The sequence below is a fragment of the Hipposideros armiger genome, unplaced genomic scaffold (genome assembly GCF_001890085.2).
Source record: "Hipposideros armiger isolate ML-2016 unplaced genomic scaffold, ASM189008v1 scaffold_18, whole genome shotgun sequence".
Taxonomy (NCBI): Eukaryota; Metazoa; Chordata; class Mammalia; order Chiroptera; family Hipposideridae; genus Hipposideros; species Hipposideros armiger.
Window position 1 is genome coordinate 4,985,292 of NW_017731368.1, and position 53,310 is coordinate 5,038,601.

General features: G+C 36.4%; 1 protein-coding gene across 1 annotated transcript; it reads right to left on the reverse strand.

Moving 5' to 3' along the window:
- Positions 1–1,345: 1,345 nt before the first annotated feature.
- On the reverse strand, positions 1,346–44,524 carry TOPAZ1 (testis and ovary specific TOPAZ 1). The gene is given in 21 exon segments (XM_019631166.1): positions 1,346–1,644; positions 4,748–4,931; positions 8,223–8,426; positions 9,679–9,843; positions 12,818–12,983; positions 15,585–15,685; positions 16,348–16,522; positions 17,429–17,495; positions 18,842–18,957; positions 20,094–20,186; positions 20,391–20,542; positions 21,706–21,769; positions 23,267–23,392; positions 24,111–24,196; positions 28,917–29,056; positions 31,437–31,504; positions 32,738–32,862; positions 35,722–35,783; positions 41,235–43,687; positions 44,172–44,218; positions 44,221–44,524. Coding segments are annotated over 21 exon segments (5,118 nt in total). The 3' UTR covers positions 1,346–1,424.
- Between the last annotated feature and the right edge of the window lie 8,786 nt (positions 44,525–53,310).

A 53,310-nucleotide genomic window follows, 5' to 3' on the forward strand; every position in this document is an offset into this window, starting at 1 on the left:
ACTGAGGCAAAAGAAAAAAAAAAAGCCTTAATTTGTTCGAGTCCTAAGGGCTCTTGACTTCTCACTAGAAACAATGTGATCACTTGTGATCCATTCCATCCAGTCCCATTTTTTTCTAAAAGCTGCATTTGTCACCTCTCCCAGTCTTCCTTTCAAATGCTTCTTTGCAGCCAGCATCTAAACAGTCTCATATTTCCTTTCTGTGTTTGAGTTACCACCCCTTTTGAAAAGGACTAATTTATAATTGCCCGTTTACCATTCTCCACTGTGTCCTCAAAGGCACCTCAAACTGATGGTAGTAAGCTCCAAACCTATTTCCTCAGTTCCGCTTTAATAATGGCAGTTACAGTCACCCTTTGTTTATACTAGAGAACTAGCCATCTTTCTTGATGTCTCCGCCCCACTTCCTATATCCCATTCATGATACTATTCATCCCCATTTCATTATAGTAAGGCATTTTGTTAAGGGCTAGGATCTAACTTTTTCAGCCTTGAGGTTATAGACTTATTCCACTGATGCCGCCTAATAGTACTATATTTTGGGAACTCCTCTAAGGACTTTCAGTCCCCTTATCATGACTTATTTACTACTCACCTTATTCAGACCTTTTCTCTATAAATTATTTCAGATTATGGTTTAAAGTATCAAATCTAAAGTATCAAATTAAGGATTGGGGATGACCATCTTGGAGAATGACTGCTACAGATTCTGAAGCTGACCAGAAAAGTTTTAACTTCCTAAAGTGGTTTGAAAGTAACAACCTTTGTTTGGATATTTAAGTCTGCAATATGTGTTTAAAATACTGTTGACTACTACCTAATGTAACATACAAAAATTACAAATTTTCAAAATACATCAAGTATTCTAGATACACTAAAGGAAAACTATTCACAGGGTAATTAAAATGTTTTTGGTGTTACTTAGAAGGAACTCTGGAATTTTAGTGTGAGTCATTTTTTTTTATGAGTCATTTTTCAATACTATTTTACTATTCTTTTTATAGATGTGGAGAAGGCTTTAAAAACTGGAGTAAGTATAATATAAATTCAACCTGTTTCATGCCCCTAAAGGTGTTTCTGAAAACACCGGTTACCTGCTTGCATATTTCCCCTTTTATGCCTCAGTTCTAGTAAACTAAAATTCATTCAGTTCATGATTTTTCATTGTTTAGATTTCAGAATAGGGATGTACCATATTTAAGTTTATGTAAAGAGAGGTCAAAAAAATAATTTGAAAAATCACTTTTCAGTGTGGCTAAAACCATAATAAACTGTATATATCAGTTAAAATTTTTAATGTTTGAAAACTTAACTTACTGTAAATCAATAAAGGGCAAAAGCTGAATATAGTGAAAACCATCTTTATTTTTATTACCTTTTACTTTCAACAATGATTAACTTAAAAAAAAAAAAGCCTTTATTAACTAATGGTTACTGAAAAGCCAAACCTTTCCGGCCCACTTCATGTTCGCTTTCAACCATTTCCGGGCGGAACAGTGTTCCAAACTATAAACCTGTTCCTTATTAACATTGACGGTCATGTGCTTCATGAAAAGCTTTGGATCTGATAAACGAGCTGCCGTAATCAATCTTTCCACTGCAGCTTGATAATCATCCTTGTTCCGAGATTTGTTTTCTTCACATCTACAAAGAGAACATCTCACAAAGTTAGAGTTGTAAAAAGAAGCTAGATAGTTTCTTTAAAAGGTGGTTATTTACATTGATTAGTACTAAGCTATCACAGTCTTTTTTACTATATTCTTCTACCAGTGGCTTTCAAACATTTTTTAAACCATAACACATAGTAAGGGAGACGTTTTATATTGTGACCCAGAATATATCCTCTAATAAAAACTGAAGTAAAATTTTCACAAAACAAGATGTAACTCTATGACAGTGCATTCTATTTTCTATTGTCTCATTTTTTAATAATGTGGTTGCAACCCTCTAATTTGGTTTCACCACCCAAGTGGGCTACAACCCGCAGTTTGAAAAACACTGATTTTGAACACAGCTAATAACCTCAATCTTTGCATTTTCAAAGTTAAAAATTGCACAATTAATAATGCATAAAAGAATATTGAATTTAATCATTTGACGTTACTGACATTCACGTTTTACACTGATATTGGCTATTTTTAATTGTGGCTATTTTTAATTATAATTATACTGAATATGTAGCTAACATTTGGTAACAGAAATTGTAGCTGTATGTCTTCACTAAATTTCCAGTTATTTTCCTTCAGTCCTCATTTAAGGTACTTCACAAGTGCTAGAATCGACTCTTCTAATAACTTTTCTACTAGTCTCCAAATTTCATAAAATTCATAACTTATGGCCGTTTTTCCTATGGGATAAGGAGTAGGAAGTATTTAAAATAGAGATGTGGCTATTATATTGAACATCACTTTTTCTTGTGTGTTCTCTGCATCCTGCTGTGGCCACCACAGGGCCCAGCAGCAAGGCCCGAGAAGAAGGAGCCTACCTGTGCTAACACCAGTGTGGTCCAGAGTGGCGGGAGTGAGGGTTTTCACTTGGAACAACTACCAGTGGTCACAGACAAGACAGATTGGTCAGGAGCCTTCTAGTACCTTCTGGCTTAGGAATTGGTGCCTGGAATCTGGTAGATTGGGCATATGCCAACTATGTGCAGTTTGAAACTCTAAAGATGAATAAAATTCTCTCTTACAGAGCTTAATGTAACAAGATGAGGTTCAGTATGATAATAGAGAAATCGATATTGGCTTGGACAAAATCAAAGATCTACGCATGTCACTAGTTATCCCCTGGGGTCACAAATAGCCCCAAAAGTCAACAATGAGTAGAGAGGCTGCATATGTGTGCAAAACGGAAAGCTATGAGGAAAACAAACCCTCAGCAGGATGATGGGAGCCCAAATGCCTCAGCCACTGCAGTGCACCGTGGTAAATACGGAAACCCTCAGAAAAGGAGAGCGCTATCAGGAAAAAAAGCTAATTTGAATTGGTTTAAAAAAGGTGGTGGCCGTAAAACAAATTACTTCCAAATTCTCCTCCCCTTAAGTATGGGCTGGATTAAATGACTCTGTTATCACAAATAGAACAAAGCAGAAACGACAGTGCTCAACCCTGGACACTGAGTTGTTAGATGGCAATTCTCCATGGGTCTGCTGCATTTCTGGAAATTTTCAGAGCAGAGACACTGACTACCTCTTGTTTTGGATTTCAAGAATGTTTATATAGTGAATAACCTTGAAAGACAAAGATAATTTCTCCCTCTGGAGCAAAGAGCAGGTTTGGGTACAGCCTTCCAAGGTGGAGACAGTGTTTCCCAGCAGAGCAAAGGGGAGGGCATGCTTATTATCCATTATAAAAGACTTGGGTTCCCTGCGTTCAGGATTCCTCTCCTGTAATAGAACCCGCTGCATGTGCAGGTATCCATCTGGGCCCATCTGCAGGACTTGGGAGCAAGGGGAAGAGAAACAAATATGCAGATCATCGTGCTGCTTGCTGTGCCGTAAGCAATAAAGTCCTCTGTTTCCAACCCAGGAGTCTGGTTCTGGTGTCTTATGCTAGGATCCAGGAAATTGGCAGACTGACTTGTAGCCTGCAAATAGGGTAAAATCTCAGCGCCTTCATTTCTTGATGTAGGTCATAAAAGGCACTGTAGTTTCCTCCTTGCTTTTTCTCTCCTGGATTGCTCACTCTGAGAGCAGTTAGCTGTCATGTTGTGAGGACACTTAAGGAATCTGTGGAAGGGCCCATATGGCGAGAAACAGGCTTCCCGCCTAAAGCCATATCAGTGAGCCATCTAGGAAACGGATCCTCCCACCCCAGTTAAGCCATCAGGCAGGTGACTGTAGCTCCTAAGCACATCCTGTCTCCAACTGTGTGACATACCCTGAGCCAGTACCATCCTGCTAAGCTACTCAAAGATTCCTGACTCACAGAAACTAAAGTGATTTTTGCTGTTTTAAGCCACTAACTTTTGGGATAATTTATACACAGTAATAGATAACTGATAGAATATTCAATCTGAGGATATGGCTTGTAACACCAGTAAACTGGAGCAAAATTCTTGTCAAGAAGCTCTACAACAGGAGTCCCATGAGATCCTTATATTACAAGTTTTCTGGATCAGGCTGACACGAGATTGAAGTGGTATAAAGCTTAAACTCTGGGACTCTGAACAAAATTATTTGAAGGGATGCTACTTTAGCCCAACAGCTACATGATAATATTCAATATTCATACATTTATAATAACATTTTAAAATATAGAAACTAGGCTGATAGGTTCAATCAAGATTCCTGTTGAAAACAAACCCAACAAACTATCACATATTTTCCTTTTAGACCTGGTTCTTAGATCTTTTGTGTTGACCAAAAAGATAAATAACTTTTTAGGTACCTATCTAAAAACTATCAGTACATGAAAAAGATAGATATCTAAAAAGGAACCATCTCTTTGAACATCTAACAGCATCTTTGAAGTTTTTGTTGAATGCTACTAATTTGTTTCATTTTAAGTCCCAAACAGGTCATATCCTTTCTCAATTTAAATGTTACCAAAGTTTGTAAATACACTACACAATTATATAAACATATATATATATATAAGGATATTTATAAGCACATACATATACACACATTTTTTATATACATCTATGCATACACATACACACCATGTATATAAAATTTACATCCTAGGGCAGGTGTAGGGGGCCATGATCTGCCTTCAGGATGCAGTTAAAAGTTTTATCAACCAACCTTTTCAAAACTATCTGTAGCATCTGTGTAGAAGTACCAGGACTTTGAATACTACTAGCATTAGATACCAGGAAGATTTCAATAGCTAAAAGCATTTCAATCTCAGATAAATAAGAAGGAACCAGTAGAAGTTTTCGGTATAAATTTCCCTCTAACGGTGGGTAGCAACCCAATGAAAGAGCACCTGAAAATCAAATAATAGATCAAACTTTACTAAAACTCCAACAGATGAAAACCTAGACTTCTAAAATATCCATAGGTGATAATTACATTACAGGATAATTTTTCACATTAGAAGATTTATTATTACACAAATTATGGTAGTGAGCTTATCCTAGTACATTTGAAATTATTCTTTGCAAAATGTTTTTGAAACATTAAATATGAAGTGAGAAATATGTTAAACTATCTGAAAAATGACTTTTGAGCCTTATTGTGGCATTTCAAGCCATAGTCAATACAACATAATTTCAGAATAACTAAAGAACCAGAATAGCTACTGGGGCTTTGTTTTAATGGGATCTGGTCTAACAGCAACTATATTTATAATTATTGCCTATCTTGAATTATGAATCCAAAATGTAGAAAGAAAACAAATTACAATTAAAAGATTTTATTTTCCATCACAGTTGTTGTAGTATTTTTGAGTGTGCTTATTTATAGTGCTGTAATAGTTAAACTTTGGGGGGAGTCAAAAGTCATCCACAGATTTTTGACTATGCAGGGGATCAGTGTCCCTAACCCTTGTGTTGTTCAAGAGTCAACTGTGGTCTGTGCCATAAATATTTACTGTTCCTATGGTATGTCTGACATCGAACAAAGCAGTAGATATCAAAATGAATAAAATACATTCCCATCCTGTAGGCGCTCAGAGTTTGTAGCTATACTCACCAATTCATGTTCCAAAAATTTTACTTTTCAAGAGAAGAGATTTGATTTTTAAACTGTTTAGGTGCTCACTGAAAGTGAGATATACATAGGAAAATCCCCTAAGTCCTAGGCCACCCAAATTGTATATAGGCACTGTTGTTACCTTTTATGGAAACCATTTAATACTGTATGTACAGTGGTCCCCCCGATCCTTGAGGGATATACTCTCAGACTCCCTGTGGATGCCTGAAGTCACATATAGTGATAAGCCCTATTTATACTATGTTTTTTTTTTTCCTATACATACACTCATTTTACAGCTTCTCTTTGGCATGTGCGAATTGCCAGCATCACTACTCTTGCACTTTGGGCCATTAAGTAAAATAAGGCTGACTTGAACACAAGCCCTGTGGTACAGTGATAGTCGATCTGATAACGGAGATGGCTACTAAGAGATGAACGAATAGGGAACGTCTCTACATGCTGGACAAAGGGATGATTCACATCCCTGGCAGGACAGAGCAGGGTGGCGAGAGATTTCATTACACTACTCAGAACGGAGGGAAATTTAAAACTTACAAATTATTTATTTCTGGAATTTTCCATTTACTATTTTGGACAATGGTTTACCGAGGTAACTGAAACTGTGGAAAATGAAATAGCGGATAAGGGGGGCCTACTAAGGCATTGAAAGGCTTTTCTAGCAAGTGTTAAGCTACGTGTGGAAGATAAATCTAAAGAGAGTTCTGATGATATTTTAAATATCAACACTGTCAGGAAATGAGATGTTAGGAAGACTGATTGGTGACTATAAAGCACTCATTTCATTTTATAATTTAGGTACATTTAAAAACAATCCCAAAATACTCTTTATCTATAACTTCACTTGCATAAGTCCCAGAAGTTCACTGTATATAAAATTAGGCATAGATGTGTTTAGATAGGGAGAAAAGTGCTAATAAGAAAGGTACCAACTTGTACCTAGGCACTAACAAGCTGCTAAAAAAAATCTTTAAAAATAAATTGAGTTGGAAGAATTTGGAGGAATGGGGAGTGACTGCTAATGGCGATGGGGTTTCTTTTTGGTGTGATGAAAATATTCTATATTGACTATTATGATGGTTGCACAACTCTGTAAATACACTAAAACCATTGAATTACATATGTTAAATGGGTGAATTACATATGTGTATGGTTTTGAATTAATCTCAAAGCTTAAAACATATATCTTAAAATTTTAAAAATAAATGATTAAATTTAGCTGCTTTAATACAAAATTTTATTTTCAACTAAAAAATAGAAAGGTTCATATAAATTTCATTAAAATGTTTCCAAGTTTATATTTTGTTTTTGTGGCATACAAATACCTTCTGATGACATTTTCCCCAAATTCCACAATTGTTTGAAAATAACCCCATTTATATTGATTTAAAAACTAAAATGAAGAAGTTATAGCAAATAACACATATATATATATACAATGCTTTGTGTGTAATTCCTAGCTGTCTGCAGGGAAATAGGATAGGGAGTTGAAACATAATCACGAAATTGAAATCAGGTGTTATGCACAAATAATTCCACCTTTCCTCTAAATTTTTGATCATTCTTTTTAAAAAAAATTCTGCTTTTAAAACTTTTTTTTGTCACCTATAAGACATACATTTTACATAATGAGCCAATATACACATATGTATATATGTAGCTGAAATGAAAATTTTATCAAATAATACTCAATCTTACTACCTGTAATACACACTAACATGTATTTTCTTTCCCATTTCTTTGGGAAAAAAAGTTACCACCTGCTAATTGATCACAGCTGGTGGTGTGAAAAACATTTCCAAGTTTAGAGAGGTTTTTGTGCAGGTGGGGGTGGATGTGATGTTTGACACATTTGGCACAGTGGTGGCACATAGTAGGTAGGCACTCAAATGTTTGTTACATACACGACAGTGATAGAAATAGAAATGTATGACAAATTACTGCAGGAAGGCAGAAGAGAACTGTTTTCTAGACATAGATTCGACCTGGAATTACTTTCTAATTAAAATACCTGCGAAGTGGCTGGGACTAGAGACAGCACTGGTTTTCCAGGCTTACTGCCTGGAGAGAAATAGCTATAAAGAGATTAATGATGTTCTATTACTAGGAGCCACGTGAAAAACTGTTATGTATCACATTCATTGTAATGGCAGCCTCTGTACTTCCTATATGGCCTGCTATAAAATATTGTAAGTTATAAAGATCAAGGATCTAGGAGGGATAAATAAAATATGTAAGTTTTCCTTAAACTTCATTCTACCCAGTTATCTTACTCCTATATATTTATACGATATGCCAAACTGGTTCTGTCATTTACTTCCTTTGTGCACCCTCCAGTGGACACGCCAGTGTGCAAGGAAATAAAAATACAGTAATTAGAAATGAGAGAAATAACAGGTTTCAAAAGAACACAGATTTGTTTAGACCACTATCTTTCAGTATGTATCAACTGTTCTTTTTACATATTTAAATTTATAGTTGTAAATATTACACAAGGATTCAGGGTTAGAAAATCAATGTCAAAACCAATATATAAAATTAAAAAATTTTAAATGTAACTTACTTTTGTAGTGGGCTCTGGCTTTGAGCCATAAACAACTCCTTCCTAAAGAAGTAATTAATCTTCTAAGAAAGAAAAAATCAATAGGGATGCTCTTTGAAATCATGAATTCTGCTACAGAGGATGACATTCCAAGACTGTTGCTTTCTATACAGGCATCTAGAAGTTTATTAAAAAGAAGGCTATACTGTGAGACTGCCACAGTTTCTGAAAAGAAAAAAAAATAATTGATGTAATTAAATTGATCTATATCTTAGCCTCTCAAACTTCTGTCTCTTACTACTTTCCTTTCCCTCTGCTCCCCTTGGCACTTTCTACCCACTCCAGAAGTCAGTCATCTTACATATTCTCTAAAGAACAACCAAAAACTCATTCAACAAAAGCAAAACCATTCATTTACTTTGTAATGAAGAATATGAAAGGAAGCTTGACAATGACTTCAGAGGCTGCATTAACACCTATGATTCCCAGATGTGACTGCATTTGCAGGTCTCAAATGACTACGTAGTTCTGTTTGCATTATTTCTACAGTTCAGACCTCAGACGTGTACTTCCCATGATTAAAAATAAATCATTCCCTTATAAATATTCCCTCTCAATGAAAAAAATCCTTTATTGTGTATTTCTATTCCTTTCTATTCTTCATTTAGAAGAAAGCAAAGTCACCTTGGAGACTCCCAGTGTTATTATTTGGTCAGTTCGATCTATGACCTAGGCTCTAGGTCTTTAACACTTTAGGATCTTTCAGGGATTCCAGGCCTTATCAGGAAATTAATCTTTTTACCTTTAGTCTCTTCCTAAACATCACCACCAGAGGAACTTTCCTAAAACACCAACTTGGATAAAGCCCTGAGGGGGGGCCCTCAGGTTAACGTTTTCATTAAATGTTAAGCCATCACTCAGCTCATTTCTGATCCAAAGCCTATACTCCTTTCCCTTAACATGGACTCCCTCTTCCTGTCCATACAAGACCTGAGCTGTGGCATTCAAGAGCACTATCTATCATCGCCACATCAGTATTCTCTTTCTTTGAACTTGCCACCTGCTTAATTTCCTCTATTTATTCCATGTTTCCCTATGTTCCAAAATAATGGAAACTAAGTTCTATATTTGTTAAATGATAAAAGTATTCTTCATTATCCTAATGCAATAAATTCTTTTAAGATATGAAGCTTGTTGGGGGCACTTAACATACTGTTTGCTGAAGGTAGGGAAAGGGGAATGATGAAGAGGCTTCTGTTAGGAACTGCTGACAACCCAAAGATAAGTATCTCTAATTTTTTTTAACCCTCAGGAAAGCATATTCAATTTGCAGAGAATACATTTTACAGAAAACCACTTCATTAAAAATATATGCTGGAATATAAAACTCAATCAAAACAGGTGGAGACTTTCTTATTAGCAGTTAAATACCAGATGGGCAGGAGATAATTAAGCTAGACTTTAAAAAAAATCATACCTCCAGAATTTTGAAAACCTGGTAGATTTTGCAAGACTTCAAATGTCTGTCTGTAAAGGCTCTTGGCTAAGATTTCATGTGCAATTGTACAGAGCAGATTATGTCGATTGAGTACATCCATTCTATCACAAGGCCACAGTGGGGTATTGATTATCCATTCTGACTCTTCGAAAAAAGTATTAATACTTTATACTATGAACATTACACTTAGTATAATCACAACCAATGTTTAAAAATATCTTTTGGAAAGTGATCAAACTTAAATATGTGTACTCAAAAAAGATAACCATGGCTCAAATTTATAAGAAACTTAAATAGTGATGATCATAACCACCTTGTTATACTTTTTTTTTATTAGTTTCAGGTGTACAAAACAATGTAATAGACATTTCACTCCTCACAAAGTGATAACCCCCTCCCCCAATCTATTACCCCTCTGACATCATATATAGTTATAATTCCATTGACTCTATTCCCTATGCCTTACTCAATATCCCATAACCAGATATATATTAAATTATAGTTGACATTCAATGTTACTCAGCTTTAGCTTCAGGTGTACAAGTGCAGTGACAGTGTGGGGAATACACTTATTTTTTAATTCTTCATTTTCTAAGAGTACTAATAAGTTGATCCTGAAGTTAATGTTTATTTTTATATGACAAAATGTTCAGATTATAATGAATATTTGTAATAATGTAAAATATCTGTGTGGACAACTTCAACAATTTTACAATAAAGAATACATAATTTAATTAGTTTTGGTATTCTTGGGGAACAGCTTTTCCCAATTTTCAAACAATTTTTATTATAATATTTGATATGTATAGAATATCTAATGTAAGTTACAAAAGCATAATAATAAAATGAACTCTTATGTGCCTATCACAGCTTAAAACAAAAGAATATTATCAATAATTCTGAAGTTCCTTAATTTCTGCTCTGATGTTCATATTGAGAAAAACAATAGGAGACTAGTACAGAACACTGAGGTGTTAAAATGTTAGAAATGTCAATATTTTCTCATTTACCTAATTCCTTCAGGTATCATACACACAATGAGACACATGAGAAAACATTGCTATTTCACACTCAAAGCGCATTTCCATGTTCTTTTTCAACTGGACTAAGTGCAGGAATCATGTAATCATTTTCTCTTGTAGCTTTCCCATCTCAGGGAATACAAAAAGTATTAAAGAAAGATTTGATAATTCAAGTATATGATGCCAAAATGAAACCTTAAGTATCCAGTATAAACTTTAAAAACAGGAAGCTTGATTTTAAATCACTAGAGCTCACCTGATTGATTAACTGACTTCATTTATGCTATGTGCTAGACAATGTTTTACAGATATTAGTGCTCTATGATTATTAACTCATTTAGACATAAACCTTCATTAATTTACCTCTAAATTTGCTTAAATTTTACTATATAAATTTGAATGAACTTGAAAAACTGCACAGATATTTAACATAATTCCCATATAATTTTAATAATTTGTGTATTCTAAACATTATAAAAACATAAGGATCACATTAAATATAAAAATCACATTAAACCTGTGATTTCATATATAGTATTGCTTAGGATGAGGCCGAGTTGGTTGATTTACTTTTAAAATAATGTTTTTAATATGAACTATCACTATAAAAAATGCAAGCAAAACAGAAATTAACAAAAAACATATTAATATTGTGTATATGCTTAAATTAGCATTTTAGTGACAGTCGTTGGTCCAGGTGTTTGAGCTAACCTTTATATTAAATTTCCTAATATAAAAACATTAACACTTTTTTGAAAACAAACCAACCACAAAAACACACATACATGCTTTCAAAAACTGCAGCCTGAGACAACATGGATGGACCGTGAAGATATTAGGCTAAGTAAAACAATTCAGATAGAGAAAGATGAATAATGTATGATCTCACTTATAATGTGAAATCTAAAAACCAAAACCAAAACAAATCACCAAACCCCAAAAAGAGATCAGATTTATGGTTACCAACAGTGGGGTTTGAGGGGTGGGGTAACTGGATGAAAAATGGTCAAAAGGTACGAACTTCCAGTTGTAAGATAAATAAGTACTAGGGATGTAATGTACAACACGATGACTACAGTTAACACTGCTGTACGGTATATTTGAAATTTAAGAGAGTAGACGCTAAGAGTTCTCACCACAAGGGAAAAACTTTTTGTTCTGTATTTATATGACATAATAGATGTTAACTAAATTTACTGTGGTAATCACTGCAAAATATATGTAAGTCAGGTCATTATGCTGTATACCTTAAACTTATATAGTGTTGTACAATATATGCTTGTGTGTTAGTGTGAAGGTTATCTATTTGCTTTACTTATGCATATACTCGTATTCCATCTTCCCAACCTAAACTCTGAGATTCTTGAGGTTTCTTCATTCTTATCCTATTTCATCAAATAAAATCTGCCTGATGGTCCAAGTAGCCAGAACTACTGGTAGATACCGTGCTGTGCTACTACTGTACTCTCTGAATTTTTATTTACCTCATACCAAACTACCTTAGTTGCTTCTGCTGGCTTAATTTCATATTAATTTCTCTAGATGGGTTGACTTTCTAGGGAAAGTAAGCTTTATTTGTCTTGGTATGAAGTCATGTTTGCCTGTCTATGCAAAGATGGAGTTTATGGAGATTGCAGTCAGGATTCCCTGTCTTAGATGGCAGCTGATGCCTGGGCTCTAAAAGCTGGACTGCTTGGGTATGAATCTGGCCTCCACTCCATACACTTGTTACGTCATTTTGGGCAAGTTGCTTAATAACATCTCTGACATGTTTTTTAAATCCATAAAATGGGGATTGTGATAATTCCAAACTCATAGGATTTCTAAGAAGATTAATTGAGATAATCAAGGTAAATCATTTAGTATAGTATCTACGCCAAAATAAGAACTAGCTTTTCAACAAAGGTTCACACAATTTCTTCTTTAAAGCTAGGTTAACTTTCTCCTTCCATTTTATACAACAGCCACATTTCCTACCCACATGACCCCCAGGGCTTAGACCAAATTACCACCCACAATTCAATATCAACTTAAGGTAATCATATACACAAGAATTTATAACAAATTATTTTATGCTTGCATATATCAGAACTTACCCCTTAATACCCACATGGCACCATCTAGGCTTCCATTTTTTAGAAAAATTTCTGCTGCAATATTCACAATTTGACATCTTGGTGCTAACTTCTCAGGCCCTGTAAGTCCTTTTAAACTTGTAAAATGTATTTTTAATTCATATAGTTTATCTAAGACCTTCCTTCCCTAGAGTAAAAATAAAGAACACTATCAATCATTTCGAGTATTACAGAGATACACAGTCACACTGATAATTCTATAGAAGACAACCATCCAACCTGAGTCACCATTCTAGACTATGGCTCTGAACTGCTCCTTAAGCCCCTTCCTGCTTAGCCACAAAGAGGGAGGGGGCAGAAGAGTACACAGGGCTTTGCCTCATGTTAACCACCTGCTACCACCGGGCCCCTTTCAGCAGTTCTCCTGTCATGTGTTTTATACCTTGTGCTTCCCCTAAAGATTTCATTTGGCAAAAGGATTTCATGTCTTCGTGTGGAAAACTACTGATTATAACTTTTTGCACTTCTGTTGATCACTCTGAAATCCAGGAGGAAAAGTGAAAATGAAGATAATTTATTATCAAATTTAGATAAAGAATGACAGTAAAACAAAAGAAAAAAGGGTAAGATTGTTGGCTGAAAATTGTTACTTCAATTTAATAGATTAGTTCATATAGTCTACGTAAAAATTGTCTCTAGTCTGGACACTAGAAATTGAACATATATTATTATTTTATATCAGGGTCAGCAAATTTTTTATATAAATGACCACAGTAATTACTTTAGGTCTTGCATGTGACATTCCGTCAGTTGTACATTCTTTTTGGTTGTTGCTATTGTTTAATTTCTACCTCTTTAAAAATGTAAAAAACATTCTTAGCTCTCAAGATGTACAAAAACAAGTAGTTTGCAGATCCTCGTTTTATATTCTATTCTATACTATTTTGAGTCAGATGCACATTACGATGTCAAGGTACTTTCAATTTGACTATATAAGTAGTGCATTTTTCAAGAGATAGCTGCTTTAATTTCAATGGTTTTACTTTTAGGTTAAAAAAGAAACAGGTTTCATTAAAAATCATACTGAGATAATAAAATATTCAGTCAAAATAGGATATTAAAATTTTTCACTAAAATACAAACACAAATTCACCAGCCTCTTAATAATAACCTAATAAAATTAAAATATGCTCTAAATTTGAGCAAAATCAGTCTGTATTTTAAAAAGGGTTCTTCTTGTTAGGCATACCTTAATTTCTCAAGCATTCAATACCCAAGAAATTAATGCTATGACCAACCTTAAGCTAGATTATTTGGCCAGGGACAAGGTACCTTTTGCCCATTCCAGGCCTACCACACAGTAAGTGCTAATCCTCTTGGAGACCTTCTGTACAATGAGTCTGTTGTTTTTGAATTAAAAAAAATTCATGACTTTTGTATGTGTATGAGTGACCATGTATACTTAAATGTTATTAAACTCATTCAATTTTGAAATAACTGCTTTATAGAAAAAAGACAGTAACAAAAGATATATTTTAATAGTTGATTCAGTAGTGACCTCACTACTCTCAACTGTTCCACTCTTTATGTTACTCCATTCCTTAGCACTTCCTTCCTGTTTTGGATTTTCCTGTCCTCTACTTTACGTAACTTGACAACCTATAACTTCACCTGCCACCTCAGGGAAATCTAAAGAATGGTAGTACAATGTGATCTGGAATCACTAGATTACTTCTACGGTGAGCTAAACCTCAAAAGTAGACATCAAGATATATGGTATACAGTGTTCCAGATCATTCTAGGAGTTGCTTTTTAACGAGTTCTGTTAATTGTTGAGTATCCTAGGTTCTCAACAAAAGGTTCTCAAAAAAGGTGTCTTGAACTCTTGCAAAATTACAATGCTATCGATACTCAGGAACTAGTGAAATACTGTATTTGCCGGTGTATAAGACGATTTTTTGGCCCTGAAAAATATGCCTCCAAGTGGGGGGTCTTCTTATATGCCAGGTACACTTCAGACAGACTGCCCATAGTGCTTGCCCCGTGCCATAGTGGCCTCCCGATGCCCACCCACTTCATTCCACATACCGTTCAGGCATCAGCAGCGCTGCTGGGTGTATGCTCGGCTGTTATGCGATTTTGCTGTTATGCGATTTTACCACACTCGCAAAATCGCACACAGCCGACCATATAACAAACTCTGTATTTTGAGTGGAAATGTTAGGGGGTCGTCTTATACACCGAGTCGTCTTATACGCCGGCAAATACGGTATATGTTTGATTACATACAGCCTTGTGACAGTTTTCCTGCATGTCATAAGCATTTGAATATAAATATAAATGTTGAAATCAAATCTGATATTGTTTTACCTTTTATTTGGTGTGTGGAAGGTGTGCGGAAGAGGGGGTAGTCTTATACGGCGAGTATATAACAAACTCTGTATTTTGAGTGGAAATGTTAGGGGGTCGTCTTATACGCCCAGTCGTCTTATACGCCGGCAAATACGGTAAGTCCTGAATTAATAGTTGCTTCAAATAAATAGGACATTTAGTACAGCTTCCTAAGTGTTCCCCATACTGAAATTCTTCACAGTAGCCAGTCTCATGCCACCTCCTTTCCACATTTGCTTAATATACCACCTAATAATTCACTGACTAGTCTAGGGCTCATTTTGAATTGTGATGATTATTAGCAAATTTGGAACTTGCAGGATTAACCTATAGTCTGTTCAAAAATTTAAAACTAACACTCTCTATACCAAGCCAAAACAGAAACTGAATAAAGTACCTTGGTCCACTGCAACAGCTTGTGATAGAAGTACATAGCATTGATTCCGATTCTTCCCAGCAAAGTTTTATCTATTTCACTGTTTTGTGGATCTTTGCTAACTGAAAACAAAGCAGGCAAGTGGAAGAAAGTGAAATAGTCACTTAAAGTGATGAAAAAGGCAAATTAATATGGAATTATTTATACTACCACAAACACCAGGTGTCGACAAACTGTGGCCCCTGGCCAGTGTTTATATAGCCTGTGAGCTAAGAATTTTTTTATTTTTAGGGTTGTTTGAAAACAAAACAAAACTATGTGCCACAGATCATATGTGGTGTGTACAAAGCCTGAAATATTTACTATCTTGTTTTTTACAGGAAAAACTTGCCAACACCTGATAAAGAATATAGCAATGAAGAGCTCATGTGAGAAAAAGACTCAAAAATATATGAATTTTGTTGACTTGTAATAGTGAAGATAGTAACGATTCCAAAATTCAGGTGCTCCAATATAATTTGCTAGCCATAGTTTTACTAATATAAATGAAAAGAAAATTAAGAACATGAAACATCTGATATTAAAACACCAAACTTCGACCTTATATTATTAATCTAACTTAACAATAAAATAGATGGAAAAATTTACAAAGAGAAGGAGAAGTATCTGAAACATGCAATATTAACTTATCCCAACACGGAAAATATTAAGAACTCTACATTCCTATTAAGAACACTGCACCACACTCAGACACAAAACTCACACCAAAATAGTGACATTTTACCTGTTTCAGCAAATTCACAAAATGGAACACCTGGTCTCTCTTCTTTATAGTCTTTTGTTAGTGTTTCAGCAATAGAAGCACAAAATCTCTGGAAATCTGCAAATTTTTCACAGCCCATTTTCACGTTAATGTATAAATTTCCCAATTTGGTCCAGTCGCCTTTTTCTTTACAATGCTATCAGAATTATTAAAAACAAAACAAAACAGAAAGAAAGAAAGGAGTCATTTATGCAGACATATTATGGGGTAAGCATATGCAGGCATTAGATATACAGAAGTTAATAAGAATCTCTGCAAATCTTATAAACTTACAAGTGTTATAACATCAATAACATGCTGTTGTACAATTTGATTTTCTGAATATAGCACAGCCTTTGTAAGTTCTCAATGGCAATGTACATTTGTTTTAATTGCTAATACCCTTAATGATGTCACCCTCAAACCTGAACTAGACAGTGAAGATAGATTTTATGGAACTTCTTCTACACAAGGGGCTACAAAGTAAATTTCAGTAAACTTACTATCTTCCTATTATTTTCTACTATAAACTAAGAAATAATTTTCCACACCAACCAATCAAAAAATTGTTTCAAGGATATAAATACTAAAGACTAGACCAACAATCATTAGATGAGTACAAAGATGAGCTTCAATTAAAAAGTAAAATCATACGGAAAGTCCTCTATTTCTTATACTCTAAATGCTTGGCAAGGGCACACTGCACTTGGCTTTCCCCTGTCATTTCACATACTGCAGCCATCCATGGATCATGACAAGTAAGCCAACTTTGTTGTGCATCTAGTGAGTCTATCCAGCAACAAGAATTAAAGGCTAAGCTTTAGATTATTATACCTTAACATAAGTTAATTTTAAAATAATATTTTTATAATCGTCCACAATCCTAAAAATTATGTTTACATTTCAAAGTATAAAAAAAAAGTTAAACTTCTTTTCCTTGAGCATTTTCTCTGTATAAGAGCCACACTTCTAAAACTTTTCCTAATATGGGCATACTATTCAAAGTTTATCGTTATTGGTTTTCAAAGATCCCAGCAATTTATTGAAAACATAAGTGTCATACCTCTATTTCATTCAAGGCTAAATCTAAATCACAGGTCCAGCTCTTTTTAAATTGACTCACTTGTAACCTTTAACAATAGAAAAGAGTTAATTAAGTTCAACCTCCAAAAAGTCACTTATGGCTCTTAATTCATTTAGTTTACAGATTATACCTAAGAGACTGGAGGGAAAAGAATGCAGTAACGAACTATAAAAGTTCTCTAGAGCTAAAAAAATACCTACCTCACACTATTTCCTCTCCAAACCTTAGGCAACAAGAAGGAAAAAGCAAATTCCACATGAAACCATACCTTCGGTCTAATCTGAAGGCAGAAGATACCCAAGCTTCGAATAATTGTGGATAAAAAAAGAAAAAATATTAAACCTCAGCTCTTGTATCTCTATGGCATCCAGGGCACTACTAGAGCAAACCCACAGTCTATTTGAAATTTTCAAGAGGCTTCTTTCTGTCAGACACTGTCAAACTACAACTATTAACTTGTTTGGATCTAACTATTTAATAAACAATACTATTAACCTATTTCTTTTGACCTGTGGACATTGTGGACCAAGAAAGTTTGGAAACCTCTGTACTCAAGGATGATGAGATAACAGCAGCTGTGGAAGCTATCAGAAGGAGCTTTCTGGGCATTCTCAAGGGCTTTGGTGGTTGCTATCATTTGCACTTGATCAAATCTGATTTCATTAAAAACATATGGTTCATTTAAATACTTATGATTTGTAGACTTTTCTCTATATATGGAATAATTACATTTTTTGGGGGTAAAACTCATGGCTTTTCTTTTAATTGATATAGGTATATTACGGTATTACTCTTATAATTGTCACTTTTAAAAAAAAGGCCTTTGGAGGGCCATAAGCTGAATAGAGAAAGTAAATGAGAGAGAGAATGAAGGAGAGGCATTAAAATTATTTAGCTAATATGACAAGAAAGAGAATGAAACAGAAAAAAGAATTAAGGTAATTTATGTCCATGTAAGAGAGTGCACTAAGTGGAATTAAGTTGTGAAATGGGATAGGCAAGATTCCTTTTACATTCTATGTGCCAGGCTCTGAGATGAGATCAGGTACAGAGAAAGATTTGGTGAAGCTGGCCAGGAGGGTTGGCTAGAGGCAGCATGGCTAATGATAATGTGACTAAGACACAGCCAAGAGATGGGAGAAAGGCTTACAGTGGTCAACTATCTAGATGTTTGGACATGTGAACAGTGATAAGTGCTTTGCCTTCATCCATTATAAGTCCTCACCAATATACAAAGGGTGTCAAAAAAAGGTATACACATTTTAAGGAAAAAAACTATTAAAATTTAATACTCAGTATATACCGATAACAAAAGATGAACACAAGTCATGTGTGTACATGTTTTTGGCACTCCTGGTATACACATGCCTTAATTATAATGATTTTTCTTACCTGGATTTCATTTCCAGAACTGCAGTTATTTCTTGTTTGGAAGCCTGCACTTGGTATAAGAGCTTAACAATGTAGTTGAAGTGTTCTGGGTCAAGCACCATCCCAGCTTCAATAAGCTGTAGAAGAGGAAAAAAGTAGTCATTCTTATAAAAATACCAATGAGTTGAAAACCAATGTTTATGAAACAACTAAAGAGACTGATGGAAGAAGTGAAACAAAGACAAGTACAATTAAAATTCCTTAAAAAAACTGAAAGTATATTTTCTCCAAATATTTGAGAACCACAGTAAGACACCCTACTTCAAGAATTTAAAGTAAAAATGAAAATAATTTGAACTCGAAACTTGAATATTCTTCCTGTCCTCCAAGTTATCTCAACCATGTTATCACTTTACCTTTTGTTCAGTAACCTCATTGTGTCCTTTAGTACAGCACTGGCATATACCTTATTCCTGACTGTAAAGTTCCTGAGGAGGAGCAAACTGAAGTTTCTACAACGACTATGGGTGGTGAGTGATTGCTGATTCAAAAATTTCCAGGCAAGTATTTCTGTCAAGTTCTGTAATGTGGCTCTAGAAATAGTGACTGAAATACTTGTTCATCCGCTAGAGGAGTTCCAACGCTGCTTCCTAAAGAAAGTGAAGGTGGGGAAGTGTGGGGTAGGAGTATGGGTGGCTTCCTGCTGTTAGGCCTATTCTAAAATGGATGGCTAGGTAGTACCAAATACTAGGAAGTAGTCAACAAAAGTAAAAAATTTTAATGGATTTTTAGAGAGTCATAAGAAGTTTTTTTTGTTTAATGCCAAATATAAAATTAATTGCTAGCCACCATTTTTCTCTCTATCTACTTTCTTTGTTTTGGTCTTGGTTTTCTATTTATATATTGATTTGTGTATTTATTTTTGTTATAAATGACCTTAAATCTTTTGTAAGAGGAGAATTTTCTTTAATCATCTTTAAGGTGTAGATATGAGGACAGTTCATGAATCAGAAAGAAGTCACCTGGAGTGCTTGAAACTATTCATTTAAGGGGAAGGCCTGTCAGTCACTGGAGTCTGTTTATAAACCTTAATTCAGGAGAAAAAGGACATTTCTGAAAATAGAATTCTTTGGCATCAAGAATGTGAATAAAAGGCAGATTAAGAGTGTAAGTGGAAATTATTTTCTTGAAAATCATTCTTTCTTTCTAAATCATTATTGTTTTCATTGATTATTCATTATCAGAGAGTAAAAGAGATAAAATAAAACCATACCTTGCAAAAGATATCAATTAAAGCAGGTACAGCATTCCTTAATTTCATAGTTGCCACATGCTCAAATATTTCTAATAATATTTTCAGAGTAGGCTGGATAAAACAAAAGAAATTACACTCACTTTCATGTCTTCTCTCAGTACACCTTAAGTCTCTCAAATTCGTTTATGCTGAAAAACACAAGTGTTCTCTAGGAAGTAGTCAACAAACATGGAAATTTAACTTCTAAATTATACAAACAAGAAATAAAACAGAGGAAATAATTTATTAAAAAATACATATTTTCAGGTTACTTACCAGCATTTTAACCATTATGCTGAGGTTCACTACCTGAAATACTTCTTTCAATAAACAATGTTTGAGTAAAGAATTTAGAAGGTCATTTAGCACTTGTAAATCAAAGTGTATACTGGGAGAAAACCTTCTGTAATATTCCATAAACATGTTTACTGTGAATGAAAAAATATATACTGAAGTCATTTACTACTTTTAAGATATTCATCTTTTCTAAATTAGACAATTTTTCTATAGTCAAGATTGAGTCATATAAATTCATTTTCTTGAAAGGTACATTTCCAGTATCAGAAATAATTGACAAAAATAATTTAAAGCAAAAGTTAGTGGCAGTAACATTTGAAGTCAGCCAGGCATGTTAGGCACTAGATTGGGAGCTAACTCATGTGCTCTCCACCAAAAATAGGTCCAAATTGCCTCATACATCAGGGCCTCAGTATGAACTCCTAGGAAGCCACACTCCCAGTGATACTTCAGGCAGTGGCCTGGTCATGTATGAGCAACTCTATATTCTGGGGATGGATACAGACTATTTTGACACACACCCTTTCTTGTTGTTTTAACCCCACCAACATGTTGACCCTGGGGATATTTTTTACTCCAGTTTGTAATTATGAACATTCTACTAAAAATTACAACACTGATTAATTTCCTTTCAGAAAGTGGTTTTTAAATGTCAATTCAGTTTCTTAATCAATTTTCCATACAACACTTAAACCATTTCTAATTTCCCCCCCATTAATTTTACTACAATTATTTTAATTGGGGTCATTCATTAATTATTTTTTCCCCATTCCAAAATTTCCCAGGTCAAAATCTCCACACCTTAGCTGAAATTGCTCTAGTAAAAATTACTTTGCGTATTGTGTTAATTATTTCTGTCCAAATACTTATTACTGTCTACATTACTTGGTGTTCCTTGGGAAAGTGAGTAGCTACTGATAAAATTAAATAGTATGACAGAAAAATTAATGTTGAAGTTATAACAATTTTTAACAACTTTAATAGTACAGTATAATAATAGTAAGCTTCATTCTAAAGTTTCTTTATATACTACAATCTTTTTCCTGGGCACATACAGTTAAATTCTTCCTGCTATTCACTTTGCAGTATCTACACAGTTGCCTATATAAGAAGCAGATCAAGATATTGTTTAATGGATATGGAATTTCTATTTGGAATAGTGACAAAGTTCTGGAAACAAATACTAGTGATGGTTACACAACACTGCAAATGTATTTAATGCCAATGAATTGTATACTTAAAAATGGTTAAAGTGGTAAAATGAATTTATAGTAATCATTCCATTGTTTCATACCTGCACGTTGTAGCAAACATACATCGTTGATACTTATGTATTTCTTAAACACATCCATGCAAACCTGCAAAAGTCACAAAAAATGTAAAATTACCTTTCTATATTTCATAAAAACTACACCAATTTCAATATTGTCTTTATACTTATTCCATTTCTTTTTAAGTGAACTTAAAGCAATGGAATAAAGAAGCTGACATTAGGTTAACCTGCAGATTTGAAATGCACACTGAATTCATTACAAAAACCTTATATAGAGAAGCGCTGTCAAGAAAATACAGTAAAAATTAGCAAGAAATTGGGGAACGGGAGAAAATCCTTGAACACTACAATGAATAGCTTTATTTAGGTCATTAAAAAAATAACCATTTACTGACTGAAGAATAAACTCAAGGATTAGTACAGAGTGGCTAGAAATAGACCCACTTATATACAATCAGATAATTTATGACATGGTGACACTGCAGTGCAGTGGGGAAAAGATGGTCCTTTTAGTAAATGGTGTTGGGTAATCTGGAGATCCACATAGGAAAAAAATGTATCTTAAACTCATATCATAAACAAAAATCAATTCTAGATGGCTTAGAGTTCTAAATGCAAAAAAGTAAAACTGTTAAAGGAAGATATAAGTGAACATCTTCATATTTTGGCAAAGATTTCTTCAACAGGATGCAAAAAGTTAACACCGTAAAAGAAAAAAAATTCACAAAATTGGACTCTATAAAATTTAAGAAATTTTGTTTATCAAAGGCACCTTTAAGGGAGTAAAAAGGCAACTTGTAAAGTAAAAAAGGTATTTGCAATATATACATCCTACAAAGAACTTGTATCTATAATGTGTAAAGCATTCTTAAGATGGATAAGAAAAAGACAAACCCATAGGATATAGGCAAAATACTTAGATATTTTAAAACAGGGGATATCCAAATGTCCAATAAAGATCTTGAAAGAGGTTCAGTTTCATGCAACATCAGGGAAGATATCATTCCCTACCCAACCAAAAAGGTTAAAATCAAAAGGCTGATAATACCAAGAGCTGGGGAGGATGTGAAACAACCAGAACTTTCCGACATTGCTGGTGAGAGTATAATTTGGTAAGTCACTATGGAAATGCTTGGCAGTATATATTAATGTTGAACATATGCAGACTCTGTGACCCAGCAATTCCATTTTTTAGTATAACCCATCATGTGTACATATGTTCACCTAAAGACATGCAGAACACTGATAGCATCACTATTGTAATCACCAAATTTAGAAACTATCCAAATGCCCATCAAAAGTATAGTTATCAACCAAAATATTTTGATCTACTCACACAATGGAATATTCATTACATAGCAATGAGAAAGAAAGTTCTACAATTAAGTAAAAAAATATAGATGAATCTCAAAAATATTGAAAAAAGCCAGAAACAACAGCATACAGATAGCATGATTTCATTTATTTAAAGCCCCAAATCAGGCAATGTTCATCTATTAAGAGCCAATGAAAATCTAAATTAAAATATATGAGTGAGATGGTTATTAAAATATCTCTACTTCAAAGAATTCATGTATTTTACCTTTTCATCCTCTTGATCAGGCACATGAGCAAACTTGCACTGTGATCGCTCACAGCCACGTAACGTATTGAAATGAAATTTGCAGTATCTATGGGGTATCATCAACCCTAGGGGCTTCTGGGACACCTAGAAAATTAGACAAATTCCCTTTCTTTGTTAATTATAAAACACTTATAATCAAGTGAGAAAGCATTTGAAGCAACTAGAAATATATTCCCCAAACAGTATCAAGATAAATTGCTTGCTGACTTGATAATAATAAAACTTCAGTTTATATTTTTTAAAATAATGAAAAAAATCAATTTAAAGTGAGATGTCTGAATTTTTGCAATTTCCTTTAGTGTAAAATATTCCATCAATGTTGTTATTGTTTTACTTTACGTCTTTTTAAAAGCTTATACATTCCCTCTTCCTTCTCATGTATCTGCCTCTTTTGCTTTCACAAAAGTTAATTCTATTATATCATATTTAAAATGCATTTACTAGAATCAACATTTTCCTGTTTTTTTTTGATTAACAGGAAAAGGCAACTGACAGAATCAAAGCTTTTTACAACAGAATTTTCCTATAAACTGCTCTATATCACTAGCTGTCCCTTTCATCACAGGAAATACTCATTCTGTATTTTCTGTTATGAATATCCGCCCCCTCCTCTGCTTTCAATCTCTTACGTTATTTGTAAATATCCTCTGAATCACTACTCATTTTCTGCCTCTTACCACCAACCCGAATTCAAAATCTGTATGATGTCTAGAACTGCTTAAAAAAATGACTCAGGGAAATACATCCAGAAAGGCCCAGAGTATGTGCTTTATAAGATTATTTTTTTAAATGGTGGACTTACCCCTACATTTTTTTCCCTCGTAATTGTTTCACTAGTTTCAGGATTCTGCAACTTTGGGAGAGAATGTTTTCCTAGAAATCTGAAATCTAGAAATGATTAAGAATGACATTACACACCAATAGGTAACAACTTATTCCCTTCATAACAATGGAACAGGTGACCACTACTATCTGTTTTAAAGTTTCACTTGGACTTTTCATGCTCAATTCACAGGCTGCGCTGCCATGGGGGTGTTCCTGTGATATACAGAATGATTTACCTCTTAGGTGCTCCTTAAGTGTTTCTAGACCTACATTTAGAATTTTAAGTTCATTACAAGCTGAAGATACTTTCTTAAAAGCCTTAAAACAGCGTTGAGCACTACATTCAAATCATTGTCTCTGAGTTAGGTTTATTGTGTATAGTCTTTGTCTAAGGGAAGATATCTACTGAGAAACTCAGGTGCTACAGACTGAATTGTGTCCCCATCAAACCCATATGTTCAAGCCCTAACCCCCAATGTGACTTTATTTGGAGATAGGGGTTTTAATGGAAGCATTAAAGTTAAATGGGATCACAAGGGTGAGGCCCTGATTTGACTGAATTGGAGTCCTTATAAGAAGTGACACCAGAGAGCTTGCTTTCTCTCTCTCCACCAAGGAAAGGCCATGTGAGGACTTTGCAAGAAGGCAGCCATCTGTAAGCCAGGAAGAGAGGCAGAAACTGAAAACTACTGGAACCTTGATCTTGGACTTTTAGCCTCTAGGACCATGTGAAATAAATCTGTTGTTTAAACCTAGTCTGGTATTTTGTTATGGCAACCTGAGGTGATGAATATACCAGGTATCACATCCCTTAATGTTGGTCTTTTAAAATGAGAATACGGACATTTAAAATTTTTTTCTAAGATAAAATAATAAAAATGTTTTTTATTGACCAGATTCTGGTCAAGGTAGCAGAGTAGGTTAATGCTGTGCTTATGTCCTCCCATGACCACATACAAATTACAACTAAATTATAGATCAACCTGAAGAACCATCTGAAGACTAGCTGAACAGAAGTTATAAGGAATATACAGAAGAAGCCACATCGAGACTGGTAGGAGGGATGGAGATGCAAAATGGGCTGGTCCCACACCCACATGTGGCAGTTGACCATCAGGAGGGATATCTCAGCTGCAAAGGTTCCACCAAAAAATGAGGGGTCCCAGTTCCACACCAGGCTCCTTAGCCTGGAGCACCAGTGCTGGGAAGAAGAGCCCCATAACATCTGGCTGTGAAAAATCAGCAGGGATTCCATTTATCTGGAGGAGATGGAGGGCTGCTGGAAACCCAGGTGTTCTCTTAAGTGGCCTATGCACAGACTTACTCACAGGTACTCACCCTAAGTTCTGGCAAAGAGACAGCAGCTTGAAAGGTGCCAGAGACATACAGGGAGAAAATTGTGGGCTTTAGGGTGAGGGCTGGAAGGACAGCTGCCATTGTCCTTATGTAAGCCCTCCTTCCCCCGCAACCCCCCGCCATAGCCTATAGGTGGGTACCAAATCTGAATCTGCATTCATCTGGTGAACAATTGCCCCATCCTGATGTCTCCCAGAAATCTTGCCCCACTCAATTTGCACACCACCAGAGGCTCTTTCAGGGGTAGGCAGGTAGCTTCTGCCCATGCTGCCATCTTCCTTAAAGCTCTCAAAGATCCTTAGGCCCCAGGCAGGTGGCGCTGGACTCAGTGGATCCTGTGTGACTTATCAAGTGGCCCAGGCTCAGCACTGGTGCCAAAGTTGCTTTTGCATTAACCTGGTGAACACCACTGGCCTCACCGTGGTGACTCGCTCAGACCCTGCCCCATTCAACTCACATACTGCCCCAGGGTCTTTAAGTGGCTGTGCCTCATGGGGAGCTGGCAGGCAGTAGTTGGCCTTGGGGTACCCTGTGTCTTTTGTTGAGCAGCCCCAGGCCTGATTCTGGTGTCAGCCAGACTTGGTTCATAGTGTGGCCTCTCCCATGTGCCTCCAGGTCTAGCACAGGCAGTAATCAACCACAGATCACTTTGTAGCTTCGACCAGGTAGTTGCAAGCCAGTCACAGGCAGTGGCTGACCTTGGCCTACATAGGAGCCCCTCTCAAGAGGCCCCAGAACCAACACACCTAGAGGCTGGCTTTAGACCACATCAGAGCACCATCAGATTAGCCCCATAAGTGGCACACTAAAAGGTGGTTTCGGCAGGTACCAGAGCCCATCGGGGCAAATCTCGCTCTGTAGGGTCAGCCCCACACAGCAGCTTGGATGCTGTGGTCATGGCCAATCCCCACAGATAACCTGAGGGTCAATCCCAGCCAACAGCATCAAGGCAACAACTACAACAGGAGGTCACACAAAACCTACACAAGGGACACTCCTGGAGCACATGTTGCAGGTGATCAGAGAGACTGTACCACGGGGCCATACAGGACACCTACTACATAAAACCACCTGGTAAAGACTGAGAGACATAGGAGATCTACCTAATACATAGAAATGAACACAGAGAGACAGCCAAAATGAGGAAACAAAGAAATACATCCCAAATGAAAAACAGGAGAAAACTCCAGAAATAGAATTAAACGAAATGGAGGCAAATAACCTACCAGAGACAGAATTCAAAACACTGGTTATAAGGATACTCAAGGAACTTAGTGAGAACTTCAACAAAGACAGGAAGCATAAAAAAGGTCACAAAAACCATACAAAAGAACTAGTCAGAAATACAATAATTGAAATGAAGAATACACTAGAAGGAATCAATAGCAGATCAGATGGAGCAGAGAATCAAGTCAGTGATTTGCAAGGCAAGGTAACAGAAAACACCCAATCATACAACAACAAAAAAAGAATTTAAGAACATGAGGATAGTTTAAGGGACCTCTGGGACAACATCAAGCATAACAACATTCACATCATAGGAGTAGCAAAAGGAGAAGAGACACAGCAAGGGATCAAGAACTTATCTGAAGAAATAATGACTGAAAACGTCCTAACCTGGTGAAGGAAATAGATATACAAGCCCAGGAAGTGCAAAACAGATAATTAAAAACACATCATAATTAAAATGCCAAAGATTAAAGACAGAATCCTAAAAGCAGCAAGAAAAAGACAACTAGTTACGTATAAGGGTGTTCCCATAAGACTATCAGGTGATTGCTCAACAGAAACTTTGTAGGTCAGAAGTGATTGGCAGGAAATAGTCACAGTGATGAAAAGTAAAGACCTACAACCAAGATTACTCTATCCAGCAAGGCTATTTAAAGTTGAAGGAGCGATAAAGAGCTTCCCAGACAAGGAAGAAATAAAGAAGTTCATGACCAGGAGGAGAAGGAGGAGGAGGAGGGATGATCAGAAGTATGAATAATAAAATGGCAATAACTACATATCTATAAACAATTACTTTAAATGTAAGTGGATTATATGTTCCAATTAAAAGACATAGGGTGTCTGAATGGATAAGAAAACGAGACCCTTACGTATGCTGCTTACAAGAGAGTCACTTCAGATCGAAAGACACACACAGACTGAAAGTAAAGGGATGAGAAAAAGGTATTTAATGAAAATAAAACACACAAACAAAAGCTAGGTAGTAATATTTATACCAGACTAAACCAAAGGTTATAACAAGAAGCAAAGAAGGACCCAGTAATTCCACTTCTGGGTATTTATCTGAAGAAACCCAAAACACTAATTCGAAAAAAACATATGCATCCATATGTTCTGCAGCATTATTTATAATAGCCAACATATAGAAGCAACCTAAGTGTCCACCAATAGATGAATGGATAAAGAAGAAGTGGTACATATATACAATGGAATATTACCCAGCCATAAAAAAGAATGACATCTTGCCATCTGCAACAACATGGATGGACCTAGAGGGTATTATTTAAGTGAAATAAGTCAGAGAAAGACAAATACTACGTGATTTCACTTGTATGTGGAATCTAAAGAACAAAATAAATGAACAAATAAAACAGAAACACAAAGATACAGAGAACATTTTGATGGTTGCCAGATGGGAGGGGGGTTGGGTCACTGGGTGAAAAAGGTGATGGGATTAAGTACAAATTGTAGTTCCAAAATACTCACAGGGATGTAAAGTATGGCATAGGGAATATAGTCAATAATACTGTAATAACTATGTATGGTGCCAGGTGGGTACTAGACCTATAAAGGGGATCACTGTAAGTTATTTAAATGTCTCACCACTATGCTGTACACCTAAAAATAATATTGAATGTCAACTGTAATTGAAAATATAAAAATAAAAAAATGTTTATTTTAAATAATTTCATTTTTCACTTCAGCAGCATCCAGATATAATTTGGAACAAGCTGAAGTTTTTGCTGCATAGCTTTTCAGTAATTTTCATTATGAAACCTATAAGGCTTTTTAGGATAAAATACGTGACCATCATGGACTTGCAGCTATAATACCAGTGGCATGAGGTCAGTAATGGGAAGATACAGAAGATTTTACTGTAGTAAGGTCATTCCTTAGTCTACCTTATTTTTATCAAAGCATCATGAATTATAAAAGAATTGACACGAATTCTAAAATAAACTAAAATATATTTCAGGTATAACCTGTAATTTACCTGTACTACCATTATCACATAAATACAGATATTTCAGAAATTGTTCCAGCAAAAGTACTATGTAAAGGTCCACAAACCTTTTAATTTTAACACATTCTATGCTTGTTTTGATTTTTTTAAACCTTTTCTTGTTTTTGGTGGAAAAACCTCCTATATAATTTCTATCTTATCAAAAGCCAACAGAACTTAATAAGAAAATGGTACCAATTGTCCAGGGCTCCAGTAATGTGTCTTCTTGATAAGCATTTAGATTTAAAGGTGGCACTGATAAGCACAGAGGTTTGGGGCCCAGTGCTATTAACTGACCTTCACCAACCATATTCTCCGCAATTTTAGAATCTTTGCTGTGTGAGCAGAAAAAGCAAAATCAGAATTTAAATTTATTACAAAAACATTAAAGTAATGAGAATCAAATTAAGTGGAAACACAACCTAATGCTATGTATATGCTATATTCTGTGCTGTATGCTTTGATCATACTATGATTCGTCAGTATTTTCAACAGGTTGTTTCTGCCTTCTTAACTAGAAAACCAAAGCTTATTAAATGACTCAGGGAGGGGTAGGAGTGAGGCAGTGGGGTTAAAACTAGAGCAAAGTATTTTTGATCATGCCAGACAGAAGGTCTGAGGAGGAATTGGGCTAGCATTCTAATCCAGAAAAGATCATTCAACTACTCTATTGCAAATGCAATAAAATGAATGAATCATAAATTAATCTTCAGGACAAGTATATATAATAAATTGATACATGTACTTGAGAGCTTCCTTTGGGAAAAAGCTATAAAAATTGTATTGTTCTTTGTTGTTGATTTAAACAGCTTTGCCTATATTCTAATATGTGAGATTCTATATAACCAATTTTAGAAAAACTTAAACTGGAGGTGAGTTGTCTAGCAAAATAACTTAAGCAAGGGGGAGGGGAGGAAGTATCTCAGAACTGACAGATATAAATGAATTTACCTTTTAGGAGAAAGATCATTCAGATACTATAATATTTTACCTTAAAAACAATTCTAATAAGCTTTTCCAGGCTTAGAAGAGAATAAAAATAGTAAAAAGAGGGGTACACACTTGTAACAGTTGAAACTTAGGCACACTGATGGAGTTTAAAAATTATACACAAAATAGGTACTTACTTCTCTCCCCAACGTGGGACATCACTGATATCAATCAACATAACCCCCCTTCAAATAAAACAAAAGTGATAACATAAAACAAAGAAATAGGAATTATGGAATTTTATAGATGGAAGAGGTTCCCTAGCAAAAATCTTTAATTTTTGATTGGATGGCTGAAGCCCAGGGTAATGTAGTGACTTGCCCAATGTCATACTCCTGGTCATTATGGCAGAGCCAAGGAGATAAAATTCAGCAGTATTTAGTTTGTAAGCAAAATGCTTTTAACATAAAAAAAAGTTAATCCTGTCACTTTTTTAAATCTCCAAAGTGTTTGAGCTCTGAGCAACAGCGGTTCGATGCCCAGCCCGAGCTGAGCAGCCGCTGAGCTGCCAACAGGTAGCAGGATGGCTCAGCTAAAAAAAAAAAAAAAAATCTCCAAATGGTCAGGAATCATACTGGGCTCCTGTGCCAATCTAATTCTTACCTAGGCTTTTCCTTAATACAATTGTTCCCAAACGTTAGCATGTATCCACAGCTGGTGTATTGTTGAAACACAAATTCATGGACCCCACCTCCAGAGTTTGTGATTTCTTAGGATGGGGGGTGGGACCCAATAATTTACATTTCTGACAAGTTCCCATATGGTGCTGCTGCTCCAAGGATCACACTTTGATAGAAAAGGACTTGAACACATTTGTCACCTGTATTTGCCTCAACAGCAAAATGGGAGCAGAGGATGGATCAGATGATCTCCAAGGTGTCCTCTAACTCTAAATTTGGTATTTGTATACGTTCTAGTAAGTGTACTGTAACTTCAGTACTAATCACTGCAGTTGCATAAAATACCTGCAAACTGCAGTGTTCACCTGACTTCGGTCACTCTTCCCTTCATAAAAGTCATGTACACATTCTTTTTTCTTTTATCATTATTCCTTATTCCTTCATAAAAAAAAGAATTCTTATTGGGTAACTGTGTTTTTTTCCAGGACCTATCAGCTCCAAGTCATTGTCTTTCAACCATCCCATGCAGGAATTGAACCGGCAACCTTGTTGTTAAGAGCACATGCTCTAACCAACTGAGCCATCCAGCAGCCCCCTCAAAAAATATTTTTGATGGTTGTTAATGAGTCCCATCTGCAAGCATTATTTTTTTTTCATTAAATTTATTGAAGTCACACTGGTTAATAAAATTATATAGGTTTCAAGTGTAAAATGAAAGAACTGTATGAGAACTATCTCACTCCATCAGAAAGAGCAATATAAAGATAATGTGTATACCAGAAGGAGAAGAGAGGGAGAAAGGAACAGAGAGCCTATCCAAACAAATAATTGATAAGAACGTCCAAAACCTATAGAAAGAACTGGATCCTCAAATCTAAGCAGCAAACAAAAAAATATTTCAACGACTCAAAAATTTAAGTGACAGCTTTTAGGTAACTTACAGTATCCCTGACATCTAGGTATACCTGACACATTGAATAATACCCATATATGGCTTATGGCCCAGTACTCAAGCACATACAGCAGAGAATGAAAAGCACACTCATGATACAAATTATATGAATAACTGTTTTAAAGTTACATGATTAAAAATTATGTTACAGACCTTTTGCAAGCTTCATGAATATTTTCTTTTTCTTCATTATGAACAGTCACTTTGCCTGAAAATTTACACTGTGAAGATATAGTTAAAAAGTACAGATGAATATATCTGTATATGAGGCTATGAGGCTTACCAGATTTATTAGAATGCATTAGATGTTAATTAAACCACTGGCTTACGGCCAACCCAGAAAACAATTCTACTCTACATTATTTAAAATGCTGAATGAATATTGACTTAAAATTTTCCACTGTTGCTTAAGAGAAAAACTAATATAAATCAATATATTTTCTCAGCTTTTGATGTCACCTTTTAATTATACAAGCCAACATTTCAAATCCTTACGAACAATTAAAGTTATACTTCTTTTATTAAGAAAAGCAGTTTCTAATAATTTTTATTTTTAGGTGGTATTTATGAACATAAATTTCTTTTTCATTAGAAATATTTATGGGTATTTAAAGCATTGCTGTACTTAAAACATTTCAAAATTAAGTGTTTTAGGACCTGTGATTTCCTAATTACTATAGGACCTGTGATTTCCTAATTACTATAAGAAAGTTATACATGCTCAAATATTAAACTTTTGAAAAAACAGGCACAAGAAAATAACCCCTCAAATCACCCATCACTTGAGCAGTCAGAGATAACCACTTTATATTTTACTACCATGATACTACTTTTTGCAACTTCCTGTGAATCTATAATTATTTCAAAATAAAAAGTAAAAAATATAAAGTACACTAGATTTTAACTATCTGGAACTCAAAGCTACAATCATTAAGCAACTACTACCAAGGTAAACCTAAAAAATTGTTACATATGAATTTTGAGTATAACTGATACATAGGAAAAATAATAAACAAGGTCTCTGAAAAATACAGAATATATATTATGCATTTATACATACATATGTATATATGAATACTACATCTATACATACACAATATATTCACATACATATGTATGCACATATACACATAAATATAATATTTTCATACATCAATATAAAATCAATAAAGAAGCATTGCTAAAAATTCACAGAAAACCATACACTCATATAAAAGTAGAAGAATGCTAGGTTAGGCATGTGTCCCGTAAGTCAACCTATTTACCCTTTAAAGTTCCTAAAAACCCTGTAACTGTACTTATGCAAAACATCAAGCAATATATTCCATGGCCTGAAGAATGTGACTTTTACTCAACAAAAAAGAGTTACACTTGTCATCCGACAACACTAAGATGAATTTCTGTATCACCACTATGAAGACCAAAAAATAAGAAAATGCACAATTCCCTGGTACCTTTTCATCCAAGTCTGAGCTTCTTATGTGTTCATCAAAGTCTCCCAGTTTTTCATTTTGAGACGTCTCATTAGTAACTTCTAAGGAAATGTTTGCATCTTTAAAATCATGTTTTATCTCATTTTCTGAAAAGAAATAATATTCAACTGTAGAAACTACAAATGACAAAATAATCAAGTCATTCAAACATTATTCTAAAAATGAGTTAGAGGCCAATGTGACAAATATGAAGTACAGTTTTCAGCAAATTATACAATTATTCCTCCCTGTCAAATAACTCCAATCCATGGTACAAAAAGAACTTGCAGTAAGACAAATTGGGACATCAAGATAAATTTAAGAATGTTTCTTGATCAACTCCAGTTCTTTTCCTTTATAAAAAATTTCCAATTACAGTTGACATACAATATTATATTAGTTTCAGGTGTACAACATAGTGATTATTTATATAATGTGCAAAGTGATTGCCCCATTAGTCTAGTATGCATCTGACACCATAGTTACTACAATATTATTGACTATATTCCCTATGCTGTATTTTACATCCCCATGACTGTTTATATAACTGACAATATGTACATCTTAATCCCTTCCCCCTTTTTACCTATTCCCCCCACACATTCTTATCTGGAAACCATCAAAATGTTTTCTGTATCTATGAGTTTGTTTCAGTTTTATTTATTGTTTTTTAGATTCCACATATGTGGTATTTGTCTCTTTGTCTCACTTATTTCACTTGCATAATACCCTCTTGGTATATTCATGTTGTTCCAAATGGCAAGATTTCATTCTTTTTTTATGGCTGAGTAATATTCCATTGTATGTATGAACCACATCTTTTTTTATCTAATTGTCCACTGATAAGCACTAAGGTTGCTTTCATATCTTGGCTAGTTCAAATAATGCTGCAATGAACATAGGGGTGCATATGTCTTTTCAAATTAGTGTTTTCAATTTCTTCAGATAAATATCCACAAGTGGGAATGCTAGGTCATAAGGTAGTTCTATTTTTAATTTTTTGAGGAACCTCCATACTGTTTCCCATATTGGCTGCATTAATTTACAATCCCACCAATAGAGCATGAGGGTTTTCTTTTCTTCACATCCTCCATCCTCAACAACACTTGTTTATTTATTGATGATAGCCATTCTGACAGGTGTGAGGTGATATTTCATTGTGGTTTTAATGTGCATTTCTCTGATGATCAGTGATGTTGAGCATCTTTTCATGTCTATTGGCCATCTGTATTTCCTCTTATGAGAAATGTCTCTTCAGATCCTCAGCTCATTTTTTAATTGGATTGTCTTTTTGGTGTTAAGTTGTATGAGTTCATTATATATTTTGCATATTAATCCCTCATCAAATGTATCATTGGTGAGTATCTTCTCCCATTTAGTTTGTCTTTTCATTTGTTGACAGTTTCCTTCACTATGCAAAACCTTTTTAGTTTGGTGTAGTCCCATTTGTTCATTTTTTCTTTTGTTTCCCTTGCCCAAGGAGATATATCCAAAAAAATATTACTAAAGGCAATGTCAAAGAGTTTGCTATGTTTTCTTCTAGGAGTTTTATGGTTTTGAGTCTTACATTTAGGTCTTTAATCCTTTTTGAGTTTATTCTTGTGTATGGCGTAAGAAAGTGATCCAGTTTCATTCTTTTGTAAGCGTCTGTCCAGTTTTGCCAACACCATTAATTGAAGAGACTGTCTTTTACCTCATTGTATATATATTCTTGCCTCCTTTGTCATGGATTAATTGACCATATAGATGTGGTTTTATTTCTAGGCTCCCTATTCTGTTCCATTGATCTATGTGTCTGTTTTTATGCCAGTACCATGCTGTTTTGATTACTATGGCTTTGTATATCAGGCAGGGTGATACCTCCAACTTTGTTCTTTCTTTTTAAGATTGCTTTGGTAGTTCAGGGTCTTCTGTGGTTCCATATGAATTTTAGGATTATCTGTTCTAGTTCTGTGAAAAATTCCATTGGTATTTTGATAGGGATTGCATTAACTCTATAGATTGCTTTGGGCAGGTAGTATGGACATTTTAATGATGTTAATTCTTCCTATCCATGAGCACAGTATATGCTTCCATTTATTTGTATCAGCTTTAATTTCTTTCATCAACATCTTACACTTTTCCAAGTATGTCTTTTACTTAATTGGTTAAATTTATTCCTCAGTATTTTTTCTGATACAATTGTACATGGGATTGTTTTCTGAATTTCTCTTTCTGATAGTTTATTATTGGTGTATAAAAACACAACTGATTTCTGAATATTAATTTTGTATCCTGCTACTCTACTGAATTATCAGTTCTAATAGTTTTTTGGTGGAATCTTTAGGGTTCTCTCTATATAGTATTGTCAGCATGTCTAGCTATTTTCAATATACAGTATAACCTTGGATTGCGAGTAGCTTGGTTTGCGAGTGTTCCCCAAAACGAGCAAACACTTCTAATACATTTTAACTTAGTAAATGAGCGATGTCTTGCAATACGAGTAGTTTGTTTCTGGAACAAATTATGCTCTCAAACCAAGGTATTACTGTATTTTTAAAACTTGAAAGTCAAAGTAAAATTAACTTTCAAATTAAGTCATTTCCTGTAATGAGCCAGGTATTGAAACTATAACTAGCTGTTAATTATAAAAATGTTTTAAAAGACTCATATTTAAAATGTGATAAAGCTTAAATATATATTTCAATTTCAAAATAAGAATACAAAATTACTAAGATCAAGTATTTATCTTCTGTAGATAAAACCTAACAAAATTACTTATTTAATAATCAAGTAAAAAATTTCTCAAAACCTGATCTTCCCACCAGGCAATTAAAACTGAGAAAAACTGACAAACTGTAAAACATATGGTTAACAGACTCTAAAATGAAAAGCATCCTATTTTAATGAATTCATTTTGACTACACCTAAATGGATATATAAAAAGAAACTTTAATATTACATATTCTGAAAATGTCATATTTTACCTGCTGGCAAGGAAGCCCCGATCTCTGACTTCATCAATCCAGGATCCAGTACTGGAAGTTCTCTATTATAAGGCAAACAGAACTTAAACATTATGTCTTCTGCATGTCTAGTTCTCTAAACATTATATAATACCAGCTTTAGCAGCTGGTGAACATTGGCTCAGGTCCTCAAAGGGCAGAGTAGTATACTGGGACTCAGAACCCAGCACACCCAAGTAGATGCCTCATTTGGTACTTTAATCCCATATACCTCAATTGTTAGGGAGTGCTGTCATTCAAACTTTGTTACTCAGAGAGAATCTGATGACATATACCAAGCATTTAAAAATTATTAAAAGTTATTATACCAATACAAGATAATGTTTAACTTCTATTAAGCATGTGTATGTCTTACTGCCAGTGTAAAAGGAAGACAGTTTGAGAGCAGTTGGAGTCTTTTTTTTTTTTTTGTAATAGCCTCTGAAGACAACACAGCGTCCAAAAGTTAAAGCTATGGAGATCAGAGTTAGATCAATCTGGGTTTAAATACTGTTCTGAGGGCCGGCCCAGTGGCTCAGTTGGTTAAGAGCTCACTCAAGAGTATAAGCTCTGAGCAACAGGGTTGCCGGTTTGATTCCTGGCCTGAGCTGAGCTGCCAACAGGTGGCAGGATTGCTCAGCTAAAAAAAAAAAAAACCACAAAAAACTGTTCTGCCACTTTCTGTGTTAACTATGGAAAAATTATTTGGTATCTTTGAGTGTAACCATATCAGTAAAATGAGAATACTACCTACCCACGAGGTTATTGTGAGGATTAAATGAGATATAAAGTTCTTAAAGACTAGAGCACAGGCTCAACAAATGAAAACCACATCTATAAGGCCACTCAAAAACAAATGACCAAACATCATCCATTTTCAAAAATTTAGACAAAAACATATAAAAGTGCATAGAATAAAATGCAATAAATGCCCATAATTCCCACCATTTATTCAATTAATAAATGGGTTTATTAAACCTATCCTTTAGCTTTACAACTGCTTATTGGTTCAGGATTACTTAATAGCCAAGAAAAAGGAAAAATCAACCAAATATTTTATATACACCATTCTTTGAGGTCTTTTCAAAACATGTATTTTTTCCCCAAAATAACCCTAGAAACAATCAGAAGTATATAGTTTAAAGAATGGGAAAATAATAATGAAAACAGAAGATACATACATATGCAAATCTTCTTCCCCAATTCATACCTCTTCAGACTCATATCTGTCTACTATTTTCTTTTCATTATTTCAAAGTTGTTTCCAACTCAACATGTCTAAATTTGACTTCATGACCAGCACTCCTCCCCAGTCCTGCCCCTTTGCATCTGAGAATTGTAATGCCCCTCTTTGAAATAAGACAGAAATCAGGTTATCATTCTTAACTCCTACTTCTGGCTGTATTCCCATGTGATTAATCAATCTACACTTCCTAAACCTCTCTCAAATCCACTTCCACTTCTGTTTGAAGTCACCATGTCCTTTTGATCGAATTATTACAGTATCTCCCTGCCAATTTATTCTCTACACCACAGCTATAATTTTTAAAATGTAAATCTGATCATATTCTCTTGCTACTTAAAAGTTCTTCAGTGAATCCCTGTATGCTCTTAAGACAAAGTTCAAACTCACCATGAATTCTAGTTTATCTAGGATGGTCTATTTATGCCTGTTATCCTATCATATTATTACTAGTTCCCCCATTTAATCTCAAAAATTTTATAATTCAGAAGATAAATTCTATGGTCATCCTATTTGTAAAGCTCTTCATGACCGAAATTTCTGCACATTCTGTAGCTTCATTTCTTGCCATTTGAACACTAAGCCATGGAATGTTATTTTTCAGACTCTTATTGGTAAAACAGGTAGACAAACCCGAGTTGATTTAATTCTTGGGGGAAGTAGTCTCAGACCTGGTTAGGGAGAATTTTTAAGGTGTTTAAGTTATATTTCAATGTTTATTCATTGTCAATCTCCATATATTAAAATCCAAAGCATTAGAAGGATATTAGAACTATTGGGTTGTTGGAAAAGTCATGACTCATTTTTGCAACGAAAACCCGAAAAAAATACGTCATGACTTTTCCGACAACCCAGTAATTTACTAGACTATCAAGGGAGACTAATAATTAAGCTCTGTGAGGACAAGGCCCATGTGTGTCTAGTTGCTCTCTGTATACTCAACACTTAACACCTCCTGGCCAGACACCAGAGAGACCCAAATGAAGATGCCTCTCTCCTGTCTAGGACCTCCCAGTATAGGAGGAGGATCACATACAGCAGACATAATACACTGAGATATATGCCAAGGGAACTATCGGAACGAATCCTTAGAAAAACATCTCAGATGTGATTTGAAGGATAACCAAATGAAAAGAAAGGGACTTTCAGATAAAGAAACATGAAAAAGGATTCAAGTACATGACATATTGTGGAAACAGTGAGCTTCCTACTGTGCTTATCTTTTATTAGCCTTTCACCAATAAGAAGCAGACCAGAGCTGCTGACGCTGTCTGGGCCTAGCCCCCGCATCTTCAATTTCTATTCCTGTAAAATAGAAACTCATTCTAACAGGCTTCAACTTCTCAGTGCCTTTGAGTGAGGAAAAAGGGTTATATGAACTAGCAACTGACTGCTAAAATGAAGAGAGCTAAAATTTGAAATTATATTTTAGGTTTAATTTAGTTCTAGAACCATTAACAACTTTCTACACAACTATTAGCAGACCCACTGGTTCTCATGCCTCCATTTCTCCCTGTTAAGGTTTATCCTAGTACTATAGATGATTGTAAAACTGATGTTTCCAACGAAGGGAAAAAAAAATTAAAATAACTATTGAGGAAATTTTCAAGTTTATTTAAAAACCAAAACTTCAAAAGCAGATTGAAAGAAAAAGAGGAGCCCATAAAAGTATAATTGGTGCTTTTGAAATGAAGGGAAATTAAGTTCAAAGACAATAAGAAAAATTATCTGATGTAAATTTGATACTACAAACCAAAATGGTTCACCTTGTCCAGGGAAAATCATACATATTTACCAATCCCCAGAAAGCAAGCAAGAAGGGGGAAAAAAAGGCAGTTTAGAGAGGGGTGATGGAGAATCAGTTTGGCCTCAGATTTTTCCATTGTAACACTCAAAACCAGAATGCAGGGAGGAATGGCTACACAGTTGTGAGGAGGAAAATAGTAAACTAAGAGTTTTATACCCAATTTGCTCTTAGATACCAGTCATTCTTATGTACCCAAGATCTTAGGGAACACAGCAATCATGAACCCTTCTTGGGGGGAAAAAAAAATTGCTCTGAAATCTGGCCTAAGAAATGCATAAAAATTGGATTGGTGGTAAGGACTGAATCAATTTAAATACAGAACTAGGAGTAAGAGTCTTTGGGAATTCAGATTAGTGAAGAGGGTATAATTGGCATAGGCTAAACAATATCAAACAAAAATTTTTTAACAAAGATGTGGGGGGGGTGGTCTAAGATTGGGAGAAAAAGTGAATGTGTACTGATATGTTTATCTTTCATAACAGGAAAGCAAATGCTGCTGCCTGAAGTTAGAACACAATGTTTAAAAGTCATAATAATGAAACCCACACTTTTAAATAAACTTTCTTATTAATTTGAGAGAGCCTTTAGGAACTAATTTCTTATAGTAAAGTAGTATATTAATTCAGCAATTCCTTTAGTTTCATTTCAGTTTCCCCCCTTCCTAGTTAAGTGTAAATAAAATTGTTTTTACTAAAAAAATGCATGATCCAATTGTTCTAAAATTATATCTAGGTATACGCATAGATGTCTGGAATGATGCTTACAAATTGTTAGCAATTAATTTGCTATTTTGGGTGGTGGGATTCCCTTCTTTTTACACTTTTAATGTAATGAACATGTATCATTTTTACAAAATCAGCCATTATTCTAAAACAAAACAACAATCACCACCTTCCTGCCCAATTCACATTTTTCTTTCTACCTCTGGCTGTAGCTCATTGTTAACATCTGGTTAACTAACAGATATTTACTCTTAAATGCAGCATTTGCTCTAATTTCCCTTTGTATTCCCCAAAGGAAGCATGGTATAACAAGAGTTAAAATCATCTTCAGTAATTACCTTTCACTGAGCCCTTACTGCTCACCCAGTGCCATGCTAAAACCTTTTGCATGCATTCTTTGATTCAATCCTCACAACCCTGAGGCAAGTACCTTCCCTTTTCACAGATAAAGTAAAATAATTTGCCTAAAAGGTCACATAGCTATTAGGAGGCAAGAAGATTCAAAAACCTAGGTCAGACTATACAGGTCAAGCTCTTAACCACTAATTTTAGAGTAAAACAGGCCTGGTTCAAATCCAGATTCTGTTACTAGCAGTGTGGCCTTGGGCAAGTTAACAACTTGTCATCTTGATTTTTTCTACCTTCAAAATGGGCAGATTACCATCATACTTCATTACATAGTTAAAAATACATAAAAAATAAAGCTCTTGGTCCTCCATTTGACACATAGAAAGTACTCTATACTCTATGTGGTGATAAGTTACAAGTTCTTATAACACTAAGAACATCAAGAATAATGTGGTATTACAAAAGTAACTAAAATTTATACATACCAGAGAAATTTAAGTCATGTACCATGAATCTTAATGAAAAGTGTTTTTCAAGTTTCCTTTGGAGTCTGTTCACAAATTATTCCAATATTCAAGTATTGTAATATACAAGTATAAATTAGGGTTTGAAGAATTAAAATTTAGTAAAATATGATATATTAAAGAAAATTTTGGCCAACCAGAATAGCTCAAGTTCCTGAGCATGAAGTTTATCCATAGGCTCCATTTAAGTTGCCTCAGGCAAATTTGCTCTCTTTGGGGGCTAAACCATCATTTAAAACCATCACCTTAAAAGTAAAATCATGAAAAATATTTTAAGAGTTTAACTTCTGATTCTACTCTCAAGTCAAATAAACTTTTCGAAGACTTTTCCAAGACTTCTTTGTTTCCTGAAAAATGAATTTTTTATCTAACAAGGAAGGCACAGGAAATGGGTTAAAACATACAGCACTGTTCTTAATAAGTTGACTTGGCTATAATAAAAGTATATCTGCATATTGGTAATAAAGAACACATGAAAACAATTTTAATTGACTTTTGAAAGAAGCAATCTCGATAATTTAAAAAGTCACTTAATACATCACTATTTTAATTTTGGACAGCCAATCTGCTCCATTATAATTTCGAAGATATAACTATTTTATTTCAATTATAAGTTTTAGCATAATGACATTTCCAGGTCTCAGCAATAATATGCTGGGTTAAAAAATAATGGATTCTCACAATGGTTGCTGTTACAGTTAGGTCAATAAAGATCTTGAATATCAAAAAAATAAAAAATAAAAAATGGAGCTTCAGTGATTACTGAATAAATTAGGGACACCCAAGGGCAGAAAGTGCTTTTGAAATCCCTAACAATAATCTGTAACAAAGGCATACTTGAACATGCATACCTCAAGTCATCGCTTGGTTCTTTTCTGGGAAGTTCCATGTGCTTGGAGTCTATTGATTGGTGCTCTTCAGCAATATTGGGCTCCTGGCTTACCATGGGGACCTCTGAAGTAAATGAGAGCTCCCCTTCATTGGAGACTCCGAAGAGGTCAGGGTCATCTTGAATTACATCAATTAAGAGGACATCATCTTCATATGCTTTCACAATATCTGGAAACTCCACTTCAATTTCTGAAAAGTTCTTAGTCATTTTTCTACCACTAATTTCAGAGGAAACTGGTTCGAATGTTTCTTGTTCATTAAAGCAGAAGGTAGAATTTTTCTCTATACACCCAGGATCACAAGAAAAAATATTGTTTTCAACTGTGTGAGAAATAGTTTCTTTAATATTGCCTAGTTCAGAGATGTAGCTGGATGATTTATTATTATTACCTTGCTTTAAAAATCTTGGAGGAACAACATATGGATTCTTAGTGCCGTATGAGTCAGGATTAGCTTGCCTTGGAGTTACACTATTTTGTATGCTCAAAGATTGAGGTCCTGACGTTACTGTGGAGACATTTCCTGTACTCCTATTCTGTCTTCCCTCTGCTCCAGATAAACTGTCAAGAAGCTCCAGGGGACTGTATGTTTCTCTCTCTGACGACTTGGCATATATTTTTCTTTTTTCTGTTTTATTCTTAAGTAAAGGAATTTTAAAATTACTCAGCCGTCCTGTGTTTAATATTTTAACCAAGTCTGGAGCCACAAGTGTTTGCTTAGCAATATATGCTTTTCGGTGACTAGTTTTGCCTGTAGAGCTATTTGCTTCCTGGCCATGCTGGGAAGCCACCGTCAAATTAAGTTTTGTTAAAGTCCCTCTATCTTTTTTTTTACTTCCTGTTAAGTTTTGAGCCACATTAGTTAATAGAGTATCTTCAGTCGTAGTAGAAACTACTGCTGACCCATTTCTGTTCTGTTCCTCTGACTTTATCTTTTCATCGTCATTAATTATAGGTTCTTTCATAACCATTAACGTAGGTTCTACTGCAGAGACTACTGCAGAAACTGAAGACAAACAATTTAAATTAGAATCCAATTTTTCTTTATTTGAAGATTGACTGTTTGTTTCTGTTGTGGAACTTTGTAATGATAACTTGGAGTCAGTTAAGTGAGTTTGATTTGTTTGCTGTTTAAGAAAATCATCTTGCCTAAAACTTTCCTGAGACCCAGGAACAAAGTAATTTGATTCTGGCAAGGAAGTCTTTTTCCAACAGTAAACAGATATTCTAGCACATGAATAAAGAGGCCAAGTTCTTTTACCAGTCATTGGTATTGTTCTTTGACAGCTGAACTTCGATTCTTCAGCTTCATTTCTCAAGTCTTCCTGTGATCTCTTTTCAACAGGTTGGCAATCACTAGGTGATTTCACTATTGAATTTCTCATTGACTTAAAATATTCTTCTGGCTCCACGCTTTTACATCCTAAGGGCTCTGAAGCCATCTTTGTTTTTTCTTTCAAAAGTGGCTCAAGGGTTTTCTGAAACATAGCTTTTACATCATGCTCAGGACTTGTCTTTTTTCCTACTGCTTCTGGAAGACTTAAATGATCCACTGGAGAGAGGGTATTATGGTTAACTTTTCTCAAAAGTTCTAAAGGACTTCTTTTGGCCTCTGCAGTCTCTGCTTGTTTACCTTCAGCATGCGTTTGGTTTTCTTGTAACAGCAACTCACACTTGTTATACACATTAGAGAAGTTCATCTTGATAACGGTTTCATCTCCTTTTTCAGACACCTTCATTCTTTTCCTGGGTTTTCTCCCCACATTGCTCTCCTCTACTGAATATTTATTTTTTTCACTTTGAAGGCAGGGAAGCAAGCCATTATTTCTACTTTGGTATAAATCAGCTTCTTCAAGCAATAATTTATTTACTCCCATTAAGTTTCCTTCAGTTTTCAAAAGCTGAGACATATTGTTTGTGCCACTCTTATCTGCAAGACTCCTAAGGTTTTCTTTCTTTAACTTTGAGGAATTTTCTGGTACATGCATACACCCACCATCAGGTTTATATGCAAGGCTACTTTCATCATTACAATCCTTGGAATGGGGGAAACCACTGCCATCGTGTAATTTTAAATTGTCACTATTTTCTACTCCAGGTGACAAGCTGTTACAAGAATATTCTGGAGTATTCTTGTACAGTTCATCTTGGAATTCAACCTTTATATTTAGTGTATCCTTATTTTCAGTTATTTTGAGAGGTGGGCGTTCTAAGCTTTTAAGTTTTTTAATGCGAATTCTTCTTTTAATACCGTCTACCAAACCTTCCTTACCCAAAGACTGCAAGGAAGCCGGACTTTGCAATACACTGCACTCCGCTGTTTGGAAAGATTCCGAACCGGTTAATGATTCCTTTCTTACCAGGTCAGTCCCTGGCCGTGGATCCTCGCTTGAGGTTTCGGTAGCTTTTCTTTTCTCCTTTGCTGGTCAAAAACGACAAAACATACCAGAAATGATTTTATATTGAGGAGGAAAAGGCAATACTACTACTTTAACATAAAAAAAAACTGTGAAGCCATCCATTCTTAATTCCCAGAACAGCTGTACAGAAACGCACACTTGTTTTTAAAAATAAAAGACCTAATTTCTGTGAAGGAACTACAGACAAACCTGTACAAATTCTAAGGCCGTTAAATAGCCTCTCAGCATCATCGTCCTTTCACAATAGCCAAAAAGGGATCCGAGTCGGAATTTCTGTTGTAGCAATTCTGACCAAGGGCTGCTCACTGGGCAAACCCCTTTTCAGAGAGCTCCTATTTTTTTTTTTAATTTTTATTTTTTTTTACCCCTCTCCTGGTCATCAGTAAAACTCACACAGGTCCCAGTTAAACACTAGCGGTAAAGCAAGGATGGGGCAGGCTGAGGTGCAAAGGCTAAGAAAGGGGTGACCCCCGGGGGCTTCCTTCTTGTGTCTGTGGGATCGCAAGAGGGGCTGCGTCTCCTTCACGCGTCTAGGCCCGGCTGGTCCCACGGGTCGGACGGGCCCCCCTGGCTGCCCGGCCCCTCCACTCGCCGCCTTGCCACGGCCTTCCCAGTCGCGGACGCCTCACCCGACTTGTCACTCGCCACCTCTTCTCTCTCAGACGCCACCATTCGCTTTCGCCTGCTCTCCTCACGCCCGCTGGCCTCAGGGCCGCAGCCTCCAGCCTCGCCCGGCTCTGGCCTCCGACCTCGCTTCCTCAGGCCTCGGGCGTCGCCTTCCCGCCCCGGGGCCTTTGTGGGGCCCGAGGGCGGCGGCGGCCGCCGCCGCATCCGCCCTGGGCCGCCCGCCATGCCCGCTGAGGAGACCGCCAGCCGCGAAGAGCCCGCTCCTGCCGCCCGTCCGGTAGCCGCTGCTCTGACCCCAGCGCCGCGTCGCCCACCACCTAGGCCCGGGCCGGAAGCGGAAGCGGAAGTGGGAAGGCGAGGCCCGGCCGGGCAGGCGCGCTTCCCCGCGGCTGAAACCTTCCGGAACCACTCAGGGCCCTTCGCCACCTGCGGCCCCGGGCCGCTCACCAAGACCACTGTCTGCCAGTGGCTTCTAACTCCACCCTGTCTCCGGGGGTCCTTTTCCGTCTGCCTCCTGGATGTGCTCACCCACATCCATGTCTTACAGGCGCCTCAAATTACGGATGTGCAAAACCGGCCTATCTTTTCCCAAAGGCTGGGCTCCTCCTGTGTCGGTGGATCCGCCACCATCCACCCTAATTGTAGAAGCCTAGAAACCAGAGACACGCGTCTTCCCACTTCGTACCCCACGTCTACGTTTCATCCGCCTGATTCTGCTTTCTGTGTCTGCCAGGCACTCTCCCCTTCGCTAGTAGTGGCTCTGGCACTCAGACTTCGACTGCCTGCCTGCATTAACCTCCTCCATTTGTGTTCGTGCCGTCTCAAACTTCCGCCCGCTGCCAGGCCATGCCCTGCCGCCCCGATGGAAGGGGACTCTTGCATTTCCCAGCCTGACCGTGAACCTCCTCCTTTGCTCAAAGACTAAAACGAACGAAGTCCAGACTCTTCAGGGTGCGATCTGCAGGTCTTTCGGCTGTGGCCCCTGAATATTGCACTGATTTTGTCTCTTACTGTAGGGGAAAAGTTGTGCTTCAATGGAAAACGATGCATTATCTGATTCTGAGTCTATGGGAGCTTTTTTTTTTTTTTAACAACTATGTAAGTTGTAAATAAGCGGTAACAACGTGAAAATAATGGTCTATCGACACACAAGTTCTGTCCTGTGGAAGAAGTTCAATTGACTCCCCAGATCCACTTTGAAAGAAGCCAGCTTTGCCTTCATTTGCATCTTCATTTCAATGTTCTGATTTATAAGTGTGTCTGTTTTTTGGACTTATCCTTGAACCGGTAGTTATAAAATCTGCCTGATGAGAGAAATAAAATCTTTAACACATGTTAATTTTTACATCTATATGAGAATCACGATTTTATCAGTGTTTTTTTGGGGGAAAACTATCTTTTAACACTACACATACCCTGCACGTAAACCACACTGGGTACGACTGGGGTTCCCCAGGTTTCACATGCTGTCATGCCTTTGTCTCTCTACATGCTCGTCCTAGGAATTCTTCCTTTGCTCATCTGCCATTTGAACTTCATATTCCCCTTTGAGATTCAGTGCGATGATTACTCCTCAAGGAAGCTTCTCTGCTACCTTTCTCCGTACACTTGGAGGGGTTAGGTGTTCCTCCCCGCCTGCTAACACATTGCTTTCAACTGCTTACTTGTGTGTCTCCCTCAGGGCGGATATCTTCTGTAATGTTTGCGTTTTGTGTGTTTAAAGAGGAACGTGGTGATTATGAACACGTGTGTGATGCATTAAAGGATAGTAGGTATGATGTAGAGCAAGTGAGTGCTGTGGCAGTTTGAGCAGTTTAAGTTAAGTATCCTTAGGCGCTTCTATAAAATAAAACTTAGGTAAAGGAGGTGCAAAGGGGCTAGAAACTTTCTTTGTTTCTTTCTGATTGTAAATACCCCCTGTGAAAGGGAAACATTTAAAAATAGAATTTAGAAAAAGTTATTTTAAGGATTTCAGGCTTCCTCCTATTCCAAGTTCACTTGGTGCCTGTTTCCTCAGCTGTAAAATGAAATAGGGATATCTCCTGAAGGAAACCAGAGTATGTCATCCCATAATATCCCTCTTCAATATAAAAATTATTTTTGAGTTGAAGGCTTTCTCTGGTTGGTCCTAAGTGGGAAGCAGGGACAAAAATTAGGGAAGCTGTCAGTTATTAATCAAGCCCTGGCCATTTGGGGCTGATTGTTACAGAAGTTATTGGTTAGCTTCCTGGATTGTTACTCAAGATAGCAGTCTGACTTCTTACAAGTCTGACTTTTAGCAGGCTGGCTTCCCAGGCTATTTATTGTAGATAAGAGTGTTAGTTTCCTGGACAGGTTGCTGCAGTTTTTCGGTCAGAGTTGTATTTTTATATATCATCTGGCTTTCATCTATTTGCATATTTAGTCTCGCACTCCTTTTCTTTTGCCTCTGAGGAAGAACTTTTCTCTATATTTCCAAGGCCTACACTTACACTAATGAACTTGCTTGCACCTGCCAGTTGCCCCTGAGTCTACCTACTCACACTCTTGCTCCTAAGTTTCTTGGAAACTGGTTTCCTTTCCAGATACTCCAATGAAATTTCAATCTCAAATGAGATCGCAGGTTTAAAAAGCTGACAACAGAAACATCACAAAATCTATAAAAGTAGCATAACATGATTATTATATTTATAATTTCTGTATTACATATTATGTTGTAAACTTTTAACTGTTTTTGGCTACATACTTGATTACCTCCTCACATGACAATGGCTTTGTAATATTTTTCTACAAAGAGAATAAAGAATCTGGTCTCATCGCTTCTCAGCCTTTTGGCTAAGATGAAGTACGTAGAATCTGGTCTTTCCTTGAGCATGGTCAGCTTAAACTTGTTCATACCTGGTAGTTTGGAAGCATAAACAGGTGTCTCTACACTGATACACTGTGTATAGTGTTGCTGCAGGTTTGTGCAGGTTTATAGGAATCCTGATAAATTATACTTTATGTGATTAGCATCTGGGAGGGTAAATATGACAGATGACAGACAAAGCAGACAATGGCCAGATGATATACAAAAATAAAACTTTGACCTACAATGTACAGCAACCAGCCCAGGAAACCAAAACATTATCCACCTGAATAGCCTAGGAACCTAGTCTACTATCTGTAAGTCAGATTTATACAAAGTCAGACCACTATCTCTAGTAAATGGTCCAGGAAGCCAAACAATAACCCATGTAACAATCGGCCCCAAATGGCTAGAACTTGATTAAAACTTGGAAACAAAAATTAGGGATGCTATCAACTTAGGACCAACCACAGAAAGCCAAATATGTGCTCCTACCCAGTCACATAGGATGCACCACTTTTATTTAGCCCATCTACAACTTCCCCATGCCCACAGCCTCCTATCAGGGCATCCCTGAAACCTTCCCCTTTGCTTTCCCACGCCTCTGCCTGCTTTTGAGCCTCTGCCAAAATGCAAGTGCTAATGGCTGACTCCATGGCTATAGCAAGCTCTGAATAGACTTTGCCTGTTCTAATTTGGTTGGTCTTCATTTATTTCTACACATCAAAAAAGAAAAAGATGTATAATGACTTTATAATTGCATATGTGGCATTATCTAGTACATTTGCACAAGACAGATCTTCCATTTTAACTGGGCATTGATGAAAACCCAATCCTCTGTTTGCAATTTACATGTCTAATAATTGAAAGTTTTCCATAAACCAAGTTTGGGTCCTGTCGGCTTCAAATCTTATTTTTCCTCCCTGCCCATTCACTTCTGTGGCAGGAGCTGCAGACCACTTTCATACTGTGATATGACATCTGGCCCTGTGCCATCTGCCACCACGCTGGGTGAGTGTACAGTACAGCAAATCATTTCTATTTCAGCAGAGCAAGCGGTAACAACTATACACTGAGGTACAGGGATCTTCATAATTATATCCAATGAAACCCAAATTAAATATATTCTCAATTCAAATTCTCCTTAGCCAGACTGAAGGAGGCTGCAAGGGAAGGAGTGTCCTGCAGTGGTGGCAGATTTGTTAGAACAAGAAGGTGAATGGAATGTTATGGATGGTAGGGAGGGTCTTCTGGACAGACCACGTATTCTAGGGGGCACTATGGAAGGGGATTGAGCTGGGACATGCACAGCCTGGGGGATGCTGAGGGAAGTCTTGATATTCCTCTAGTGATTTTTCAAGTCGAAATACAGTCCAGGTATGGGAACCAGTCTAGTTGCTCCCATGTCATCCTATACTAATAATGGTAATAGGTAAGCCTATTAAGCATGTATTATATAAAAGCACTCTTCTAAATACTATTGCTATTAACCCATTTACAGATGAAATTGGGGCACATGGAGGTTAAGTGACTTTTGTAAAGTCCCACCGGCAGTAAATTAGTCATGTACCTCGAAAGTCCACATGTTTATCTGCCCCTGGCACTGATGTCCTGTTGGAATTTCCTGCTTTTGTCTTCATTCTCCGTTTGTATGCCTTTCTTATTGCTTCGGCAACAAATTACCGCAAACTTGGTGACTTAAATCAATACAAATTTATCTTACAGGTCTGGAGGCCAAAAGTCTGAAATGGGTCTCACTGGGCTAAAATCCAGGTGTCAGCAGGATTGTACTCCTTTCTCAAGGCGCCAGGGGGAGAATCCATTTTATTTCCCTTTTCAACTTTCAGAGGCTGCCTGCACTCTTGGCTCATGGCCGTTCCCATCTTGAAAGTCAGCAATGGCTGGTCAGTCTTTCTCACATTGTATCACTCTGACACTCTTCTGCCTCCCTCTTCCCCGTCTAGGGACCTTTGTGATTACATTGGTCCAGGATCATCTCCTTATTTTAAGGTCAGCCTTAATTTCACCTGTTATCTTAATGCCCCTTTGCCACCTAATGTATTCACAGATTCTATGGATTAGGATGTGGACACATTGGGAGGACATTATTCGGCCTATCACACCAGTATACTCTACCTTCCATAAAGAAAAGTGACGCCTCTGTTTATAGTTGGACCATATCACAGCTGGTCCCATGCTTGTATAATGCTTGCTCAATGTACAGGTTATACATTTGTTACAATAACTGATTTGAGCATGTCCATGAGGTACATGGCATTTAGTATACCCCTACCAGCCCTACAAGGAAGGGCTTGTTGCCACTGTGGGTCACTTAGAACAGGACACTGAGGCTCAGAGGGGTGTCCTCCCTCAGAGAGAAGCGGAGCAGAGATCCACACCCGCCTTTGCCCAGCTCCTTAGCCCATGAAGTTCATCACTGCACCACAGTGCCTCCCATGAATAGATTTCTCTAGTGCTTGCTGGGGCTTAAGGCATTAGCACATTTTTATTTTTATGGTCATCCCACAAAGTGGGCCAGTGAGTGGTGATAGCCTCAGTTCCACAAAGGGAAATGATTTGTGGAGAATCAAAGCTTTGCTCATGGTCATTGGCCCTGTAGTCAGGTTTTGGTTTCTTGCTCTCTGCTTGGCATTCTCCATTTCTCTAGGGTGTTTTTCAGATACTATCAACTTTGCTGCAACTTGAAAGAGTTTTCTATTGGCGACAACTTTCTATTGACTTTAACATCTTTTTAAAACTGTGAAATGCAACACACATACAGAAAAGTATTTAGAACACATGTTGAGTACAAGCTAAGGTCTAGATAACCACCACCCATTCAAGAAGCAACTTTTCAGCACCCAGAAACCCTATGTGCCATGAACACAACCCTGTTTCTTCACCCAAAGGTAGTCACCATCCTGTATTTTATGGAAATTTCTTGCCTTGATTTATAGCTTCACTACTTAGTCTATGTCTCTAAACACTATAGCATTGCCTATTTTAAACTTATATTAATCAAGTTGTATTATTTTGTGTCTGCTTTTCAACTCAACATCATTTTAAAGTTTCTCCCACATTGCTACATGTACTATTTATTTTTATTAATGTATAACAAATTTCATTGCATGGACATACCAAAGTTATTTAACCCATTTCCTTACTATTCAATAAGGGTATTTCCAGTTTTCAGCTATTACAGACAAGAAAGTTTCTGCATGTGCACATAGGAACACATTTTTCTAGGGTGTCATGGAATTTCTGGGTCATAGGATGTGGCCATGGCAGTATATGTGCTGGAACTGGCTCATACAGGCTCATGCTGACCCCTGAGAGCCAAACATTAAATCTTCAGAAATTTTATAAGTAAGTTAACAAAACTTTTATTTAAAAATTATGTAAACTTGTAATTAATTATAGTTTTAAAAAAGCCTCACCATAGTCATTACACCATGGAAATCAGCAAACACTACAAATCAGGGCTTTCTTCCTAGGGAGCTGGTTGTTACACATTTAGCAGCCCTCACCAGCCATGTATCCTCAAATTTATCAGATAATTCCAACCAAACTGTTTTCCAAAGTAGTCGTATCAGTTAACATTCTCACCAGCAATTTCACAGCTCTGGTGCGTCTTTGTCAACACTTAAATTATATTCTGGAGGGCATGCAGCAGTAACTGTGGTTTTAATTTGTATTTCCCTTCAGCACTCGCCTTGCTTATTGACTATTTGGATTTTCTCTTTCTGTAAAATGCTTCTTCAAGTCTTCTGCTCAATTTTCTGTTATGTTGTCTTTTTCTTATCGTTTTTTAGATCTCTTCTCTGACAAAAGATATGAACCCTTTGTTGATGATGTGTATCTCTTTTTTCCATTACTTTTTTGTTGTTCTAAAACAGGAACAAAACGTCATATAAAATATTATAAAACAAATAACCTTGCAATCATTACCCAGGTCAAGAAATAAACCTTTGCCACCCACTTTGGCAGCCCCTCTGTGTCCTGTGTAATCAGAGCCCTTACCTCTTCCCTAAAAGTAACAACCACCCAGACTTCAACAGTCATCACCTTCCTCACTTTATAGTTTTAACCCCAAAATGTTCATTTTTTTTTTTTTTTTAGCTGAGCCATCCTGCCACCTGTTGGCAGCTCAGCAGCAGCTTAGCTCGGGTAAGGAATTGAACCTACAACCCTGTTGCTCAAAGCTCACACTCTTGAGCAAGCTCTTAACCAACTGAGCCCCTCAGCTGGCCCTGAGATGTGCATCTTTAAATGCAATCGTTTAGCTTTCCTTCTTAAATATAAATATCTTTGAAATCTTTTATCTGCAGTTTCCTTCCTCTTCCCTTTTTCTTTTCGCAATGTGAAGAAATGAAGTCATTTGTCCTAATGTTTCCATAGACTGGATTTTGGTAATTGCATCCTTATAATGTAATTTGTCATTTTCTTCTGTCCTCTGAATTTTCTGATATTTGATTCTATTTAGGTTCTTTAAAACATTTTTTTGTAAGATGAGAAGATTTATAGGTGGCAATGTATCTTTGCGTTGGGAGGCACATGTCTGGTCATCCCATCTTCTGAGATATTACTAGCCTCTGACAAAATGGTGACATTCTAAGTCTATTATTCTCTTCATATATTACCTGGGTAGCTACTTCTATACAGAGAAACTTCCTGTCATTTACTAGTTGGTTACCTAGTGGGACTCTCTGTACAGAAAAATCAGGGAATTTTTTGGGTACAATTTACTTCCTTCTGGCACAATTTACTACCTTTAGTAAATTGTTCTCTATCATGCTCCAGAGGTGTTTTCTTTTAGTAACATTTCGTAATGGATTTATTGATGACTTACACTTGAGTATTTCTGTTTATTACCATTATGTTTTTTTATTGCTGTGTAGATTCATCTCTGGCCTGTTGGAGCCTCACTGAGTCTTAGAAACACCATCCTGTTGGTCTTTGATACCTTTGATAGTTTCCCTGCTTTCTGACATGACAAGGTGTTCCAGGCTCATCTCTTACATTTCCTCTCTGCCCCTGGAACCATCCATTTCTCCAAGAAGACTTGGTTTCTTTTTAACAGGAAATAGTATTTCAAAACCCTAGTCTGGGCGCTAGGGGTGCTCATTGCCGACAGGATGATCACTGTTTCTAGTCGCCTTAGAAGACAGAGTTAGGAAGCTAACTCTGAGTTCAGACTGACACTTATATTTTAAATTCATGACTGCCGGATTCTTTCTGAACTTCTTGCATCTTGTCTTTGTTATCTCCTTTCTCCCATACAGAGAATCCTGGTTCTCAAGGATACAGAGGAGGCTAGATTAGAATATCTCATAATTATGCATTTGCTCTCACCGATCACACACGATGCCCTCAGAGCTACAAAACCAATGCTGCTGCTACCACCAAAATGATTACTGACTTTTCTGTGCTTTCCCCCTTCTCTCTGCCTTTAGTGGTTTGCTGTATCTAAACGGTCAGAGTGAATAACTATTCCAGCAAATAACATTGTCCTCAAATAACATTGTTTCGTTCAATGTCATTTTGTTACCAAGTTGATGAGATGCCATAGGACCTGAACCCTTGTTTATATCAATTAGCCTATGGTAAAATGGGTATCACTATACGTTATTTTGCTTAAAAGTCACAGAACCTATTGACGATGTTAAGTGAGGACTTACTGTACATATTATATTCTCTTCCTTATTATCCTGATTCCCCATAAACAGGAGCTTACACTGGGATGCTTAGGCTAAAACTGGTACTTCAGCACCTCCTGTGTGCTAGGACTTTGCGGTACATTTTTACATAATTAAAAGGGATTTCAAATTAAAGAAAAAGAAAGTAGGGGCCAGCCGAGTGGTGCGATGGTTAAGAACTGGCTTGGGACGCCAGAGGGCCCCGGTTCGTATCCCATATATGAGGGCCAGTGACACTGCCCTCCACAGCTAAGATGCTGAACAACAGCTCAACCTGGAGCTGGGCTGCTGTGAGTTGTTGGCGATGGCATAGGCTGCAGCCCCTGTGGCAGTGGGTTGCCATAGGCTACCGTATGTAGCCAGCAGCCAGCATGAGTGGCCAGCAGCCGCAGTGAGCGGCCGTCCAGAAGCCGGCGACTGATCTGCCTCGCCTGGGAAGAGTGCAATGATGGTGCCAACTTGGGCCA